Source organism: Zootoca vivipara, chromosome 3 (genome assembly GCF_965207765.1).
Source record: "Zootoca vivipara chromosome 3, rZooViv2.hap1.1, whole genome shotgun sequence".
NCBI classification, from domain to species: domain Eukaryota; kingdom Metazoa; phylum Chordata; class Lepidosauria; order Squamata; family Lacertidae; genus Zootoca; species Zootoca vivipara.
Genome location: NC_142586.1, coordinates 8,697,354 through 8,767,022, shown reverse-complemented (window position 1 = coordinate 8,767,022; position 69,669 = coordinate 8,697,354). Strand labels below are relative to the sequence as shown.

The 69,669-nt window shown below is 44.4% G+C and overlaps 1 protein-coding gene across 4 annotated transcripts; it reads left to right on the top strand.

Moving 5' to 3' along the window:
• The first annotated feature begins 14,295 nt into the window (after window positions 1-14,295).
• On the top strand, window positions 14,296-69,406 carry COG6 (component of oligomeric golgi complex 6). 4 transcript variants are annotated; one of them, XM_035110205.3, is made up of 20 exons: window positions 14,296-14,489; window positions 16,096-16,239; window positions 17,260-17,331; window positions 18,774-18,832; window positions 20,135-20,246; window positions 21,570-21,652; window positions 21,838-21,908; window positions 22,886-22,979; window positions 25,064-25,192; window positions 25,284-25,375; window positions 26,640-26,704; window positions 27,224-27,315; window positions 28,794-28,911; window positions 30,630-30,761; window positions 31,798-31,965; window positions 34,140-34,247; window positions 36,136-36,189; window positions 37,602-37,681; window positions 39,496-39,676; window positions 69,344-69,406. In XM_035110205.3, the coding sequence occupies exons 1-19, from the start codon at window positions 14,319-14,321 to the stop codon at window positions 39,641-39,643; spliced, it is 1,992 nt and encodes a 663-aa protein (XP_034966096.3). In that variant the 5' UTR covers window positions 14,296-14,318; the 3' UTR covers window positions 39,644-39,676; window positions 69,344-69,406. The 4 variants fall into 4 exon arrangements, with proteins under 4 accessions (XP_034966096.3, XP_034966097.3, XP_088521657.1 ...); XM_035110206.3 differs by lacking the exon at window positions 69,344-69,406 and adding an exon at window positions 42,029-43,949; XM_088665531.1 differs by lacking the exon at window positions 69,344-69,406 and adding an exon at window positions 40,060-41,369.
• The last annotated feature ends 263 nt before the right edge of the window (window positions 69,407-69,669 follow it).

Here is a 69,669-nt window from a genome sequence, read left to right as displayed (position 1 = left end):
CGGGGATCAGAAATACAGCATATAAAATAAACGTGGCACTTGTTTAGTTTTTAGTTTTTAATTTTTTTTAGTTTATTAAAATTAAGTCAAGCATGCTACATCAGATCTCTCATCAATTTAGAGTGGAGTGGAGATAAAAATTCCAGAAAAAAATAGCTCGGTTTTGTTTTTTTTAATTCTATTTTTTTCAGAAAACGCACAGTGCCTCCCAGGCTTGGCCCAAGACATACTGGTGGAAAACTCAGCTGCCTTTCTGCTGGCAGGCCAAGCAAAATGACAGGTCTTGGGTTTGACCTGCCTCTTTGGCATCCTATATGTAGGTTTGTTATTTAACACAAAAACCCTGATGAACATTAAGTTACCAGCATGGATTCTGTGCGTGTTTCTACATGTCAAGTTTTAAAACAGGTGTAGGAGGGCACACTTGCACTTGAAACACAGTACAGTATGCTGCCTTGAATATACACACTAACTTTTAACTCTGATACCACTCTCAGCCTTCAAATCACATTGTCTCATCTTTTGAGATCTTGCCTGGCCCCTTTTGGAAGTGGGTTTTGGTGATCACATCTTGATAAAAGTCCAGTAGGCATGTGTACGTTTAAAACATCAATCTACATTTTTGATATGAATACCAGCTTGAACCCCAAATCCATTTTCAAAAACAGGAGAGAGAATTGCAAAACAGGTGGTAAACGCCGCAATTGAAGTGACACCTCTTCTTGGATAGTGTTTTTTCCAGGCACATTGAAGCACACGGTCCATGAGGCAGTTCTGCTGGCCAACGCCGCTGACATTTCATTGTGCCTGAGGGAAATTCTCAGCTGACAGCTACATTAAATGGAAGTCAAAACCTGCCACCTGAGCGGGTATTTTTTAGCTTGTTTTGGGGTAAGTTCATCTTTGACTTGGGATCAAATCTGGGAAGGGGAATATGCCGGGCTTTTTTCAGCTGGAACTTGCCAGAACTCAGTTCTGGCATCTCTTAAATGGGTGCCATTGCCATTATAAGAGAACAAGTATGAGTTCCAGCACCTCTTTTTCTAGAAAAATAGCACTGAGAATATGAGACAACTGTGGAAGGGGTTCTGATCAAGTGCTCCTGCCTGCTGGCCTGGAAGATAGCTAGGGCGGGCTCTCTCTGCCTAAGTCTATTTTTCTCATTGAGCGCAAATGCACAAGTAGCAGCTAGAAAAAGGAGCTCCTCAGGGCATTACCACATTATCTATTTGCTGAGCATTCATCCTGATTTGTTTGCTGGGAGCTTAGGTGACTGTGGCCTATTTAATGAGTGATCCACCTGATTTGTTTGCGAGGAGACTAGGCGAAATTGTGTAGAAGCAAGTGTTAGACCATGCTTCACACTGCAGTTTCCTGATTGTAATAAGTCTGGTCCTTTGTTATGCAAGAGTTCCCAATCAATTATAATTGTGCGTTTTGAAATTGCAGGAAAATGTGATTGAGTCCCACCTGAAAATAGCCGTCAGTCTGGAAGCACCCTCACATCCTTTTGCTAAAAAAAAAAAAAACAGGACGAAGAGAAAGGAAAAAGATGCCTGCTGAAAATGTCAGTATCACTTCACCGCAATTGACAGGTTCTCATGCTCAGCCACCAGATACACACAGCTTTGTTTGCTGAGATCTCAGTCATTCATCAGCCCAACAGATAGGTGGTCTTGTGTGTGTGATGATCCAAGAAAGTGGAGTGAGTTTAAGTAAGCAAACATTTGAGAAACACTCCACTCTTTAAATGCGCTCTCACAAGGAAGTGTCAGGGGACTTATTTTCCACATGGCAACATTCACAATGTGAACTGCCGGAAAGCAGTTCATCCCATAATTGTTCTACATGCCATCATCATTGTAAAGGTAAAGGGACCCCAGACCATTAGGTCCAGTCACAGATGACTCTGGGGTTGCAGCACTAATCTCGCTCTATAGGCCGAGGGAGCTGGTGTACAGCTTCCGGGTCATGTGGCCAGCATGACTAAGCCGCTTCTGGCGAACCAGAGCAGCGCACAGAAACGCCGTTTACCTTCCTACCTTACCTATTTATCTACTTGCGCTTTGATGTGCTTTCGAACTGCTAGGTTGGCAGGAGCAGGGATTGAACAACGGGAGCTCACCCCGTCGCGGGGATTTGAACCGACCTGATCGGCAAGCCCTGGTCTCTGTGGTTTAGACCACAGCACCACCTGCGTCCCTATCATCATTGTACACACACACACACACACACACACACACACACACACACACACACACAGAGCTTCCGAAAGAGAAACAACTTTGGTTGTTTTCACACTTGAGCTTTCTGGAGCTGTTGAGGGTCCGCTTTTCTACAATTAGAAAAGATGTGCTGTTCTTCAGTTTTTTGTGATGCCAAGGTGAGAGATTTGCCATAAGGGTTGTTGGTGTGACTGCTCTCACAAGGGTAACAATATCATTAAAAGTGATGATATGGGTGACACTTCTTTACACATCAGAGCTCACGAGAAAGCCTTTGAGCACGGATGTGAAAGGAACAATTATTTGAGGCTGAACAGATGTCTGCACAAATTATGTTAGTTGTTTATGCATACACCATTTTCTGGAGTTCTATAATCCACGCTGAAAGACATGATGAAAAAGCAGCCTGCTTAAAGAATCAGGTTTTGCCAGTCAAACTCTATAGGTGGCCTGGTATATTCTGACGAGGTGTCTCTTCGCCTGCATGCAGAAGCATTTAAATTTGTCCCTTTGGTAGAGAAATTGTTCAGGAAGCAGCTATCGTTTTGCTTTGCCATATTGTAGGTAGGCAGTTTCAAATATTCTGTGAAATTCTTGTGCTCAGCACCCACTAATATTATTGTGCCTGACTGACAGTATTGTACTGCCAACTGTATGGATGATGCCATTTTTGATATGCATGTTTTGGGCAGCAACTCTTGAATGCTCCTAACAGTACAAAGCAACATGGCTGATTCATAGCTCAGGGTATGTGAATTACATGCGTGGTGACTGGAAGGCACTAAAGCGTGGTCAAGAATGAGGAAAATGTACAAGTGACCAGCTCGGAGAACACCATCTATCACAATGATGCTGATGACAATTGGATCTGCCCTGCAGGTGAATATGTAGTCACAGAAGCATGGCGTTTGATATTGACTTGAGCCAGCAAACAAAAGCCTAAGCTACTGTTACCGTAATTGTTTAAGATGTAAAGTTAAATTCATATTACTGTATCATGTTTTATGTTTATTGTGGCATTATTGGGGAAATAGCAATCTTACCCCCAATGTTTTTGGCTCTTTGTACATATGATGGTCAGGGACCCAGGTGGCGCTGTGGTTAAACCACTGAGCCTAGGGCTTGCTGATCAGAAGGTCGGCGGTTCGAATCCCTGTGATGGGGTGAGCTCCCGTTGCTTGGTCCCAGCTCCTGCCAACCTAGCAGTTCGAAAGCACGTCAAAATGCACGTACCGGTAGATAAATAGGAACCGCTACAGCGGGAAGGTAAACGGCGTTTCCATGTGCTGCTCTGGTTCGCCAGAAGCGACTTTGTCATGCTGGCCACATGACCTGGAAGCTATACGCCGGCTCCCTCGGCCAATAATGTGAGATGAGCGCGCAACCCCAGAGTCGGTCACGACTGGACCTAATGGTCAGGGGTACCTTTATCTTTACCTTTTTACATACCTCTGGTCTGTACATACATACCTTTGTATGTACCTCTTTGTACATACCTTTGGTCATACCTCTAGACATTAAACGACAGAAAGCAATTGCCAAGTTGCCTACAGATTTCAAATTGTTAGGGCTTAAACCGGGGCCAGCCCAGGGAAGAAGGGGTGAGTGAAGATCTACATCAGGATCAAGGAGTGGATAAATATCTCCACCAGGAACAGGAGTGGGGATCAAATCAATCTTAATCAATGGTTGAAGTGGGAATCAAATATTGTTGAGGGATTGAAAGGGGCCCACCTTGAATCACACTGGGTGAGTGCAAAGCCCAGGAGATCCCAGAGGGCAGTCCCTAGGGGTGGGAGGAGACCAGCAGCCCCTCTTATTTCCTGAGAGGCCACTGTAGAGGCAGCATGGATGTTGCTGAAAGGAGTTGTGAGATACTGCCTCAAAGGACAGCTCCACAGCTATCACTGCAGCAGCAGCAGCAGCAGCAGGAGGAGGAGGAGGAGGAGGAGGCAGCGGCAATGCATTCCTTGCAGGCTGGATCTGCTGCCATAGCGGTCAACTTTCCCCCTTTTTAAGGGAAATTCCCTTATTCTGAATTGGATTCCTCGCGAGAAAAGGGAAAAGTTGACAGCTATGATCTGCTGCCCCTGTGGAACTTGCTTCCTGAGGCAGTTGCCTCACCTTGCATCATGCATGGACCGGTCCTGTTGTAAGCCCACAAATCAACATACGGTAGTACAGTATTGACAACTCCCCGAGGGAGGGGGAGTTGGGGCTCTTTGGTCTATACTGATAAGTAAGCTCCACTGACCAAAGTGGGACTTTCTTCTGAGTAAATGTGAAAGACCATGCTGCTAAGGAATCAAGTGCTTACATAAAGGAAAGTTTTTTCCCCCCTGGAGTTCATTTAATTGGTAAGCTTGCAGCATCTTGTGGGCCATTGGCAAGAAATGATGTCTGAAACTGGGCAAAAACAAAACACCAGTGGTTTTGATATAGTATGTTAATGGGTTCGTTATTCTCTGTTCACCCCCCGCCCCCCTGGTAATAAATCTCAGACCTGAATAATGTGAAATAAAAAAAATACATGGATAGACACAAAATGTATTTTTATTCCCAACCAGTTTTACACCTTGCACAGACCCTCCAAGTGTCTCTATTTTCCAGGGACAGTCCTAGATTTACAGAAGCCGTCCTGGTTCCTGATTTGATCCTGGAATGTCATGCTTTTCCTTAGGACATCCCTGTTTTAATAGGAGAAATGTTGGAGGGTATGGAGTTATGCAACCCTCCGAGCTAAGGAGACAACCTTTCGAAGACATCTGAAGGTAGCCCTGTATAGTTTTATTATGTTTTATAGATGTTGGAATCTGCTGGGGCAACCAGTCAGATTGTTTGGAGTGGCTGGGGCAACCAGTCAGATGGGCAGAGTATAAATAATAAAATTATAATGATGATGATGATGGAATAGGATGTCCCTATTTTCATCAGATAAATGTTGGAGGGTCCATAACTTTTAGTGTCACAAGCTGGTGTAGTAACCAAGAGATTGACAAGATTATCTCTGATCTGAATTGTGCTTTTGGTATGAACTTATTAGGTAGCTTTAGGCAAGGCCCTCAAACCCCCACCCCCAGTGCAAGGATAATAAGACAGATCTATTTCACAGGGTTAAGAAGGTAAGAATTACAATATAATACATGTGGAGTGCTTTGTATACTCCAGAGCACTATATAAATGCTAATTCTTCCAGAGAGGTAGCTATGTTAGTAAGCTGCAGCAGAAGCAAATCTTACTTCGAGCACCATAATAACTGGCAAATTTATGGTGGCATAACCTTTCATGACCCACTTTGAGCCCACTTTGTCGGTGTTGTGTATTGAGTCAAAGGATTTTATATCTGTATTATTATTGTCTGTATTTGCATTAGGATAAAGTAACTGCCTTTTGGTCCCAGAGGGTACAGCTACTACCGTGTTTCCCCTTTTTTAAGACACCGTCTTATAACTTTTTTTCCTCAAAAAAACACACGGTGGCTTATTTTCAGGGGGTGTCTTTTTTTTTAAGTGCTGGTACAACTGGGTCCCACTGGCTCAGGACACTCGGTGCTCTCTTCCGCGCACATTATAAACACCACACTCTAGCCTACTGTGCTATCCAGGTTTTACTGTCAACCAGGCTGGCAGCAGCTCTCCAGAATTTCAAACTTGGGGGTACCTGGGGGTTAAACCTGGGATCCTTCTGCTCCCCGGGCTCTCTCACGCCGGCCGAGGAATGAGGAGGGAGGCCGTGACCCGTCCCGCTCTGAGATGCTTGTGAGGGAAGCGCGAGGGGGACGAGGCTTGGGCCCATGCCCCTGGCGCGCGCGCGCGGCTGAATGACGAGCCGAAGCGGAACCTTTTCTCTGTGGGGGGGGGGGAGACGCGCGCGCGCGCAAACACACACACACACACACACACACACACACACTGAGAGAGAGACACGCACAGGGAGAGAAAGAAAGAGACGCGCGCACACACACACACACACAGAGAGACGCACGGGGGAGAGAGAGAAAGAGACGCGCGCACACACACACAGAGAGAGACGGACGCACGGGGGAGAGAAAGAAAGAGACGCGCACAAACACACACACAGAGAGAGACGGATGCACGGGGAGAGAAAGAAAGAGACGCGCACAAACACACACACAGAGAGAGACGGATGCACGGGGAGAGAAAGAAAGAGACGCGCACAAACACACACACAGAGAGAGACGGACGCACGGGGGAGAGAAAGAAAGAGACGCGCACAAACACACACACAGAGAGAGACGGATGCACGGGGAGAGAAAGAAAGAGACGCGCACAAACACACACACAGAGAGAGACGGATGCACGGGGAGAGAAAGAAAGAGACGCGCACAAACACACACACAGAGAGAGACGGATGCACGGGGAGAGAAAGAAAGAGACGCGCACAAACACACACACAGAGAGAGACGGATGCACGGGGAGAGAAAGAAAGAGACGCGCACAAACACACACACAGAGAGACGCACGGGGGGGAGAGAGAGAGACGCGCGCGCACACACGCACACACACACACACAGAGAGAGAGACGGACGCACAGGAAGAGAAAGAAAGAGACGCGCACACACAGAGAGAGAGACGCACGGGGGAGAGAGAGAAAGAGACGCGCGCACACACACACACAGAGAGAGACGGACGCACGGGGGAGAGAAAGAAAGAGACGCGCGCGCACACACACACACACAGAGACGCACGGGGGAGAGAGAGAAAGAGACGCGCGCACACACACACACACACACACAGAGACGGATGCACGGGGAGAGAAAGAAAGAGACGCGCACAAACACACACACAGAGAGAGACGGACGCACAGGGAGAGAAAGAAAGAGACACGCGCACACACAGAGAGCGTGCAGCTGCAGCACACACAGAGAGCGTGCGGCTGCAGCGCTCACGAAGCAGCGCTGCACTTAGGGGAAGATGGCCAGGGAGGGGGGCTGCGGGGTCAAGGCAATGCGTGAAAGGGAGGGATGGCGAGGAAGAAGTGGGGAGTGAAGTGATCGGGGCTTTAACATGCCCGCACGCGCAAAAGGGAGGCTCGGAATGTGGAGATCGGTTCTGGCTGCTTCTCTTAAAGTGCCGCAAGTAACGAGCCTCTCTCTCTTTCCTCCTGCCGCTCGTGCCCTTGGTGCTTCGTGCGGCGCTGCTTCACGCTTTGTCAGCGCTGCAGCCGCCACCGCTTCTGGGCACCCACCCGACCCCGCAGGCTTCCTCCTCCTGCCGCGGCCGGCATTGCAGGAGCTGGGTCCTGCTGGCTGGTGCTCCGTGCGGCACTGCTGCACGCTTTATTGGCACTAAAGCAGCCACCGCCGCTTCCGGGCACTGACCCGACCCGGCAGGCTTCCTCCTCCTGTCGCGGCCGGCATGCTGGGTCCTGCTAGCTGGTGCGGAAGTATGGCTTATTTTCGGGGTATGTCTTATAGCTCTCAAATGGTTAAAAACCCTGCCATGGCTTACTTTCTGACTACGTATTAAAAAAGGGGAAACACGGTATTGGTTCATTTAAGCTGCTGTATTTGGATCCTCTGTCTTATTGGTTTCCTCCAAAAGGCAGCACTGTGATTGCTTGATATTGTTCCCTCCAAAATGTATCCCTTCCTAGCTAGTCCCCTGTCCCTATAAATGTAGCTTTCCTCTCCTCAGTCTTCAGTCTTGTTCACTTTAATAAAGAGCTGTTACTAGAGACCTATCTCCAGCATATTATGTCAAGAGAGCTGAAATCACAAACCCCACGTCACAACAACTGGCGACGAGGATGGGATCCGGAATGCTGAGGAGCGGTTAAACACAGCCCTGCCTCAGAGTCCGGATTGCAGCTTAGAACAAGACTCACTGGCCAGCTGAGAAGACGACCCTGCCCGCTAGGACAATGGAGAGTCCAAGGGTATTGGAGCCCTTCCAGCCATCAGAGCCCCACACATGGGAAGACTACGTCGAACGCTTCGAGTTCTTTGCAGTGGCTCAAGGGATCACCGATGCCAGCAAAAGAAGGGCCACATTCCTGAGCTACTGTGGGCCCGAGACCTTCAAGCTGGCCAAGGCATTACTTGCTCCAGCGAAGCTGAGTGAGACATCTCTCAAAGATATTCTTGCCTGCCTAACAAGCCACTTGGCGCCTACTGAGACCAAGATGACCCAGCGGATGGAGTTCCATAAGAGGCAGCAGCATGCTGGGGAGTCTGTATCCACATTTCTGGCTGAACCCCGGAAGCTCGCTCAGCACTGCGGCTTCCAAAATCTGGAAGAGACTCTCCTGGATCGGTTTATTGGTGGTCTGAGCAGCAAGAAAGCCAGAAGACGCATCGTGGCTAAAGAAGAGGTTACCCTTGCTTCAGCCTTGAAGGAGGCCACCGCCACGGAGAATTATGAAAGAGAGGAGCTTGATGCCAGTCGCAAGGCCACTAAGCCACAGATAGAAGTTGCGCATGCCATGGACGAGCTAGAGGCTACTCCGAGCCAGAGCCCAGTCCGTGGGGTCGAGTTGGTGCGTCAGGCCTGCACAGTGCACAAAGATCGCCGAGGCAGTTGCTCAGGTTGTGGCGGAAACCATGAGCGGAAGAGTTGTCGTTTCAGGGATGCTATCTGCCGGACGTGCGGAAAGACGGGTCACATCGCCAGGGTCTGTAGATCGGCGGCGGCGGGAGCGACAGGAGCACCTAGACTGGAGCATCGCAGACCGCCCACAGCAACTCGTTTTCTAAAGGACTGCCACTACGTAACGGAGATCAACGGGAGGGCCGTGCAGTTTCCAGCGCAAGGCAAGGCACACGTCAAGGTGAAGATTGAGGGTCAGCAGTGCGACATGGAGGTGGACTCCGGATCTGCATTCACCATCGTGTCGGACCAGACCGCGAAGACATTCTTCCCCAGGGGTAAGTTGCCCCCTCTGGAGCCCTTTCCGGCAACCTTGCAGTCGTACTCAGCAGGCCGCATCCATGTTATGGGAATGTGTGCCGTGAGAGTACAGTTCCGGGACAAACAGGCTGTACTCAAACTGGTGATTGCGAAGGGCAGTCGCCCCAGTCTCCTGGGCACTGACTGGTTCCCTGCCCTGGGACTGAGTATCTCAGGGCTTAATTCAATCCAAACCTGCCCTGAGATGAGCGAGGTATTATGCAAGGAATTTGCTGGTCTCTTTAATGGAAAACTGGGTTGTTATAAAGGGCCCCCAGTTGACTTCGAGTTGGACCCCGGGGTGGCTCCAATCCAACTCAAACCAAGGCGAGTGCCATTTGCACTGCAACCCAAGATCGAGGCAGAGCTGGATAAATTGGTCAAGCAGGGAGTTCTCTCACCCGTGGACTCTTCTAAGTGGGAGGCTCCAATCGTCACGCCCCTTAAAGCAAATGGGGAAGTCAGGATATGTGCAGATTACAAATGTACTATCAATAAGGCACTCAGGGGAAACTCATACCCCATTCCAGTTGTATCACATCTGTTGGCTAAACTGGCTGGGGGCAAGGTGTTCGCCAAAATTGACCTGGCACAAGCTTACCAACAGCTGCCAGTAACCCCACAATCAGCGGAAGCACAGACTATTGTCACACATAAAGGGGCGTTCAGAGTTAACAGATTGCAGTTCGGAGTTTGTGTGGCCCCAGGGATTTTTCAAGGGCTCATGGAACGCCTGTTAAGAGGTCTGCCGGGGGTCTTGCCATTTTTTGATGACGTTTTGATTGCTGGAAAAGACCCACAGGAACTGGTTGCGCGTGTCCGTGCAGTGTTGCTCAAGTTCAAGGAGGTGGGGTTGCAACTGAAAAAGGAAAAATGCAGTTTTGGGGTGCCAACGGTGGATTTCTTGGGGTTTAAAATTGATGCATCAGGCATCCACCCCACAGATGCTAAGATTAAGGCCATCATCGAGGCACCACGACCACAGAACAAGACGGAGTTGCAGTCATTCCTGGGACTTATTAACTTTTATCATTCGTTCTTACCCCAGAAAGCTTCGGTAGCTGAACCATTACATAGACTATTGCAGAAAAAGAATGTGTGGCGATGGGGGCGGGAGCAGCAGAAGGCTTTTGACTCCTTGCGAGGAATGCTGAGTAGCAGGAGCGTCCTTGCTCATTATGATGAGTCAAAGCCGCTGGTCCTGGCATGTGATGCCTCTCAATACGGTCTGGGGGCTGTGCTGAGTCATAGGGAACCGGATGGGTCGGAAAAGCCCATCTCTTTCTATTCCCGTACGTTGTCGCCCACGGAGCGCAACTATGCTCAAATTGATAAAGAGGCACTGGCTATTGTGTCCGGAATCAAAAGGTTCTATGATTATTTGTACGGTCGCCAATTCTCCATTGAAACGGACCACAAACCACTGTTAGGGTTGTTCAACCCAAACAAACAAACACCACAAATTCTCTCCCCCAGAATGTTGCGTTGGTCAATATTCCTGAATGGGTTCCAGTACACCTTGACCCATGTGCCGGGGAAACAATTGTGCCATGCTGATGCGCTGAGTCGCTTGCCCCTTCCTGGTGGGAGCAATGAGGATCCTGCTCCGGCGGAGCACATTATGATGCTAGAAACACTTCCGGGGGCTCCTGTAACAGCTACGGATATAGCTGAGAAAACGAGGAAAGATGCTGTTCTCTCCCGTGTGCTCACTTGGGTGGGGAGGGGGTGGCCAGGTGGTCCGCATGAAGAAAAATTCAGGCCTTATGCGACAAGGCAGCACGAATTGTCCATGCATATGCGTTGTCTCCTATGGGGAGATAGGGTGATCATCCCAGCACCACTGAGAAACAGGGTTCTTGAGACGCTTCACATGGGACACCCGGGAATGGTCAGGATGAAGTCGCTAGCCCGATGTTATGTGTGGTGGCCTGGAATGGACCAGAACATAGAACAATGGGTACGAACATGCAAGGCATGCCAAGAGGTGCGGCCAGAAGTGGCCAGAGCACCAGTCCACTGGTGGGAGCAGTCCAGGACTCCCTGGAGCCGGCTGCACATAGATTTTGCGGGGCCATTCCAAGGGAAGGTCTTTTTGGTTATCGTTGATGCATATTCCAAATGGTTAGAAGTGGCGATGGTCCCTAGCATGGCATCAGCTGCCGTAATCAAGGTGTTGAGGCAGCTGTTTGCTACCCACGGGTTACCTGAGACCATTGTATCAGATAATGGGGCAGCTTTTGTATCCCAAGAATTCAGGGCATTCTTGGCTGATAACTTCATAAGAGGGGTCACATCCGCGCCCTTTCACCCATCCTCCAATGGGCAGGCTGAGCGCATGGTAAGAACAGCCAAAGAATCCATTGCGCGCTTAATGGAGGGTAACTAGTCGGCTCGCATTGCGCGAATGTTATTTTTGCAGCATGCGACGCCGTGTACTGCGATGGGCAAGTCGCCAGCCGAGCTGCTCTTAGGTAGAAGACTGGTAACGGTGCTGGATTATGTCCACCCAGATAAAATGCCAAACCGTAATTCAAGAGCAACCCCCCAGGCTGAGACTGACACAACAAGGTATCTCGCCCCTGAAGATCTGGTCTGGGTGAGGAACTATTCACGAGGTCCGCGGTGGGTGGCTGGTATGATCACCCGGGCTAGTGGACCTGTGTCCTATTATGTGACCTTGGAAAATGGGCAAGTTTGGAAGAGACATATAGATCAGCTGAGGCGCCGGGCGCTCAGCAGGGAGGAGTCAGATAATTCATCCCTGGCTAATGACGCACAGCTGCGAGACCAGAGTGAAAATGGTCCAGAGGTGCAGTCACCAGGGGCTTCAGCAAATGAACCAGGGTCTGCTAGTCCTCATGATGACGAGGTACAGGTCGGGGACCCTGAGATGTCTGGGACTCCATCTGTTCCTGATGAAACCCCTATAGCAGCCCCTCCACCACAGGTAACACCCAATCCAGAACCTGCAACACCTGTTGTCAGGAGATCCGGTAGAAGTTGTAGGACCCCACAGTACCTGAGGGATTACGTCTGCTGTGCTCACTAGGGGGGGAGGGGTGTTGTGTATTGAGTCAAATGATTTTATATCTGTATTATTATTGTCTGTATTTGCATTAGGATAAAGTAACTGCCTTTTGGTCCCAGAGGGTACAGCTACTATTGGTTCATTTAAGCTGCTGTATTTGGATCCTCTGTCTTATTGGTTCCCTCCAAAAGGCAGCACTGTGATTGCTTGATATTGTTCCCTCCAAAATGTATCCCTTCCTAGCTAGTCCCCTGTCCCTATAAATGTAGCTTTCCTCTCCTCAGTCTTCAGTCTTGTTCACTTTAATAAAGAGCTGTTACTAGAGACCTATCTCCAGCATATTATGTCAAGAGAGCTGAAATCACAAACCCCACGTCACAACAGTCAAAGGTGAAACAAGTCTCTTAATTAAGACTCTTAATAAAAAGCAGATAACACATAATGCACAACACATTAATATGCCACTACAAATAATATATAACCCAGAGAAAATATTATACTATTATTATAGGCAGTTCCTAACAATGAATATACATACATACATACGTGTGTGTGTTTTTGTGTGTGTGTGTGTGTTGGTTGGTTGGTTTTATTTTAGTAATTACAGTTCCATAAAATGATGAAGAGAGTCTGTTTTTCTTTACATTTATTGGCTTGAGGACTGCAAATTATTGAATGCAAAGTATGTTAACTATGGAGACAGCAATTTCCCAGATTTTCCTAATCTAATCTCTGGATTCCCAGGAGAATGCAACATCTCTCTTAACCGAGAGATGTTGTTTGCAGATTATGTGGCCTTGACAATGCACTGAGTTTGGCCTCACAATTTACCTGAAAAAGACCAACATCCTGGGCCAGGACGCCATCAGAACTCCATGCATCAGCATTGGTGACAAGTGTATTGGCAAGGAAAATGTGATGCTAACCATCAGTACAAAGATGAAGGTCTACTCTAGGATATACATAACTGTACAGAACAATCTTACCGGTAAATTTGCAGAGGGGACCCAGGTGGCGCTGTGGTTAAACCACTGAGCCTAGGGCTTGCTGATCAGAAGGTCGACGGTTCGAATCCCTGTGACGGGGTGAGCTCCCGTTGCTTAGTCCCAGCTCCTGCCAACCTAGCAGTTCGAAAGCATGTCAAAATGCAAGTAGATAAATAGGAACCGCTACAGCGGGAAGGTAAACGGCATTTCCATGTGCTGCTCTGGTTTGCCAGAAGCGGCTTTGTCATGCTGGCCACATGACCTGGACGCTATACGCATGTGTCCTTTAAAAAGGTAAGGGACCCCTGACAGTTAAGTCCAGTTGCAGACGACTCTGGGGTTGTAGCGCTCATCTTGCTTTACAGGCTGAGGGAGCCGGTTTGTCCACAGTCAGTTTTTCCGGGTCATGTGGCCAGCATGACTAAGCTGCTTCTGGCGCAACCAGAGCAGCGCACGAAAACGCCATTTACCTTCTCACCAGAGTGGTATAATTGTTCGGCAGCACGAAGCAAGAGACAGTCTCAAACAAAGATGTTGTGGCCCGAGGAAGACAGCATTTGTCCACAGACAGCTTTCCGGGTCATGTGGCCAGCAGGACTAAACGGCTTTTGGCGCAATAGGACACTGTGACGGAAACCAGAGTGCACGGAAACGCCGTTTACCTTCCTGCCACAGAGGTACCTATTTATCTACCTGCACTGGCATGCTTTCGAACTGCAAGCTTGGCAGAAGCTGGGACAGAGCAATGGGAGCTCACGCTGTCGTGGGGATTCGAACCGCTGACCTTCCAATTGGCAAGCCCAAGGGCAGGGGTCAGAAAACATTTTCAGGAGGGGGCCGGATTTAGAAGGCGATTTGGCCGGATGCGGCCCCTGGGCCTTAGTTTGCCTACCCATGCCCAAGAGGCTCAAGTGCTTCAGACCACAGCGCCACCCGCCTCCCATATATCCAGCTTTTCTCGTTGGACTACAACTCCCAGCATCCCTAGCTACCAGGTCCCGTGGTCCAACAGCAGCAGGAGACCCGCGTTTGAGAAAACACGGCAGGGCGGAACTCTGCGCCTCCGGCCACGGGGAGGTGGAGGGAACCGGTGCAGCGACGCTCCCGGTCCGGGTGACGGCACCGCCTAACGCCACGGCGGCTTCAGGGCAGGAGGAAGAGAGCAAACATGGCGGCGGCTGAAGACCAGCAGCGGCCGCTGCAGCCGTTCGCGGCCGGGGCTGCTGCTTTGTCGGGGGGCACTTCCTCCTCCTCGCAAGGGTCGTCTGGAGGGCCCGGGTCCAACCCTCTCTCTCGCAAGCTCCGCAAAGTGCTGGAGACGCGCTTGGAGACGGACAAGGTGGGCGAAGCTCAATACGGTGACCTGCTGTCAATCCTGCCGCACCTGAGAAATAGGCACAGGCTTTGTGAATCAGAGCCATAGAGAAGGCATCATTCGTGTGGTTCCTTTTCTCTTAAGAGTTTAGGGTGGGGGGGGGCGGTTCTTTAAAAATGACTGACTTAGTTGACAGATTCCTCTTTTCTAGCTGGTTATGAACAACAACACAGCCCTAACCAGGTTTACTCAGAAGTAAGTGCCGTTGAGCTCGCAGGCAATGAGCGGTTCAAATTGATTAAATTATGAATGACACACACACACATATATATATTAGACTAGACATCACCATTGAAAAGGCAGGGAAATGTAATGAAGTAGAGAGGGATCCTTTCCCCCCACATGTGGTGGTCCTGTAAAGGAATCAGGGAATTCTGGGAAGTAATTTACAACGAATTTTTTTTAAAAAAAAAGATCCCCCCCCCAAAAGCCCGAGACATTCCTTTTGGGAATGGGAACAACAGAAGTCCCTAAAAACCAAAAAATATTATATGCCATCGCTGCAGCTAGAATCTTATAGGTGCAAAGGTGGAGAACAAATACGGTACACACCAAGTACCCACTAAGGAAGAGTGGCAGTTTAAAATGCTCGAATGTGCTGAATTCCCAGGCATAATGAACAGGGTAAGAGGAAAAAGACAGTAAAGAATATAAAGAGGATTGGAAAACGTTAATTGAATATTTTAAAAACCAGTATAAACAAGTAAATAACCTAGTAGGTCTTGAGTAAATCCAGCAGAATAAGAGTTAATAGAATTCAACAGAGGAAGAAATTTGAAGGTTAAAAATGTGGAATATGCGATTTAATAGAAAAATAAAGAAACCAGGAAAAGGGTGGAAGGGAAGTCACCAGGTATTTAGAGATTGGTATGAAAGTTGTAAAATTGGGGGGTGGGGTGGAGGGAAGGGGATGTGGGATGTGTGGTTTTTTGTTTCTGTATTAAACATGCAAATAATAATTATTATTTTTTAAAAAAAGAAAGGCAGGGTTTTGAAACACACCAAGCTGTTGCTTTCACAAAGCTGTTCAAAACAGAATGGCTATTAAACTACTGTACTCTGTTTCGATTACGTTGGCTAAAAAGAGTATTCTGGCCTCCCCCCTTCCCCCATTTACATAGGGAAGCAAGTTTCCGCTTATGAAGCTGAATATCACTATCCATAACATAAGTCTGATTAGAGCCTTACTGAACTGACCGAATACATCTTTTGCACATAGGAATGAGCATTCCCATCTGGAACCCCTAGCTGAATGCAGCTCAAGCTGGACTGGTGCCCTAGAATTAGTCTTTACAATAGAGGACAGGGTTTAGCTTTACTTGCAAGTATGTAATTAGTTGATTGAGTTGACTGGCATAATTGTATCAAGTTGATGTTTATATTCATACATATACGCTGAGTATTTAATCTATATATTTGCTTTGAATTGTAAAGATAGTTTAGCATTGTTAAAATGTGATTTCTCTGTAAATCTGAAGGTGTTTTCTGTGTCTTCTGTTGTGTGTCTTTTTTAAAAAAGGAGTCAATTTTGTATATGAACTGTCAACATGATCTTTGTATATTTTTATAGGAGATGTTAGAAGCGCTCAAGGCTCTTTCAGTCTTTTTTGTAGAAAATAGCCTGCGTACCAGAAGAAATTTACGTGGAGATATGGAACATCGCAGCTTAGCTATAAATGAAGAATTTGTTCACATTTTCAAGCAAGTGAAAGAGGTATGCAATTTTTATTCATTAATGCTCTAAATGTCCAGCAGGAAGCTGACAATCAAGGGCTTCTGTAAACCCACCTATATGTCTCTGAGGCAAATGACTGGCTGATAATTCCATTGCTTGGTTCAGTTCCCCTCTACTGTACCTGTCTAATTTGCAGAGAGGAGAAAGAAGCACACAAGATATCACGGGGAAACTGGATTAGGCTTGGTTGTGGCTAAATATGTTCATGTTCAGAAAGGAAAAAAACAACCACATTGGCCAAACAGGGAACTTGTTAAGACAATCTTGTTAAGAGTAAGATGAGAAGTAGAGTGTCTTGTTTCATGCATACACATTGGGTTCTAGAAAAAATACTGACAGGTATCCCATTTCCTCCACTTCTCTCCATCAAGGGGTGCCCCTCTCACTGGGCACTCACTCTCATTGGACACAGTTCAACACCCCCTATGAGCATGTTCACAAAATCTATATAAAATACTACCAGATCTCCATTTGCCACCACACATTTTCTATAGAGATTCCTATTGCTGCCTGCTATCCTGTACAGACTTACCTGGGAGTCAGCTTCATTGAATTCAGCGAGTCTTACTCCTGAGTAGACATGTACAGAGCAACACCGTTGGTTATATCTCTGGAGCAATTCAGAGGGAAGCATGAATGCTAAAAGTAACGCTTTCTTATACTGCTGCCCATCCAGTTTCTCCAACGCTGAAAAACCAAATCTGGAGCTTCAGGGTGGAAAAATCATTGGATATTCTTATCAGTGATTGTATCATATAACAGTGAAGATTACGCTTGTTAGGAAAACTATCTGATGGTTCTGGTGTTTCAGAAAATTGGGCAGGGGGGAGAAATGTGGAAAAAGCAAATCTCAATATGAGTGCTACATAGCTGCCAAGTTATCCCTTTTTTACAGGGATTTTCCCTTATGCTGAATAGGCTTCCTCGCGAGAAAAGGGAAAACTTGGCAGCTATGGTGCTAGTGTTTTAGGCTACTTGTCTGTTTCTGTGCTCTTTCAGGAACTTGAAAGCATAAATGAAGATGTGAAGTTTATGAGCAGCTGCTGCCAGGACATGACCAATCACTTGAAGGTAAAGAATTGGGGGTGGGGGTTTGCAGATGTATAATTTCTGGCACACTGAGACTTGGTAGTTTCAACAACACAGTATTTTCCCTCAGTACAACGCATAGAGATCACTTTTGATCCCAATGTGAATATTTTTTTTATACAGCCATGGGAATTCTAAGGCACAAAAGGATCCCCTGCATGAAAAGATGTCCCCATTAATTTCTATGGCAAAAGCAGGTCTGTGTTTGGATCCCTTCACTGTTCAGGAATCTACTCCATCTAGTGAAATTAATAGGACATTTTGCATGCACAAGAGCTCTCTGTGTACATTATTCAGAGCTTGTGTGCATGTAAATTATCCAGGTTACGTTTCTAAAACACTTTTCCTATGAATCATTATGATCAGTTTGATGGGATGAATATATTGTTGACAGGTTAATGGGGCGGATATGTTGTTGTTACATTTAACACCTGTCTGCTTTTAGTTAAGTGTCCTGCATTGCCAGGGGTTGGGCTAGATGACCTTTGGTGTCCCTTCCAAGTGAACAATTCTATAATTTTTATCCCACCCTTCCTTCAATGGGTTCCCTTTTTATTCACACAAGAATCCTGTGTGGTAGATTAGGCTCGGAAAGGGTGACTGATCCAAGTTCATGTCTTAAGTGAGGAGTTGAACCTGTATCTCCACAAACCCAAACCAGCATTCTAGCACACGTGTTATACTTCTGTATTGCACTGGGCCCTAGTTCTAGTATTAAGAAAGACAGTACAGTAGACCTGCAACTTAAGCACATTTATTTTGTGCACATTTACCTGCTTGGAAAAAAGAGGTGTGTGTGTGTGAGAGAGAGAGGGGGGGCATCCGAGAAAAGAAACTTTGGCAATCCCACCTGCCATTGCACTCAGTGTGTTTTGACTACACATAATTTTGTCTTTGTGCGCTATTTCTGGAATGAAACCACTGTGTATGTTGTGGGTCTACTGTATATAACAGGGGTCAACTAACTTTTTCAGCAGGTGGCCGGTCCACTGTCCATCAGACCTTGTGGGGGGGCGGACTATATTTTTTTTGGGGGGGGGAAATGAACGAATTTCTATGCCCCACAAATAACCCAGAGATGCATTTTAAATAAAAGGACACATTCTACTCATGTAAAAACACGCTGATTCCCGGACCGTCCGCGGGCCGGATTGAGAAGGTGATTGGCCCGGATCCGGCCCCCAGGCCTTAGTTTGCCTACCTATGGTATATAAATACAGAAAGTGCATATATTGGGTTCTGCCTTTCTGCCAGGTTAAGAAATAAGTAGCTTTATTTGTTTCTGAGACCTAACTGCCTTTCTGTTCACTGTTCTACTGTGCTTAAATGACTTGTAATTTGGTTGAAACAACAAATGAAAAAGTAGAAATATACCTTAAGTCCTTAATGGGGTTTAACTGTAATTACTCTGTTCTGTACTCCAGGCAACCAAGGAGCAAACCCAGGATTTAATAGAAAAGACAACTAAGCTTCAAGCAGAGAAGTATGTATTTGCCTCTTTTGTTATATTTATGCCAAATTAGAATGCTTTTCTGGATTCTCGCACATTTGTGCTGAATGAAGACACCTTAGGACTGCTTCCAGTGGTCATTTTTATTAAACTGTTCTTCAGATTTTTGCCATGGGATATGCATCTTTCCCTTTTTCTAATCACATAATTTTCAGAATGAGAAAATTTTGCATTAACTCACTTTGCATAATATTGTGCGAGCATTGAAAGGTCCTCCTAGTATAGTTTCTGAACTTTAAAGAAGTATGGTTCTTGCACTTTGCAGTTCCTCAATAAGAATGGATTACTATTTAAAGTAGACAGGATAAGTTTCAGGGTATGTTCGGTAAACTCAGTTATGCTATGATTTAAAACAGATTAGCACAATAATTGAAATTGCCAAGAATGCAAAGGAAGGTAGCAAGTCATTTTTGTTGTTAGTGGCCCAACATCTAGCCTTTACTCACTGTAATATATGTAAGTATAAAGCTGGTTGAATGACATTCAAGTAGCAGTTTCTTGCAGATGCTTAATTTATTAAGTGGGTATTATTTTCCTGCTTGTTGCATCATTATATTGTCGTATGATTCAATGTGAATCACCAGGGCTATGTTTTTAATACACTGAAGTGGCATAGATCGCTGGATAGTGGATTAAAATCCTATTTTCAGGGTGCTCTCTCTCTCCCCCTCTCCCCCCCTGTGTAATTTGTATAAAAATCCAATTGTTCCATTTATCTGATCTTTATCAGAATATCTAAAACTGATTCTGCTTTCTGGGTCGGATCCAGACCTATGCTCAGCGGAGATCTGCTTATGCTGGAAGAAGGGGGCCAGGGATGCGCTGTTTACTTATTCCTCCTTCCCCCAGTGCCCCCCCTGAAAATCTGTGCATATGGGTGGGGCACCCTGGAGGGCTGCTGCAGGAAGGAAAAACTGGTGAATATTGCCTTCCCACCACCTTCCTGCAATGAAGAACCTCCATTGGATCATGGTGTCCTCTGTGGACAGACGTAGCTGTTCCTTTCGCAGACTGGATGCTCTGGTTCCAACCCATTAATAAATTTCTTCTGATATTTCACTTCAAATATAGTTTCATTTACACTTCAACCTCTATTTTTTCTTTCCATCCATATATTCTATTTTGAAATAGTGATGTATAAGGCTCATTCAAGACAAACGTTTCTGGGAGCATACCCCATAGAACTTATTGGGACTTACTTCTAAGTCGACACACATATACAGTATGACTGTGCTATAAGTATCCCATTTTCAAATTTCAACCTTTTAATTGCAGCCATAGGTTAGAACTGAAAGCACAGATAGCAGATGCTTTCATAGCAGAATTCCAGCTTTCTCCAGAAGAGATGAATGTCCTTCGAAGCACAAGAGATGGGCCTGTTACAGAGGTAACGTGAGTCTGCACAACAATAATATTCTAGCTTTAGCATGTGAGGTGGAACATTTCTATTCCATTTATCTTGTTCCTTTTATATTGTGCATTCCCTATAGCTCCTAATGTATCATAAAGAGTTGTTAATATGATCAAAACTGAATATTTAACCCAGACATCCACCAGCACTTTCATACTAAAACTCTTGGGCTAAACATATTAATGCTGAAATTTGTAAGTTAAGCATATTTGTTACTGAAGACTTGTGTTCATCAGTTATATATTTTTAAAGCCTGTCAAGCATTCTCTATATGCTAAGCCTTACTTCTTCGTTATGAGTCATAGGTTATGAGTTTTTAACTGCTTATAGGTATATTTTTTGTGTTAGTCCCATAATTTTGTGTCTGCATGATTTCCTGTTCTACCTATAAATAATCAAAATGCTATCAGCCATTTATACTCTCTTTCACACACAGACTCTTCTAGTCCTACAAATAAAAAGGAAGAAATAAATCTTCCTTGTAGGGTTGAAAATCCTGGCACACAAAGGTTTTTGAGTTTTTGGCAAAGTTGTTGAGCTTTGTTTAGTTTTGCCCAAAGTTGTTGCACTTTCTTTGGTGAAATCAGAGAGAGAGAGAGAGAGAGAGAGAGAGAGAGAGAGAGAGAGAGAGAGAGAGAGAGAGAAAAGAGTTTCTGAGCTATTTTTTAATGAAATTTGTCAAAATCTACACTATTGGCATGGGCTGCCATATGTCCGGATTTTCATGGACATTAAAGCGATTTCCACCCGGACACTTTTTGGAAGGGCTGAATACTGACTATGTTCGTGAAATTTCGGATGTAAGGCAAACCTGCTTCCTTGAAAGGATACAATATGGCTTAGCTCATAGACCATGCCTAGTGGTTGACTTTAAATATAGGCACAAACATACCTTGATGTGTATTTAGAGAAATTATGTTTGGGATGGTGATTGTGAACTAAAACTCTTGTTTTAGTATTAATAATAGTGCTGCATTCTATAGCATTGAGATCTTGCCTATCCACCCACTAGAAATTCCTTTAACTGGAAAGTTTGTGGCCTGTAGTACAGTGGTACCTTGGTTTAAGTACACAATTGGTTCCGGAAGTCTGTACTTAACCTGAAGCGAACTTTCCCATTGAAAGTAATGGAAAGTGGATTAATCCGTTCCAGACGGGTCCGCGGAGTACTTAAACTGAAAGTACTCAAACCGAAGCGGACTTAAACTGAGGAATGACTGTATAATGATCTGGGAATATTTCTGTGTGGACAGTTTGCTTTAATAAAATACCAGTGACTCTCAATCTTGTGTTTCCTAGGACTTTTTTAAGGTATTGGGGAGAGTAAAACAAATCCACAACGATGTCAAGATTCTTCTGCGCACAAACCAGCAGAGATCAGGGTGAGTTCTCACTGAACAACTACAAAGCAATGGCGGAAGTAGTAGTCCCCATTCAGTTTAAGCTGTATAAAGTGGGCTGTGGATATATTTGGAACGGGGAAATTGCTCTGAAGATGTGTTTAACTATTTTTTTTTAATTTTCATAAAACACTTTTTAAAAGCATTTAATTGTTTTAAATTTGCAGCCTAGAAATTATGGAACAGATGGCTTTGCTTCAAGAGACTGCTTATGAGCAGCTTTACCGATGGGCTCAAGGTACCTTAGTTTTTTGGGATAATGCTTTTTCTTGAAAAGATGCTTATTTAGAGAATGTTAGCAGTGCTTGATATTAACCACAAGGTGGCAGTCTTGGAACACCTACCAAATTCTATAGCATCAACTTATTACACTCTTCTTTAATCCTGGGATATTTTGTGTGTGTTAATGTGTAAGTTTAGCCAGTACTATTTGGTGCACCAAAATCATCATGGTTTATGGAAATTTTACTGTATTTATATATTGTGTTTCAGGAGGACCTCACATGCATATAATTACATAAAAGTATTAAAACAATAAGCACCAACAACTATACAATAAAGCAAAACAGACAAATGGGAGAAAAATGAAGTCTTTTTGCAAATGTTTGCAGTCACTCAAGTAATACCAACTGCATCTGCATTATCTCCTCTCTTTGTCCTGTCTTTCAGCCACCCACCCAGGTTATTTTTATAACAGGAATGTTTTAATAATAATAAAATTTATTACAGTCCCAAACCAGATTCACATACCGTACTAAGCAAACATAAAACACAATATAATTAAGTTTGAATTAACAATCGAATATGACAATAAACAATACGAATATGACAGCCATTAGAAATGTGGTTTAGGTCTTAGTTTCTAAAATATTATCTAGAGTTTGCATCTGAGGTCTTAGTCTTTGTAATAGCACAGCTTGTTCCCTAAGTTTTATGGCAGCTGGGATGTTGGAATGTTTTAATGTTCTAATATTTGAAGCTCCCTTATTAGCCCCTAGGCATCCTTATCCAATACCTGCTGATTTGGAAATAACCACGTATGACTCAAAATGACAGCCCTGGGCAGGACTCCCAAGTTTAGTCTCCTAGGCCTTGAGATGAGGAGTTTTTAAAATAAGTGTTTTAGGATTGAAACAACTTTTATTCATTATTTTTAGAACGCTGTAAAGATTAGAAACGTTGCTTACTATTGGCTTGATCTTTTCCTCTTTGCAGGCGAATGCAGAACTTTAACCCAAGAATCCTGTGACATTTCCCCAGTTCTAGCTCAAGCAATGGAAGCTTTGCAAGACAGGGCTGTTCTCTATAAGTATGTTGCCTATCTTAGTTGCAGAACATAATGTCACCAAGATTAATATTCTGGGGGCTTCATCCTTCTGGCCAGAAGCTAGCTTAAAAAGTTCGTTCATTGTGGAATTGAATATTTCAAGGCGTGGGACTTTCCACCAATCTACATATTTCTTGCTAAAGATTTGGGATAACTTCCTTTCACATCATAACAGGGGGCTTCCTTATTGCTTGGTACTTGTGTGTTATTGCTTGGTACTTGTGTGTTATGAATAACTTTCCTTTTTTCAGCAGCAGCTGACTGATTTTTAAAGAATGTTAGCAGTGCTTGATATCAACCACAAGGTGGCAGCCTTGGAACACCTACCAAATTCTATAGCAGGCATAGGCAAACTCAGCCCTCCAGATGTCTTGGGACTACAACTCCCATCATCCCTAGCTAACAGGACCAGTGGTCAGGGATGATGATAATTGTAGTCCCAAAACATCTGGAGGGCCGAGTTTGCCTATGCCTGTTCTATAGCATCAACTTTCTTTTCCTTTAATGAAATGCCTTGCTGAAATGCATTCCTAATATTATTTCTACATTTTTATGTCTTCAAAACACAATGGCACAGTTCATGTGTAACATTAGACTCTGATTTAGTGCTAGTTGGATGAACTTCAGCAAGTTGAAGCAGAACATCAGATTCATGTACTCCCCTTGCCTTCTCTACCCCCCTTGCCCCCCCAAATAAAATAGCTGGGAGGAGAATATCTGGAAAGTTTGGTTTCACTTTCAAGAATCTGCTCATTGTCGGCATCCAGGGGTCAAAAGGCCAGCTGGCTAGCCCCCAGCTGGATCATCTCCTCCTCAGCCTTTGAAGGTCCATCGACCTCTGGCTCTGACATAAATCAGTGACTCAAGCCTCCTAGATTTGAGCACACTATACGCAGCAATGTGAACTGCACAACAGAAGAGGCTGAGGCTTGTGGATACATAGTAAGAACTATGGATTTATTAATCATAAATCAAGACAAACATGTTGTCTCTCCTTGCCCTCTTCTCGGAGAGAGAGTCAAAACGAAAGCAATACAGTGGAAGTTCCATTTACGCCAGCAAACTGTGCTGGAATGTAAACAGACTTGTGACACGTAACAATCCCATGTCTGCAACTAAAGGTAGAATGGAAACTCCCAACACACTTAGCATTACATCCAAGGGATCCTGGTTTAAAGAATAATAGAACTGGAAGGAGCCCTGACGATAATCTAGTCTAACCCCCTGCAATGCAGGAATATGCAGCTGTCGGTTACGGGGATCAAACCTGCAGCTTTGGCATTATCAGCACCATACCCTAACCAACTGCACTATACCTCTGTTAGCAAACTTATTTTCATAATAAACCAGCTGCAAACCCATGGGTTTAAACAAGGATCCCTGATTGAAACCTAATGCTAAACTGGTGTCAGGCAGGCTTAATTTGGCCCATGTGTTGCAGGCTCTCCCCCCCCCCCTTTAAAAAACCCTCTGCCATCAATCTAATACAGTGGTACTGTACCTTGTTTTACGAACTTAATCTGTTCCGGAAGTCCATTCTTAAACCAAAGCATTCTTAAACTAAGGCGTGCTTTCCTATAGCAGTGGGAGACTCGATTTACAAATGGAACACACCCAACAGGAAGTGGAACATGTTCTGCTTCCAAGGCAAAGTTCACAAACCAAAACACCTACTTCCGGGTTTGCAGTGTTTTTAATCCAAGTTGTTCATAAGCTTAATCTGTTCTTAAACCAAAGTAGCACTGTAGTTGCTTATATTCCCATATTTTCTATCTTAGGTGGTCATTTCCCATTGGAACTGGAGATGATTAGCTCATCCACATATAATTTATTCAGGGAACCTACTGTCTTTTGAAACAAACCACCAGATCCTGTGTTGGGAGGCTGAGGCAGGATACCGACCAATTTCACGCCGTATTTTCGGAGCTCAAGTGGTGAATTATTCAGGCAGTTTATTTCTGTGCATAGCATACTTAACATTCCCAAAAAGCAAGGCACCTTAATGACTGTAGTGGCAATATAAAGCCCATACATTTTAATAAAGTGCCCCTTCATTTCCACTGTAGATACACCCTTGATGAGTTTGCAACAGCCAGAAGAAGTGCTGTGGTCCGTGGTTTTATCGATGCCCTTACTAGAGGAGGTCCAGGAGGAACCCCCCGGCCTATCGAAATGCATTCCCACGATCCTTTGAGGTACAGCAGTCGTGGAAGCGTACGCTGCATAGTGGTTTTGCTGCTAGAATAATCATTTAATGCAGCAGGATGTTTTGGTCTTTGGTTTTAGATATGCAGGAGACATGTTGGCTTGGCTGCATCAGGCTACTGCTTCAGAAAAAGAGCATCTGGAAGCCCTGTTAAAACATATCAATACTGAAGGTATTGCCCCATTTCAGGAAATGTGTATTTGTATTTGTTTTTTAAATCAGTTTTTATTGGTTTTCATACATACTGTATATCATACATTATTCAACTTAATCAAAGAATCATTTTATAAATTCCCCTCTCCCTCCATTTCCATTTCTGGTTTGTTAAACCACTTGTTGCATTCTGCTTCTTATATATATAGTAGTATATTATCACATTGTTGTCTTCTTTGTTCTCTCTAATTACATTATGTATGTTTATTTAAACCCTGCCAAAAAGTCCATACTTTTACATTGTTTCTGCAAATATGTTACAAAAGGTTCCCATTCTTTTCCAAAGTCCTAGTTACAGGTAGGTAGCCATGTTGGTCTGCCGTAGTAGAAACAAAATAAAAATATTCCTTCCAGTAGCACCTTAGAGACCAACTAAGTTTGTCATTGGTATGAGCTTTCGTGTATCTGAAGAAGTGTGCATGTATCTGAAGAAGTGTGCATGCACACGAAAGCTCATACCAATGACAAACTTAGTTGGTCTCTAAGGTGCTACTGGAAGGAATTTTTTTATTTTGTTTTCCAAAGCCATTATTATCTTTTTCACACAGTTTATCTGTCAATTTTGCTAATTCTGCATATTCCATCAACTTTTCATGCCATTGTTCTTTGGATGGTAGTTCTCCCATCTTCCAGTTTTGTGCTATTAAAATTCTTGCTGCTGTTGTCGCATACATAAATAGTGTCCTCAATTCTTTCTTCACACCTTGTCCTAAAAGACCCAACAGAAAAGCTTTTGACTTCTTTACAAATGTTATTTTAAACATTTTTTCCAATTCGTTATAGATCACTTCCCAATATTTTTTTACAATCTTACATTCCCACCACATAGGAAATGTGTATTTGGAATCTCCAGGGAAAGATGTATGTGGCGATAAACATGTGCCAGTGTACTTCAAGCAGATATTTGTTCTGTGTAATTGGGGTATGGGGGCATGGAGGATTGTAAAAAAAGTGTTGGCAAATCCAAGGTCTGCACAGAAAAATGTGGAAAGTAAGCAAGTTAGATTTGGGCGGTTTTACATAATCATTTTATTTGTGTACCGATTTTCCATAATTATAACCATGCTCAAGGCAGCTTATAGTGTGAGAAAAAAGACATAATTCTCACAGAATCTGTGATGTGTTAGAGTTGCCTAGGTGTTCCTTTTTTTCAAGAGCGTGTGTTAATGGGAATCATGGTTGTTGAAATACCTCTGAATAACACTCGCTATGTTTCCTTTCAGGAGTGGAAAAAAATATGCAAGAAGTGATTGGACACATCACGGAAGGCGTTTGCCGGCCTCTGAAGGTGGAGTATGTTGGTTTATGTGTGCCCTTGGAATAAGAGTGCATTTATTAACAAGGTGCATTTTCCCATAGTCCTGTAAACAAAGAGTGAAAAAAGCAAGAAAAAGCAGGACAAAACTTCTTGGATACTTGTCCATTGTTCTTGTTATATATTTCATCAAAACAATACTGGGTTCTTATTTTCCTAAATAATTTCGTCGACGTGAATTTTCCAACCTCACTTGAAGCAAAACTTTTATCACTTTGCGCCCCAAGTTACTGGTCCCAGAAAAACAGACATGGTCAGTGGGAGGGCCAACACTGCAGCCCTGGCTTCCTGCTTCTGAATACTGGGATGGATGAGGGCAAGGTCAGGGCATCAGCTGAACCAATCCAGCGGTCCCTCTGCCGCACCCATACCACCTGAACCCCACCCCACCCCTAATGTCTTACACGCTTGAAGACAACATAGACGTTGTCTTCATAATGGGATGTGAAAGAATTCTGCATAACTGATGTTTGTGTCAATCTGTTTTCTCAGGTTAGGATTGAACAGGTGATCGTAGCTGAACCAGGAGCAGTCCTACTGTATAAAATTTCTAATCTTCTCAAATTTTACCACCACACCATCAGGTAAACTGAAACAAAAGAAAAAAAGCAAATTCCTTGCTTTGCATTACAGTGTTTAGAATTTCAGAGCTGGTAGAGTTGGTTTTGCTGATGTTATCACAACAAAACCCTTTCGATGTGCTTTCAATTCACTTTGCTCCTTATTTTAAATTACATCCCTGGGCTTCTGCCCTCTTCAAGCAATGATACGCTCAGCTTCCGAGGCAACTAGTCAGACCATAATTGGCCATTAGAAAAAGCATCCTTTTGCAGAACACTCGGCTTTGAAGTTGTCCTGCTTTTCTAGTTTTCCTGCAGAATTTCTGAAAGGAGAATAGAATCACGTCAGTTCACTTTACTTCAAAGCCATGGTATTCATTGATGAGAGCAAGTACATGTTCCACATTGTAAAGGGCATTAAACCAGCTGTTCTACATGAGGGAAATAAGTTATGGAACTCAATAATATCAGCATCTAGCAGAGCCATGGGAAGCCTCGGGCCCTCAATATGTTGTAAGACTGCAATTCCATTCAGCTCCAAGCAACGTAGCCAGGGGTCAGGGAAGATAGTAATCATCAACATTTGGAAGACCGCAGGCTTCCCACTCTTCAGAGTTTGGTGGCTTCTTGCCTTTAAAGGTAAAGGGACCCCTGACCGTTAGGTCCAGTCGCGGACGAGTCTGGGTTTGTGGCGCTCATCTCGCTTTACTGGCCGAGGGAGCCGGCGTACAGCTTCCGGGTCATGTGGCCAGCATGACTAAGCCGCTTCTGATCTCAGTCATTCATCAGCCCAACAGATAGGTGGTCTTGTGTGTGTGATGATCCAAGAAAGTGGAGTGAGTTTAGGTAAGCAAACATTTGAGAAACACTCCACTCTTTAAATGCGCTCTCACAAGGAAGTGTCATGGGACTTATTTTCCACATGGCAACGCTCACAGCTGCAGAAAGTAGATCATCCCATAAACATTGTAAAGGTAAAGGGACCCCTGACCGCTAAGTCCAGCCGCGGACGACTCTGGGGTTGCGGCACTCATCTCACTCTATAGGCTGAGGGAGCTTCCGGGTCATGTGGCCAGCATGACTAAGCTGCTTCTGGCGAACCAGAGCAGCGCACAGAAACGCCGTTTACCTTCCCACCAGAGCTATTTATCTACTTGCACTTTGACGTGCTTTCAAACGGCTTTCAAACGGCTAGGTTGGCAGGAGCTGGGACTGAACAACAGGAGCTCACCCCCATCGTGGGGATTCGAACCACCAACCTTCTGATCAGCAAGCCCTAGGCTCTGTGGTTTAGACCATAGTGCCACCCACGTCTCCTCTTGCCTTTAAAGAACACCTAAAAGCACCAGGCAAGATATAGGTTTCTTTTAGTTACTAGGTGCTACTTTTTCAGAAAAGATTTTGTAGCATTTTATTCAGCTGAATAGCTGGACTTTGATGTATGTCTGCATTGGTTATCGTGAAATTTCTTACTGCCTCTCTTTCTCTCTTCCAATTTCCAGTAATATTGTGGGGAACACCGCAGCCATGCTTTTAACTACTATGGAAGAGATGCACGTTTTGAGTAAAAAGATATTCTTCAACAGTCTGAGCCTTCATGCAAGTAAACTGATGGATAAGGTCTGTTTCAGGGGTTAGTCAACTCTCTCTCCCTTCCCTGCCTCTGCAATTGTAGGTTCTGTAGCATTGTTAGTGGACCCTCTGTGCAGGTATCAAGCGAGGAAGTCCAGATTCTGTACTATCAAAGTGATCACCAACCTCACTGTTGGCTTTTGCACTTCATCTGTGCACTGCTGACTTCGTAGCACCATGTGAAGCTCCCTGGGCCATCAGCACCCTTCGCCACCAAGTCTCACCTATGCTGTTCACTAGACTTCTCTGCCCTTTCCTCGTTCTGCACCTTTTCCCTCCCACCGGCCAATGCCTTTTGCACTTAAAGAAGTGAAACGAGGCCACTGAGTGACAAACTTAGTATACTTTGCTAAGGAACACCTACCTGAAATGAATGCAGGTCAACAAACCAGTAAACTCGCACCGCGTATATTTGCGCTGGGACGCTAAAGAGAAAAAGTTGCCAGTTGTTATTCTCTTAACTGCTGCTACTCAGAGCTCATACATTCTGGTGTAGTTTGTCACTGCTATGCCATGTAGACGCTTGGGATCATAGTCACTGTTATCACCGTTGCTGATCCACAGTGGTCACTATGAAAATCCAGCAAGGTTTTTACAGCAGTGGTCTAGTGTGCAAGGTATTTCTCAGTTCTGTCCTGGTGCGAGCTCCAGAAAGCAGGGCAGGAGGTAGGGAGAATCCTTCGCCCTTTCGTAGTCCTGTTCTTACCCCCTGATACGCAAAAGAAAGCTGCATCAGTGTACTGGATTTCTTGCTACTTGCCCTCATTGTCCCTGCATACACTCCCCAGCACCTGCCCCCTTTTTGAGGCATGGCTACATTTTAGATTGTTCAGTTGTTAGTTGCTCCTAGTTGCTGAGGGTCCTGGTGACCACCCACGAGCCTCTCAGAGTACAGTGTTTTCATAGAGAGTCTCGCGGCAGATCAGCCAATTTTAAGGAACGGTTTTAGGCTTGCAGTAGACACCTGTGTGGTGCACAATTCCACTAGGACAATTTCCCACATGAAAACATTGGCCAAGTGTGGCTCTTCAGCAGTTCACGTGCATCTCCTCAGCCAAGAAATGTACACAGGTTTTGTTGATTGGACTGCTCAGCATAACAGAGCAGTTCTCTCATGTACTGTGGACAGAGAGCTGTGGTTTTCACTCTCCCAGCATCTGAAAGTAAGGTTGAACACCAGGCCCACACGTCAGAAGGAGACCCTTTTCTTTGCTGGAAAAGAAGAAGAAGAGGATCTTTGCTGGTGGTAAACAGTGCAAAGGGATTAGGTTGTAACAGAGCTATGGAAGGAAGAGAGAAGCTGGATGTAGCTCTCGACCCCTTGAAAGGATGCCACCATGGGATGGACAGACGTCTGATACATGGTATACTTCACTGATGTGCTTCCTATATGTTGTCAGGCCCACAACATGCCCTTGATATAGGGAGTTTCGAAGTCACCAGATCCTTATATATAGTGTTTGGTGTTGGGTGTTTCTCAGAAGGGTACTGTAGTAGGAGATGGGTGATTGACTCTCTGGGTATGGTAAACCTGTTGATGACTGTTAACGACTGTGATTAGTCCTACAGGAAAAAGCATGGGATAGTATGCAGATGACCAAAAATAGCTTTAGCATGTGTAATGAGAAAAAGAATCCAATATCTCTATTCAGACCAGGTCTCTCCATAGTTTTCAGTTTAGGAATAAGTTGTAATTTGTTTTGTAGGTTGAACTGCCGCCTGCAGATCTTGGCCCAAGCTCTGCACTGACTCAAACCCTTGCTCTGCTGCGGGAGGTCCTAGCATCGCACGACTCTTGCGTCATTCCTTTGGATACCCGTCAAGCTGACTTTGGGCAGGTAAATTTGGTTGAAATTGCAAGGAGCCACAGCAACTTGAGGGAAGGGCTTTCGGCGGGGCAGGATGACAGGAACCGTAATTCAGACAATCAAATTCCACACTAGGTTTCCCAGTGGGGGGGAAAGGGAGAGATGCTGCTGGATCCGTGGCAATTTCTAATGATAGCAGAAGTGGCATTGTTTTGCGTAGATCAGGATCAAGAATAGACAGTGGTGAGCAGCTCCTGCAGTCATGTCTGGGGCTCTCCTGTGAGAGAAAACATTGTTTTATGTTTGGCAGCAGAGATTTCTAACAATGTCACATGGGTAGATCATGTGACCTAGCCCCCCAACTTCACCTCATTGAGTGCTGGAGACTCCTCATCTCTCAATTATTCTCTGTTTTTGCACAGGGCAGGGCAGGTTTCTTCTTGCTAGCTATCCCTTGACCTCAGGCCTTACCTCTTCCTGTTTACCTCCTTTTAAGTGCCATCTTCGTCGTTTCTCTTCTCCTGTTTAAACAACAGTGATGAGCGGTCCAAGCTTTATTCTGTGGCCCTGTGATGTGATCCTGAGCATGGATGTCCACTAGGCAAGGCATCCCAGACAGTTGCTTGTTGTGCGTTGCATTGAAAACCTCTAAGGCAGGGAGCTGCAGCCTGCTCTGTTGCTGTACTGCTCCTGGTAGGAAGCTGTTGGAACGTTTGATTTAAATGCCCAGCCTCCTTGTAATTCGAACCTGCCTTTTCCTCAGAGCAAGGTTTGGGCATCATAGGCAAGCGTCATCAATTGCCTAAGCTATTGCCTCTGCATCGGGCTGGCAATGACTTGCGCAACTTCCCTGCGCAACATCCTTTTCAGACTTTTAACAAGCCAGCTGACTGTGCAGTAGAGAGCGCAAGTGGCTGGCAATGCTTCTTTGTAGCACCTGAAGCTCCTGTCGGAGGCAAATGTCGTTCCCTCCCATTTCAGCATCATTCCTCAGATTTGGGAGATGTAGAGAAAGGGGAACAGACAAGAATTCCCACCAGTTACAGTATTTTTTGCATGCTCCTAGGTTCTCTCCTGTGTGCTGGATCCCCTGCTGCAGATGTGTACTGTGTCTGCCAGTAACTTGGGGTCTGCTGACATGGCAACTTTCATGGTGAATTCACTTCATATGATGAAGACAACGCTGGCTCTGTTTGAATTCACGGATAAACGGCTAGAAATGTTACAGTACCAGGTAAACGTCCAAAGTCAACCTCCCGATGTTTTCTTTGCTGTTCAATATGAATGGAAAAAATGTGATACAATCTCCTCAAAATGTGTCTGTCCTCATAGACAGGGGTCATTCCACATCAAAACAACACAAAAACCAGGGGTTTTTATCACCCACCGTCTCAGATTTTGATGAAGCTTGGTGCACACCCTTCCCTTATGGTTGAAAGAACCCCCCTTAAATTTTTCCCCTCTATCTCAAACGGTTTTAATTTTATAGCACTTCAAGGTTTCTTGAAATCTGTGTTTCTGTCCCTCTTGAGAACCGCGGCCTTGTGTGCATTTTATTTATTTTTCTCCAGAACCAATGATCAGATCTCTTTGAAATTTTACATAGAGATCAATAACATGATGAGGATTTCAGGAAAAAAAGTACACCAGCACTCAAAAGATTTTATAAATGCCCCCCAAAATGTATAAATGTATATTTTTTTTGGTGGGAAAAACTAGATTTAGAACACCTAAATTTTCAGCGTGAGGGCATGATGGAATCAAAAGTTTTTGATGGTGAAAATTATTCCAAAGACATGCTCTTTCTCAACAAAGAATAAAATTTATGGGTCTCTTATGTCTTGTAAGAAAATTTTACGTTTTTTGGACATTGTGGGGGGAAATGCCTTGCAACATGAGCTACATTTTTTTTCTTTACATGAAGGAAAGACAACACATACAAACTACGTATGTTTTCCCTCTGTGTTAGAATCTTTATTTTAAAATGCCCTCCCTCTTAATGGTAGGGTTAGCTGATTTTTGCATTTTTGCTTAGCAAAACGATAAGACAGGTACAATCAGGCATCGTCGTGCAGGGCTGAGAAGTGATGCTTAAGTTGCAGAATTCACCAGACTATCTTCGCAATGCATTTAAATTTGCCAAATCCTATTTATAGCAGCTGCCTCTCCTAGAACCTTCATATTCCTATGCCCCACAAATAACCCAGAGATGCATTTTAAATAAAAGCACACATTCTACTCATGTAAAAACACCAGGCAGGCCCCACAAATAACCCAGAGATGCATTTTAAATAAAAGGACACATTCTACTCTCATAAAAACACGCTGATTCCCAGACCATCCGTGGGCTGGATTTAGAAGGGGATTGGGCCGGATCCGGCCCCCGGGCCTTAGGTTGCCTACCCATGGCTTAGCACAACAAGCATGGGCTCCAACTGATGAGATTTCAGCTTCTTTAACTCCTCCCTGGTCATTTTGAAACCATGCTACACTGAGCCTAAACCATGGTTTGGCTTGGATTTTCATCCAGATCAGGGCTCATGGCACAGCTCTTTCCAGACAAACTGTGAACTGTAGCCAAGCTTTACCATATGGTTGACAACCTGTGGTTTGTCCGGGAGAGCTGAACTATGAGCCTGTGGGATTTTTTTGTTTGGCTTTTTGCCTTGGGGGCAATCCAAACCCCTGGCCAGCAGTGGCAGAGCTTAATGGAGCATCACAGGCCTACCACTTGGCACTAACCAGGTTGGTAGGGTGTGTGTGTGTGTGTGTGGAAACGCATCTTTACTATGCTGGTTTCAGATCCAGCCCCATTTTTCCTCCAGCAGTAGCTTCCATCCACCTGCTGGTTGTGAAGACACATTGGAACATTCACTGCTCTGACTCCCCAACTGGCAGCAGCCACTCACACCAGCCAATGAAAGCTGGTTCATCTGGCAGATGGAGAGAAAACTCTGTTTCTTCCAAATCTTTAGTATGGTGGATCAAGTTACAGTGGACCCTCCGGATATGAACTTAATTCATTCCGGGGGTCCTTATGTACCCCAAAGTCCTTAACAGGAAGCGCTGCTTCTGCGCACGCATGCGGCGTGATAGAGCGCTTTTGCGCATGCACGAAGTGTGCAGAACGCTTCTGCACATGCGCACACTGTGAAACACGGAAGTATACACTTCTGGGGTTGCCGCGTTCGCAACCTGAAAGTTACATTACCTGAAGGTAACGTATTATTATTAACATATCCACTGTATTATTATTGGCCCATAAGTAATGCACTTTGAATGCACTTAATTTCATAACAGTCAAAATGCTTTTGTTGCAGTGACTTTTCTTCTGAATTTCCTTCACGACAAGCTGTTTCTTCAGCTACCATTCTGATAAGTAAGAAATGTCTTCCTTCCGTCTTTTAGATTGAAGCGCACTTGGATACCCTTATAAATGAGCAAGCTTCCTATGTATTGAATAGAGTGGGCCTGAGTTACATCTATAACATTGTACAGCAGCACAAACCAGAGCAGGTAAGCAATAATTTTGGGGAGAAATGAGTATAGTCCACTTCTGTACCAAACTGTGAGTAAATAAAACTGTTGTGGTGCAGTTAAGACGTAATCTGACTTATGTGTCAAGGGTAGTGATGTTAAATTCTCGAGAATAATCTTTTGAGACTATTCTCGATCAATGAGAATATTAGAGAATTTTCATTTAAAATAGGAGAATATTCCTTTTAATGCATTGAAAATGATATAATTTTAATGCATTGAAAATGATATAATTAGTTCATATATATGTTTATTCATGGGTAAATTCGTTCAGATGGCAACCAAAAACTGTACAGATACTTTTATTCAATGGGGCAATGCAGTAAATTCACATCTTTGAATTTTTGCACCAAACTTGAAATGGAAAATTCAACATGAATGACTCACATTTATCACTAAGCCTGCCACTATAAGTACAGTAAAAGGAATTTTTAAAAAACTCAGGTCCACTACATGAGTACGTTCTTTAATAAGCATATCTACAATGAGAATAAAGTCACTCTAAAATAGAAAAAAGGCTATTACATATTGTGAGGGACAGGGGATATCGCGAAGTCCCTCCCCTCCTGAGTTCAAGCCCATCCCCGAGCGCAGGGGAAAGCAGGGAGAGTTCCGATTCCAGTGGGGAAGCAGGATGTCGTGTCCGAGGCTCAGACAAGGTAGCGGAGCCAGGGTCCCAGGTGGGACAGGAAGGGGCAAGCAAGGGGGGCAGACCCATCCCCCCAACTCCGGAATTGCGCAGAAAGCGGAGAGGGAAGAGGATGGGTCTACCAAAGTTGTTATGTTGGAGAAAAACGCGCCAAACGCCATTCGGAGGTTCTGATTCAAGCTGAGAAGATGTGTCCTTGTAAATAGCATTGCCTTCAGCACTGTAAATACGCAGCACCAATAAAAGATAAAATGCAGAGCTGTGTAGAGTCGTTACTCTGAAGTAGCCCGCTCCGGCCACTGTGACACATATAGTTGAAATACAGTCATACCTCAGTTTAAGTACGCTTCGGTTTGAGTACTTTCAGTTTAAGTACTCCACAGACCCGTCTGGAATGGATTAATCCACTTTCCATTACTTTCAATGGGAAAGTTCACTTCAGGTTAAGTATGCTTCAGGTTAAGTACAGACTTCCAGAGCCAATTGTGTACTTAAACCGAGGTACCACTGTACATACAAATTCAAATGCTCATCAAATTAAATTATTTTTAAAACTAAAAAAAGTGTTTTCTGTAGCTCACATTTCAGAGCTGGCAATGGTGAAGGACACAGTACCCAAGAATGTAACTGGATTAAAAAAAAATCACTATTCATTACGTACACTGGCAGTATCACAGCTTGACTTATTATTTACTAGATTTTTAAAATGTGGATTGTAAACTGGTTCTTACATTAGAATTTACAGTTTGTGGACAATATTCGCCGGAGAATTTTCTAGCAGAAAATAGTCTTTCTCGAGAATATTCTCCAGTGAATATTCTTACCTCACATCACTAGTCAAAGGTAGTGCTTAGTTTTTAGGGAGGGAGAGAGTGTGTCTAATGTATGTAATCCTGCACACTCATGCGCACAAAATCAGTACAAGATACATCACACGGGTATTCTGATCAACTGATCAAATATGTTGAATTGCAAATACAGTATACATTTACTGTATCTGGATGAGAACTGAAGTGCTACTTTTGGCCTTTGGGCATCATTTTCCTCCCCCAGCCCTTTGAACAGCAGAAAAGCTGCCATTGAAAGCCCCCTCGGTTTCAAAAGGGGCTTGCTGTGTGGCACAGAGGTGCCTTCTTTTTGAGATGCACAAACTAACAGCACTCCTTAACAGTGATGGTTAAATATTTGTTTATTTGCTTATCATTGCTGTGTTTTTAGGGTTCCTTGGTAAATGTACCCAGTATGGATTCCATGTCATTAAAAGCTGCAATGGTAAGATACTTGAATTTAATTTGTAGCTGTATATATAGAGGGGGTGGAGAGAAAGTAATTTTTAAATAGAAACCGGGACAAGAGGAGGCAGGGGGTAAACAAGGAAGCAATGTACACTTTTTTCCAGTGACATGTGCTTTGGCTCAGTTAGGGTGTGGGGATGATAGGTATCTTCATAGTCTCAAGGAAGTTTAGAACTGAATGACTTGCCTCTCTTCTGGTTGTTCCACTCCAAAGCAATAAATGGAACTGTGAATGAACCACCTTGAAGTCTACCCTCTTTTTTTTGCAAAGGTTGAGCCAAATTGTGCATTTGCTTTGGTTTTATTTTGATGTTTTTCAGAACGATATTTTCATTGTGCTAAGAGGCCTGATACATTGCATGAAAATTAAACTATCCCCTAAAGTTTTAATGAGACATGACGTAGGTGCAGATAACCCAAAAGAATGTTGGCTGTTTATTTGTGTGGTCTTTTTGTCACAAACCCTTAGCACAGAAAATTGCTTTAACTAAAGTGAGCATATTCAGTGGTATGAAAGATACTCAACAAATTCTATTCTGGTGCAAAGTTCTGTTGTCTCGTTTTGAAATAATGTCCAAGAGTTGTTTCTAGTAATTGATAATGGTGGCATTGGTTTAATTTGAGCAGCTGAAATGGATCAGGCTTCCTCAACCTCGGCCCTCCAGATGTTTTTGGCCTACAACTCAACTCCCATGATCTCTAGCTAGCAGGACCTGTGATCAGGGATGATGGGAATTGTAGTCTCAAAACATCTGGAGGGCCGAGGTTGAGGCATAGCTGCCAAGTACCCAGTTTTCCCCGGGAAACCCCCGTTTTTACTTACCTTTTCTCGGTGGTCCCCCGTATCACTTTGTCTCCCGTTTTTCTCCGTTATTTTCTCCTGCCGGTGGCCATTTTTTTCTTTCCGATTTGCCCTTCTATGGGCACCAAAAATGGCTGCTGCCGGCTTCAAGAGTCGCATCTACGCATGTCCGGAAGTGCATAGATGGGACTTCCGGTGTCAGCGGCAGCCATTTTTGGTGCCCATAGATGGGCGGAGCGACACCGGAAGTTGCGTCGATGCACTTCCTGACATGCGTACAAGCGACTTTCGAAGCTGGCAGCGGCCATTTTTGGTGCCCATAGAAGGGCAAAGCGACACCGGAAGTTACGTCGACGCAACTTCCGGTGTCACACGGCTGCCGGTCCCGGATTCTGCAGTCCGGGACTTGGAAGGTAAGGGTTGAGGAAGCCTGAAATAGATGATAGACTTGCACACACAAGCATTAAGAGTTAGGGTTAAGGAGCAGGGGAGAAGCAGACATGAAGCTTCTCCCTGCTCCCTTGATTCCAGAAAAATTGGGTGAGACGCTTAGTGCCTAATGCCTGTTCTTCTTCTGTTTGCATTAGGTCCAGTTTGATCGTTATTTGTCGGCTCCCGATGGACTGCTAATGCCACAGATAAACTTTCTTCTAAGTGCTACCGTGAAGTAAGCGTTTTGGCTTTGGGTTTCATTCTTCGGTTGTAGATTCTGATCCAAATCAGAATGGATCATTCCATGTATTTATAAGCCACAATTTGGCAGTGGGCATGCACAGACCCAGACCTGCAGTGTCTTTAGAGTTTAGACCAAAGTCCTCTTGCCCCTGTTCTCTCCACCCCCTTGTCTGACAATTGCATCAGAGGATGGCAGCAGGAGGTTCTTGGAAGGACCTTTGTCTCAGGACTCCTTGGCCCAAAGTCCTTCCCTTGCAGTTAGTGTTACTTATCCATTACTGAGCTGGTTGTACCCATCATTTTGTTTGCTCACCTTCCCATCCTCCTCCTCCTGCAACTAATCAACTGTTTGGGTGGCAAGGAGACAATGCCCGCAGCATGCCCTCGCCCCCTTTGCTGGGAATTCTATACTGTGCCTATGTGGAGACATAGAGGGATTGATTTCACCATTACAACAAGGGGTTTAGCTTTAAACATTTCAAGTGCTGATGTGATTGCCACCTTTTGTATGGAAAAAGCGTGTCTTTAATCAGGTGCTTTGAGGCGCTTTTTCCTTTGCATATTCCTGATGTACTCCCCCTGCCCATGTTGACTGAAAAATAAGGCCGAGGTATTTAAAGACTAACTTGTTCTATCAATTGATTATCCATATACCATCTGTGGGCCCTATAGTTTCTTGAAAACACCATGACTTTAGTTTTCTTGTAATTCACAGCTAGCTGTTCTCTTTGGCAATATCCTGATAATGCTCTCATCAATCTTTTTAGGCCCACTTTTGTTTGAGATAGAAGTACCGCATCATCTACGGATAATAATATAGAGATGGCTTTTGTGGGCAATTTAGAGGCACGATACTCTTGGGATGTTAAACTCTGAACAATATCATTTATATATAAATTAAAATGTACGGGAGCCAGGATACAACCTTGCTTTGTGGCTGGTACAGATCCTGTGAGCTGCCCTTTTGTAAAGCAACGCACTTTCAGCACAGGGTTTTTATATAGATATTTCATCAAGAACAATGATATTTTATCTATACCGGAAGAGTTCAACTTATCCCACTGTCTTACTCGAGAGATTGAATCGAATGCAGCTTTCAGATTAATGAAAGCTGCATATAGCACAGCACCCGGTTTCTTAACATACTTATCTATAAAATGGGCGAGTACAAAGCAATCACACCAATTAACAGATGAACACTTGAGGCCCAAATTCCACCATTATGATTTTAAAAAATGGAGAGCTATGAAAATCCATTGGGGTGGGTGATAATTTTGCTTTCCTTCCAATGGCAATCAGCAGTGCTTTGCAGCTGAAATAAAGCAATTGGGCTCAAGAGAGGGCAGGCTAGAGTTTGTGGTTCTCCCAGTTCTGCCTCCTTCCTGCACTTTCCTCCCTCATGGCAGTCTGCCCTCTGCTTAACAGGTCTGCAAGACTTGCTCAGTGTTCTCCCACGGTAGCTTTTGGAGAAGAAAGGGCACTGGCTCTTTCTAACCCACTACAGTCAAACTTTGGTTGTCGAACATAATCCATTCCGGAAACCTGTTCGACAACCAACGCGTGGCTTCCAATTGGTTGCAGGAGCTTCCTGCATTTGGCGGAAGCCACATCAGACGTTCTGCTTCCGAAAAATGTTCGAAAATCAGAACACTTACCGTAGTTCCGGGTTTGCAGCGTTTGGGAGCCAAAACATTCCGAAATGGAGGCGTTCGGGATCCAAGGTTTGACTGTACTAATTTCTGCAAAGGTGCAGAAGTATGCAAACAGATATTTTGTTCTCAACACTGTGTTTTTGTTTTGTTTTAGACAGCAGATAATAAAACTGTCCACGGAACTAGTCTGCAGAGCCTATAGTGAAGTATATTCAGCCGTAATGAATCCAGACAATGGCTATAAAGACCCAGAAACAATATTGCCCAGATCTCCTCATCAGGTTCAAGCACTTCTCTCCTAACCTTAGCCAAAATGGAGTTTCTCACTGTTTAAGGTCAGAATATTTCCATGCAAGTACAAGATAGGCAATGGCTATTTGTCTCTGTTTTTGAAATCTTGGTGGAAGTTTGGGTGGATGTATGTTTGGGCTACAGCTGTGCACAAAGTTAGTCTGATGAGATCCCATTGACTTTGATGGGATTTCTGCTGCCTTATTATGTCCAGTACTGTAAGATATATTGGTAAAAAGAGGCAAGAGGAATTTTCAGATGTTTTAATTATTTTCATGTTGTTATAAACATGAAAAGGGCTTCTTTGGGAAAGAAAGCAAATCCCCGATAATTTTTTTTTATGATTAATCGTGTACGCCCCAAAAGCTTCCAAGTTCTAGTGACTTAGTCAATATTGGGTTTTGTTCCACCATTCTTCCGCTGACAGTTTGGAGGAAGAGATACCAGCGTTGTGAACAAAGGGAGACGGTTTGGATTGGATGAGGGACGAATGTGTGGATGCTCCGATGCATTGCTTTCGGTCGTGGATACTCTTAGCAAAAAATAAAAACATGAGTCTAATCTTTGAAGATCTAATTTATATCACTGGCTTAATACTATTACGTTTTTGCCATGTATACGTTACCCAGTTGATGGTTGCCTGGGAGTAAGTCCTGTTGAACGCAGTGGAACTCACTGCGCTGCTAATAATGTAAGCAAGCTCTGCTCCATCAGATCCACATTGGTCTGTGACACCTCATATGATACAGTGGTACCTCGGGTTACGAACTTAATTCGTTCCGGAGGTCCGTTTTTAACCCGAAACCGTTCTTAACCTGAGGCGTGCTTTCGCTAATGGGGCCTCCCGCTGGCAGTGCACGATTTCCGTTTGCATCCTGGGGCGAAGTTTGCAACTTGGAGTAACTACAGTGGTACCTGGGTTTATGAACACAATTGGTTCCGGAAGTCTGTTTGTTCATAAACTGAAGCGAACTTTCCCATTGAAAGTAATGGAAAGTGGATTAATCCGTTCCAGACTGGTCCGCAGAGTACTCAACCTGAAGCGTACTTAACCCGAAGCATGGGTGTAATTGGTCTGGAAGTCTGTTAATAAACTGAAGCGTTCATAAACTGAAGCGAACTTTCCCATTGAAAGTAATGGAAAGTGAATTAATCCGTTCCAGATGGGTCCGCGGCGTTCATAAACCGAAAATTCGTAAACCGAGGTGTTCATAAACCGAGGTTCCACTGTACTTCTGGGTTAGCGGAGTTTGTAACCCGAAGCGTTTGTAACCCGAGGTACCACTGTATCCACATCAGTGACTATTGCACCATGGAGAATCAGGAATAAGAAACCTGAATCTTAACATGCCTGGTAAATACCGTTCCCCTGAGGGTCTTTCATTGATCATTTTATAGAATCATAGATTTGTAGAGTTTGGGGGGGACTCCAAGAGTAATCTAGTCCAACCCCCAGCAATAATGACTCTTCATCCTATTGGTTGCAGTCCTGTACACGATTACCTGGGGGATATGTTCCTGTTGAACTCATTGGGGCTTGCTTCGAAGTAGCCATGTATAGAATTGTGCTCTTAATATGATTACATTTCTAGGGTTGTTGGAACACAGAGAAATCTGCAGTCGGTATTTTAATTTAACTTACGGGTTGGCTATTTCCAATGGTCTTTAAACCTGATCAAATGAACTAACAGATGTTTCATGCACCGGATCAATGATTAAAGTAAATAAAACACATAACTGTGCGTCTAATATGTCTGGGAAAATGGTAAAAGCCTTAGGAAGGTAACTTGGTAAGTGCTATTTTAGGTACCTGTAGGAAAACACACATGGGTAGCTGCAAAATTTAGAATGTCAGGAAATTCACTTTAGTAAGTAATGCTGCCTTTAAAAGTTAAAAATATAATTTCTCCCTCTCGTTGCCAGTACACCTAGAGCTGGTTGGTTCTAGACATTTGTTCCGAAAGGCATATGAACACCTGCTGCTTCATGGAATCCATTCCAATTTTTAAAAAATTTGTTTCGATCGGGGTGAACTCCCTTAGCACTTATTGCTCCCAGGATTAGCTCACAAGGCACAGGGTGCATTTCCGCCATTAAAACAGTACCGTGGGGTATGACACTTTGTTAAGATAACAGTGCCCCCCCCCAACTGCCTTCAATGCACTGTTTGGGTGCTATCACCACAACAGCTAATTCATTGGACCTTTCCGCTCATTTTGCAGTGCACAGAGTATAAGTTTAATTTGGTATCAGCGCCGCAGTCCTGAACAGGTTCACTTTCGTAAGCCAATGAATTAGCTTTGAATCTCGGGAGGTCAGGAGGATGATGATAATGATGACGATAAAATTAATAATAGGGGAAATAAAGAATGTTTCCCCCACTTTCTTTGGTTTAGATGTGTTTCTATACAGAGCCTCCCAGCTGTTGGAACGATGGAATTGTTGCCTTTGTCCGCTGTAGGATATTGTAAATAAAATGTTTTTTCTGAACTTTGAATACCAGCAGTGGGCATAAAAAATTTCTAAAGAGGCACTGACGTTATTGGAAGCACATTTGGCACTACTAGTGCAAAGCTTATCAGCGTTCAAGGGGCCCTCTAAATCTATTTGTAAATGTCCAGCATATATGGAAGTGAGCAATTTCCTGTAAATCAATGTACTTTGCTTTAGACTTTGACTTCACAACACGACTACCCTTGAAAACAAAACGACACACTCATTATTTTTGACCTCAGCATGAGGAATCGTGTGCCGCTCTCCCCTCTCCCATCTTGTACTAAGAGGAAATTTCAATTAAACTTCAATTAGACTAAATAAATGGTATAAATGGAATACCTGAAAATATAAGCCCTGGACAAAATAAGTCTTTGGATGCCTTAATTAAAAGCTAAAGAACAAATGCTTTTAAAGATAAGTCAGAAATTAAGAGCTGAATGGTTGCTTTTGACTCTCCTTTTCCACTCCTGCTCTTTGAGTTTCAACAGGGGCTTATTCTGTCCATTAGGGAAAGGAAAATGCAGTCAGCATACGGCTATAAACATCCAGCAACAAAATGAAGAGCCAAAGCCTATTAGCTTTCCTGATAGCAGGCTAGGATTCTTTTCCGGTAGAAGTACACTGGTAGATACTGTTCCCATATAGCTCAGGAAGTCAGTGGTTACATTAACTTGCATGCATAGTAGGAGTTCAAATAAAGACCTCAACATTTTTCATCCATTTAATTTGTTTATTTTAATGCCATCCCAGAAAGCTGGGGCAGGTGAATGGAAAAAAGCATTTAAACCTGCGAACAATATAAACAAAATGAGTTTTCGGGCACTAAAATTACATTAAAATTCACTAACCTGTCGTCAGCTTATCCCTGACCCACACAAGCCAGCCCAAAGAGATAAGCTTCTGAAATATGCTCTCGCTTGGAAAGCAGCCAGTTTTCCTGGAAGTTGGTGTTCCATAAACAGAAGATACCTCTCAATGCGTTTTAGCCGTTTGAACATGGAATTGTTACAGGGGCAGCTTCGATCACCCCGGGGATTGTGAAGGAGCCTAGGCGAGATAATGGTCCCTAAAGTGTCTAGACCAGGCTTCCTCAACCGTGGCCCTCCAGATATTTTGAGACTACAGTTCCCATCATCCCTGACCACTGGTCCTGCTAGCTAGGGATCATGGGAGTTGTAGGCCAAAAACATCTGGGGGGCCGAGGTTGAGGAAGCCTGGTCTAGACTGCTTTAGGGCTTTAAAAGATCAACAACAGAGCCTTGAATTGGAATGGATAAGACATGCAACAGGAGCACATGTGTAAAATGCCCTCAGCATCCCTCCCTTTTTAGGAGACAAAGAACCTCACTGTGCACCAGTTGAAGCTTCTAAGCTGCCTACGATGACCAGGTAACAAATCTTAAAATGATGCATGGCTTTAAGTGTCCAGGTGCCACGTCTGACCAAAAAATGGTAGCCTACTCAGGTGATTTAAGTCAGAGAAAGATGCTCCAGGCTATCACCCAACCCAGGCATTGCGGATTCGGCAATTAATCTGGGAGCTGGCCAAAACTATTGGCTTGAGTGACCAGAGGTGACTCGCTGCTATCAATCCCTGCCATCCCAACCACGTCACACATACGTCGTCTGTCAGTCATCATTACTCTGTGTCTGCAAGCACCTGCTGTTGGGTCACATAGAATCATAGAGTTGGAAGAGACCACAAGGGCCATCCAGTCCAACCTCCTGCCAAGCAGGAAACACGCTTACCCAGCTTGCAACTATAGCCAGCAAGTGAGATAAAATTTATTTGTGAGGGAATGCCCAATGGGTTTTTAAAAATAAATAAATAAAGATTTTCTTGGTTTACAAAAGTCAATGCCTTGTCTCTCTTTTCAAGTTGTACAGTCTTTTCTACAGATCAGTTACATTTGTTATGATGCATTAGTGTTGAGTATACGGTGTAAGGTCAGGAAGAAGAGGGGGGCAAAGGAGGGGTGGTAGTGAAATTTATATTTTTTGCAGTGTATGTGTGGGGTCAACTAGATAGGTTCTTTTTCTGTTCACTTGTTACGTTTCCGTGGTAGTGAGAGAGGTTGGGGGCCCAGGGTGTGGTTGGTTGTTCGTTGTTTGGCTACAATGAGGTTTCTTTGCAATTGTGACGGGGAGGGCTTGTTGGGTCAGGTAAGCCAGCCAGATTGATTCGTATGCTGTCGGTGGGTTCTTGTTGTCTTGTTGGGCTGTGTATGTGATAAGGGGGAGCCCTATTGGGGTGAAGGCGTCCTCTTCTATTTGTCCCCATGTCAGTTTCAGTTTATTGGTAAGCTTTTCTATTAAAGTGGTTTCCCAAACAATTTGGTACCACTGGTCCATGTTCAGCCCTGACAGGTCTGGCTATGAGGCTTCTGGCTGCTGAGAGTAGGGGAGGGAATGCCCAGTTAAAATAGATGCTGATAGCAATGGATGAATCAGTTTTTGTTTCTCTCACCTTTCATGTTCCATTCACAAGTTCACCACCTGCCCACATTGGTTTGCAGTTTTAGTTTTAGAAATTCTCCGCAGAAATTCATCAGCATCTTAGTGTGAATTTCTCCGAATCGACGCTTTTATTTGCATGCAATTTCCCCTAATGTATTTATATGTGACTTTCATTAATGTAGACATTCTATGCACTCTTTCCCCTGATATCCACATTTTTGCACCCTTTTTTTTGTGGAACAGCACCACAAAATTCAGAGAAGTCCAAATTTCAAAGAAGAGCTGCGTTTCAGATTACGTATTGCATTAGGAATTGCAAATCAGGCAGGTTAACATTAAAATGCAAACTATTCACATTAAAATGCAAACCAAAAATGCAAGAAGCATTTCTGCCCCATCCCTTGGTGGTAACTGCTTTGCTTAAAAACAACAACAACAACAACCAGTTGACTGACATAATTACCCATCTTATTACCAGTTTTTAACCTAACTAGTACAACAGGGCCCCCCCCCTCCTCAAGCTCCCCCCCCCATTGGATTTGGGGGAATCAGGAGAATCTTCAGAACAGCACACAGCTGGGAGGAAAAGGGGGTATTCCATCTGTCATGCTGAAATGCTTGGCTAATGGAATGATTGCCTAATGCTATGGCAAATTCTTTCCTCCGTATTCCTATAGCAGCTTTTCAGTTCTGACCGCTAGTTTGAATGCCCGTGGTTGGAAAAAGTTTGCTTTCAGACCTCTCTTGCCCTCGTGATCCTGACAAGGAAAGCACACCTCTGTTGGCTCACCCTCCTGATAACTTTTTCTCCTTTTTCTTGAGCAGCCAAGAAGAGAAGGAACTTTAAATTGCTGGGCGTTTGCTTCTGTCTCCTCAACGCTTTGGCTGCTTTCCCCCTGCTACTGACTTTGCAGGTGATGATATGTGGAATTGCAGCGAGGGTGGAGTGTGCCCTTGATTTGGGGTATGCAAATTGTGTGTGATCAGCATAGCAGAACGAGACATCTCTCCAAGTAGCATTCATCATCACTTTGGGAGAGTCTGAATTATTTCCTTGGGTGAGAATCATGGAATTCCCCAGCTTTGCACAGCTGCTGTTTACAGCAGCCCAGGGAACAACGATCTGTTTAATTTCAACCATATTGAATTAAGAATGTCTGCCTGTCTTCACCCTGAAGTGTGGTAGGAAGTAGATTTGACACACCCTCTCTCTCTTCCAAGTCATTTGTTTCCAGAGTAGATGTTTTGTGTAAAGGTGGGGTAGGAGACATTCTGCCATAGCTGCCAAGTTTTCCCTTTTCTCGCGAGGAAGCCTATTCAGCATAAGGGAAAATCCCTTAAAAAAAGGGATAACTTGGCAGCTATGCATTCTGCTCCACTCCTGAATTTCTGTCTTTGTCTCTTACCATTGATCTGTAATAATGCTTTGTCGCTATGCCACATGTAAAGACACTAACATCACCATTTCATTGCAGAGAAGATACAGTTCATTATCTGGCTGCATGTATATAATTGCCGTGATTTCTGCAGTCATGTAATTTGAGCTTTGTCAAGAAATCACTTCAGTGGGGAACCTTTTGCCCTCCAGATTTTGCTAAACTTCCGCCACACAGGTCCTCCATGCACACTGCCCAGGTTTATGCCCCAGAAAGGTCACTTTGGCACTGCTAACACAGCAAAAACAATGCAGGAAGCAGCACTTACGAGTTACCGGTCTCTGCAGCCACAGCAGGCACTGTGATTCTCCAGCGGTTTGACTTCACTCCTGGAGGCGTGCTCCATTGTCTCTCGAGACAGATGTTTGCCAAATACCAGGAGTCATCATTCCTAGCAAGCATGGCCAACTGTCAGGGTTAATGAGCGTTGTAGTTCAACAACATCCAAAGGGCCACATGTTCCCCAGTCCTGCCACGACACATCAGAGAAATGTAGCTAAATTACATCATCATCATCTCACCCAAAGAACAATTGAGAGAGAAAAGAAAAAACAGCATAAAACTGAACAAAATCATAGCAATATGTTAAAGATACCCTGTGCTAAGATATTTCCAGTGCTGCTTACAAATGGATCATCAGTAAATTCAGTTTCCCTCAGCATTTGCATCTCCAAAAACTTGACTCCACCTTGCTGAGTTTAGCAAAGGCTACTTTGGCTGGAGAGAGATTGGCCATACAAGAGAGCTATCTGTTTACCCAGCTACAACCAGAAGTAGCTCTCCTCATCCCAACCACAATCTTCAAACACTCTTTCCTTATCGCTACATGGAGCTGGACCTTTGTCACCGCCCGTGTGAAAACCTTTTGAAGACTGTGTTGCCTTTGGAAAGTTGCACGGTGGTTTCTCAGATCAGCACTGTACCAGATGTTTGGCCATGTTTGTCAACCAGGTGAGTAGGGTGATCATTTTTAAAACAAAAATCATTCAGAGTAGCTGTACTTGTCCATGTGTGTCATGGAGTTGAAGTGGTTTGAGGAACAGTTAGTCTTACTTTCAGCCTGTCACTAGATGGTGCCAAAAATCCGTATTGGAACAAAGTATGTCAGATTTCCGCTTCTGCATCAACTCTAATGGCGTGGAAAAGGGCTGTCCCCCAGGTGATGGCTGCAGGAGGCATTAATCTCCCTGTTCTTTGCAATGTGGTCACTTCTCCAGATCTGGAAAATGATTGCCTGAGTTCTGTCTCAGCCAACGCGTTCTCTGTGCACCTTCTCTGGCTTTCATCATAAGTTCTTCTAACTGTGTAACATGGGAACCTGAGAATACTCTACTGACTGTAAAATGGGGTGGGACCACTAGTGAGGGGGGTGCTTTCTCAATTTGTTACCAGGGGGGTGAAGTTTACACATAAGAGAATCCACCCTCCTTTCTACCCCAGTAATTTGGATGATATTCTTTCATTTTCTGCCCTTAAAGGCCACCAACTTCTCTTCTACCTTTTGAAAGTCGGACTTCTTTCATTGCTGCAGCGATCTTTTCTAAGTAACAGCCTTTATCTGGCAACATGCCCTTTGTAGATTCAGCTTTTCTTTTTCTGTATTATATCTCCAGGGTCAGATAGAATCGGGATGTCTGGAATGTCTGTGCCTGTTGCCACAAGTTTCCTTCCTTATTTCGCCAAAGCATCCATCCTTCTGATGATTCCCTGCTTTGCCCTGCTGTTCGTATGCGGCTGAAGGAATTAGACCAGTGTTTCCCAAACCTGTGTTTCCAACTTTTTTCAAACTACAATTCCCATCTTCCCTGACCACCGATCGTGCTAGCTAGGGATGATGGGAGTTTTAGTCCTAAAGCAGCCAGTCACCCAAGTTTGGGAAACGCCGGATTAGGCCGATGCTGTGCTGAAAAAGGAACAAATCTCACTTCCACGCACTGCTATCTACAGAGTGCTGCCATGGATGGCTGAGGGGTGGACATGCTTTTCACCTTTCTTGACCTAACGCTTCTTTAATTAATGAAAACATCTCGGTGTCTATTTGCATAAAGTAGCCATCACAACTTGACAGTGGTGTGGCGTGGAGGGAGGAGGTAGACATTTGTGTGAACCACATCAGCATGGAGGCCAGAGACCCTCTTTAGAATTGGGGAGGCACCTGCAATAAGCAGCCAAGCAATATGGCACCTGAGCACATGCGCTGGGTTCTGCCCAACCTTTGGGGGGCTCAGCACTTGCATGTGACATCACATGGTGGGAGGAGGCCTCCTTACCCATTACTCAGTCCAGATGATCATTAGCTGATTGCAAGCTGTCAGTAAAGTTTTGGCCAAATTTAAAACCCCAAATATCTCTACCTCTTCCTTGCCAACCACAGTCATTCTTCTCTTACCTCTCCAAAGGATCAGGCCTGTTGCCACAAAGTCTTACATTACAATTCATTGTATTTCTATGCAGATGTCAGTCAGACTCTGTTTGGTGGGGCTTACAGATGTGGAAATGTTAACCTGATCACCTCATGACAACGCTTTGCGGCTGCAATTATATAGCCATTTACCCAGGAGTAAGTCCCGCTGAACTCAATGAGACATACTTCCGAGTAGGGTTGAAAATAAGTCGCAATGGGGATCAATTTGGGGCTTCCCACAACCTATTTTACACAAGGCTTTCAAATAATTGGGCAGCCCTCTCTACAAAGTGTTTGGACTTCTGAAAGTTAGTTTCATTTATGTTCTTCCTCTCAAACTAGGCAAGGCCCGTAAAGCGGATCACAGGGCCACCACCGAAAATGCAATGAAATTAGCAATGCTAAAATCCTTTTGTGACAGAGAGTTAAGGAGGGCAGGATACAAATGTATGCCATAAAATAAATACATGTATAAGAGTTACATGTGATTCTCGGTTAGGCAGTCACACAGCTTTAAGCAGTCCAGGCAGACACACTGCCATACAGCACCAGATGTCATGCTTTAAATGCAATGTGAAGGAAAAGCAGAGTCTGTCCTGTTCCATCCTGCAAGCAGGGGGTAGATACAGGCATGGGCTTACCATGTAGTCACCACGCAGCCTGTTAATGTACTTCTGATATGATTACAACTCAACAAATAACTTCGCCGTGGAGCAAGAAGCAAGTCACACCCACAACACTAGTATAAACAAATCCTCAGGGGACAAACGTATGTTGTATTTAAACAGGAATTCAAGGGGCAGGAGACCTAAACTTTGATCCTGCAATGTTGAGCAACGTGTGTTTGGAATGCTCCCTCCCCGCGCCCCCATTCTGGTTCAGTTTGTTTTTGAAACTGAGCTCCGTTTCTTGAAGGCTGCCATGTCCCGAAGGCACTTCATAAAGGCACCCAGAAGGAGGAGGTAGCCGCTTAGGCGCAAGCAGTTGCAGAAATATGTTTGCAGAAATCCAATGCAAAGCGAGGCTACCAACGGCTAGCGAGAAAAAGCAAACAATGTGTTTTGGCAACGCGCTGCAGCCCCCCTGCTTAAGACACTGGGAAAAAAAGGTCACAAGTGCATTATTTTGCCATTGTGCAAAAGCGACGATCCAGTGAAAATTGCCTGTTACCATGTGACGGTGGAGAGGGCAGCACTGGTGCTATTGGGCCGTTTAAAGTTTGCAAGAAGATAAGTATCTGGCCTTCCTTGAAGCGCCCTGCTCCTTCTCAGGAATTGTACAGCAGGGCAGGGCAGCGCCTCCAAATTCTTTAAACGAAACAGCAACGCTAAATTAGCAAGATTTGCAGAAATCAGAACAGGCGTGGAGGCGTCAATCATTAATTGGATCTCAATGAAAAGCCCATTTTTGCCTTTCATTCCTGTTCAGCCACATCCTATACAGCAGCCGTGTTTACAGTAGAATGTATTCAAAGGACTGAATATTGTATCCAGCCGTGCAGATCAGAGTTTTACATTATTTGAGGAAGACAGGCTGTTCCTTCCTACGCAAATAGCCATAGACTGACCAGCGCGGGATCTCACCTATCATATGCAAGGAGTATTTACATTTCGTAAAGCTAATTGACAGTTCTCGGTTTCATCATCTTCCTCTGCAGAATGTCAACAAATCTCTAGTCTGAGTAATCTGGAATCTATGTGCTGCAACCTGGTCAGGGGCCAGGATATCACAAGAACTGCCTTTTCCTATAAGAACTTAGATTATCTTCTGGGGCCCTTTGCCATCTGAGGGCACCACAGGTCAGGGCCTTTTCTAGGTTGGCACCTAAGTTGCCGTATTCCCTTCCAAGGGAAATGTGCCTAGCTCCTCTCAGCAAAGGAGTTAAGGCTGCAGATTAAGGCCCTGCTATTTCAAAGCACATTCGGAAGCAGCACGCCATCGGTTTTTGGCTTTGACGAACTTCAGTGTTCTGTTTGATTTTTAATTGTATTGTAGAGCCTAGTGGAATTGCAATGTAGAAATACAGGTGTTTCCCCCCCCCCTCTCCACTTACACGCGATGCACAACCTGCTTGTCTGCGTGGTGCCGGAAAATAAATAAATAATTTAATTCCCTCCCAGAAATGGCGAGAGAGAGCTGCAGCCACTTCCCTGCATGTCCTTCAGCCTCCAGCAGGCCCCAGAGCTCCAGATATTTTGGTCTGGATTGGGGAGAGAGTAGGAGAGAGAGCTAGAGAGCAGGGGGGGGGGGAAACACGGGTGTTTGAAGGCTTTTTAGAGGGTGTTCCCCACTTTGCACAATTTCAGTTATGCATGCGGGCGCCCAGAACGTAACCCCCTGTAATAAGCAAAATACACCCCCTCTAAAAAGCCTTGGTTATATCTTTGCCGGTGGCACACTATAGTCTGGATACAGGAAGGGATCGGACAGTACTGGGGAAAGGATTAAAACCTGAGACTTCTGAGTTCTGTGAGCCCTTATATCGTGGCTAAGAGACTTATAATGCAAGGTTGGAAAGGCATCATCCAGTGGTTTGGAGATCTCGCTGCCCTTTCTGTGTTTGAACGCATGACTCATAAGTGATAATTTCATGTAACCTTTTGGACTACCTATATATGTTTAAATCAGAATGAATGGAATACTATGGCTAATGTCAGTTGGCAATTTTTGTTGTTCCTTCCTTCCTTCCTTCCTTCCTTCCTTCCTTCCTTCCTTCCTTCCTTCCTTCCTTCCTTCCTTCCTTCCTTCCTTCCTTCCTTCCTTCTCTTTTTCTCCCAATTAAAAATTGAGGGGGATATCTGAGACCAGGCTGCAAACCCCGGAACCCTTTTTCAGTTCCATAACTCAAACCAGAAACATGGGCCGTGCTTTACTTTGCAAAAAGACATCCATTGAAAGTTAGTCCTTTCCATTTTTATGAAACCTCCCCTTGAGGCCGGACGCATCTCTTTTTAGAAATTGAGGGTCCTGCCCTCAAGGTAACAGAGTGGGCAACAATGATCTCGCCAGTGTGAGCTTTCTTTGATCCTTTGACCCTTGTGTTGAAGTCATAGTTGATGGAAATGTTTCTGGCACATTCTAAGTTGCTGGGTTGTTTGTAAATATTGCTGACTGTACCGGATCAAGTTGTTCTGAGAGTTTAACAACATTTCCTAGTTTGTCTGGACTGGCTACTTTAGGTTAGCAGACTCGTTCCTTCACATTTCAATCATAGTGTGCTTGCTGCCCATCTGAAATGCAGAGGTTTTCCTGCTTTGCCTCTGCACCACATAGTAGAAGCACAAAATGAAACTGATAAATAATAATAATAATAATAATAATAATAATAATAATAATAATAATAATAATATATTTATACCCCGCCCATCTGGCTGGGTTTCCCCAGCCACCCTGGGCGGCTTCCAACAAAACATTGAAATACAATAATCCAGGCATCCCCAAACTGCGGCCCTCCAGATGGTTTGGGACTACAACTCCCATCATCCCTAGCTAACAGGACCAGTGGTCAGGGATGATGGGAATTGTAGTCCAAAACATCTGGAGGGCCAAAGTTTGGGGATGCCTGCAATAATCTATTAAACATTAAACGCTTCCCTAAACAGGGCTGCCTTCAGATGTCTCCTAAAAGTCTGGTACTGTAGTTATTTTTCTCTTTGACATCTGGTGGGAGGGCGTTCCACAGGGCGGGTGCCACTAACGAGAAGGCCCTCTGCCTGGTTCCCTGTAACTTGGCTTCTTGCACCGAGGGAACCACCAGAAGGTCCTTGGCACTGGACCTCAGTGTCCGGGCAGAATGATGGGGGTGGAGACACTCCTTTAGCTATACTGGACCGAGGCCGTTTAGGGCTTTAAAGGTCAGTACCAACACTTTGAATTGTGCTTGGAAATGTACTGGGAGCCAATGTAGGTTTTTCAAGACCGCTGCTCCCAGTCACCAGTCTAGCTGCTGCATTCTGGATTAGTTGTAGTTTCCCAGTTTCCGAGAATTTTAGTGTGTGTTACCCACATTTTGTTATTAATTGCCTAATATTCACATTTTTGCAAGCATTTCACCCCAGTATAATGTACTTTGTATGTTAATTTCACTACTAAACTACCAGATAGCTCAGTTGGTAGAACGATGTGACTCTTAATTTCAGGGTTGTGGCTTTGAACCCCACATTGGGCAAGATATTCTTGCATTACATTTATTCTCTTGGTCCCCCTCAGTGCTATGATTCTATGAGTATCAGGAGCAACGTGACCAAGCTAGAAGCACTTATTTATTTACATAATACAGCAAACTTCTTTCTGTGGTTTTCAGTACTTGCTGGCAGTGGCAGCAAAGGTTAGATGGTTGAAACTACCACAGAGCTCAGCCCTTCTTTGAAAGATACAACGTCTTTGTTTCTTTTGCATGATTTATAACCCGCTCTTCATTAAAACCAATCCAGGAGCAAAATTGTAGCTTGCAACAAGCAGCAGGTTCATGACCCAAGGATCTGGGTATACCAGATTGTAGCAGAATAATATATGCATTTGTGGATTTCCTGAGAAAGTGGAAAGCTCTGAAAATAGTCTAGCGCCCTATGTCTCTTTCAGTGAATGAACTCAGAAGGCATCACTATAGTGGGTGGACTTTGGGTTCTCAAATTTCAGTGGTGCACTGTGTGACGCAACCACCACCACCCCACCGCCTCTTGTGCTCTGTTCTGCACATAGCTGCCAAGTCTCCCGTTTTCCCCGGGAAACCCCCGTTTTCCCAGCTGTCCCCAGCCGAAAAACAGATTTTTTTGTTTTCTCCCGGTTTATTCTGGCGCGGCGGCCATTTTGGAACTGGGTGGAGCATGCTCAGAAGCGACTTTTGATGCTGCTCTGCCCAGTTCCAAAATGGATGCAGTGCGACTTCTGGTGCGGCAGCCATTTTGGAACTGGGCACAGCAGCATCAAAAGTCATTTCTGAGCATGCTCCGCCCAGTTCCAAAATGGCTGCCGTGCTACTTCCGGTATGCTAATTTTGGTCCGGTCCCTTATTTTTCAGAGAGGAACCTGGCAGGTATGGTTCTGCATCATTGTTGTGGTGCCCCCTGTAGGGCCAGTGCTCAGAGAGGCGGCAGAACCGGTCGCACTACCCTAAAACTGCCTCTGGAAGAGGAGGCCCTCTAATGTACAAATCAAAAATATGATAGTAGTTTCATTGGTAGATATAAGCACTGCCACACAAATGACGTGATCCTTAATGGCAAGAAGCAAATGTTCCTTTATTCCTAGCAAGGCAAACAAGGTATTTCAAGACACCCTGCACCTGACCCACGTAGATAACAGCAGATAACAGCTTAACCGATTACAGAAGCACTGGTTGCAGCTCGCATTGGCCAGGATTCCCCTCGGCGTTCACAGCGGAGGCAGTAGGGCTGCCATACGTCCGGATTTTCCCAGAAATTACCAGGATTTCAAAGGCGGATTTGGCGTCCGGGGGGGATTTCCGAAAGTCCTGGATCTTGGACAAGTCAATCAAAAAATTGTGTTTTTGTAAAAAAAACACAAGCACACACAACAACAACAACTTTAAAAAAAACCTTCAAAAATGTTGGTGGTTTCCATAAAAAAAACTCAACGATTTTTGAAATGTTGTTGTTGTTTAGTCGTGTCCGACTCTTCATGACCCCATGGACCAGAGCACGCCAGGCACTCCTGTCTTCCACTGCCTCCCGCAGTTTGGTCAAACTCATTTTGGTAGCTTTGAGACCACTGTCCAACCATCTCATCCTCTGTCGTCCCCTTCTCCTTGTGGCCTCCATCTTTCCCAACATCAGGGTCTTTTCCAGGGAGTCTTCTCTTCTCATGAGGTGGCCAAAGTATTGGAGCCTCAGCTTCACGACCTGTCCTTCCAGTGAGCACTCAGGGCTGATTTCCTTCAGAATGGAGAGGTTTGATCTTCTTGCAGTCCATGGGACTCTCAAGAGTTTCCTCCAGCACCATATTTTTGAAATATGGCAACCCTAAGATGCAGGAACTTAAATGAAGTCTACAAGTCTGAAGCACAACCACCCCAATGGAGCAATAGGGAAGGATCATTCCCTATTGGTTCAGCCTAGATGACTGTTTCTCAGACAGTGAGTCAGACTCCATCAGCGGTCCTTGGACCACTTTCAGGTTAGCCTCAGTGGCCCAGGCTGCTCCATGCCTCCTCCCTTGCCTGCCCCTCCCCATGGATGGATGCCAGCACTAGCGACTCTTTGCATGCTGAGTAAAGGTGGCTGGAAGGCAGAGGAGTTAGCGGCGGAGGCAGGCAGGAAATACGAAAGTGAGCAGTATGAATAATAAGCTGTTGTTCTATAAACTGGGAATAGAAAGGAAGGGGGTGTCAGAGGAATGTTACAGAAAGAAGTGAGTTAAAAGGGGAAATGAAACTGGCAATGTGAGGGCGAATGGTACAAGGTCAGAGTGAAAGGAGAAGGGGAGAAGAAATTACAGGTGATGGGTAAAAAAATACTTGGGGGGGGTGCATGTCAGGGTGGGAAGGGAAAATATAGATGGAAACGCTTTCTCCCCTTTGGACCAGCAAATTCTGCTTGAAGTGGGGTAGGGACAGTTACAATGCCTCTCAACAAATGTCTCATTAGCTTGAGGGAAACTGAGCTATGAACTCCGTGCCACAAGGGAAATGCTGTGGCAAGGACTTTCACCATTTCCAAAGCTGGATTAGTTAGAAGTAGAAGGTGATAACTGCCAGCTGATTATGCCAAAATGCCCCCTATCCGCCTCCATTTTTTTGGTTGGCTCTGCCTCTGCACCAACGTTTTGTGACTGGTATAAAGGTAAAGGTAAAGGGACCCCTGACCATTAAGTCCAGTCGTGACCGACTCTGGGGTTGCGGCGCTCATCTCCCGTTATTGGCCGAGGGAGCTGGCGTACAGCTTCCAGATCATGTGGCCAGCATGACAAAGCCGCTTCTAGCGAACCAGAGCAGCACACGGAAACGCCGTTTACCTTCCCGCTGTATTTATCTACTTGCACTTTGACGTGCTTTCGAACTGCTAGGTTGGCCGTAGTAATTTTCAGCTGCCTCAAGTGAGCCGTGGGGAAAGAAAGCTTGGGAACCCTTTGCCATAGAAGAACAAATCTGAAGCTTCCGCTGATGAATGGTTAGAAGAATAGTCCTTATTCCTAACCTTTACCAAATCATCGACTCCTAATTCTCTATAATGTGCAATTAGTCCTAGTCTTGAATTTCCATCAGGAAAGGGTGTTTGTCTCCTATTTGCCTTTAACAGATCTCTTGAGACCTGGTTATTTTAGGCTGTCCCTGGGGTTATATTCCTTCAGTTCTATGTAACCACAGTTATATGTGTGTAAAAAGGAAGAGGGGGTGAAGAGGAAAGTCATTTGGGTTTGTAACCTGTTTCTAAATATATTAGCAAAGTTGTTTGTTGTTAAAGCTTGCTAACAGTGACATAGCCAAGGAAGTAAATTAATGCAAAATGCAAAGGCAATTGCAGTGGATATGGACCACTGGGTTTCTCCTCATGACTGAACCAAAGGCTAAAACCAGCATTATCCTTCCTATGAATCTTGCTATTTGAGACTAGAATACAGGAAAATTAGAATATCGTCAAAAAGTGATTTATTTCAGTAATGCAACTTATTTTTTATTTTTATTTTTACAAATGCTTTCTTTTGGAAATTCCACATTAATAAAACAAATAGTTACAGTAATACAAAAATAAACATCGCTATTACATTTCATTAATTACATTCCATTTATAATTGACCCTCATAACGACAAATAATTACAATTACAACAAATAAAGGCTTGACATATCTTGCTTTGCATGTCATGCATCTATCTCATATATTGGTTTCACCTTTTAAGTTGCATTACTGAAATGTTTCTGAGTTTCATCTGTACATGTAGCTAGCCAGTCATCAGAATCAAGGAGTGTACCAGTTCTGTTCTCTAAAGATTTCCCTGTTGGGGGTAGAATCTGTTGGGGTGGGAAGACTTTAGGCTTGAGCAGGGATAGGAATTGGAACTCCGTCAGTTCCACCCAGCCTGGCCAGTGGTCAGAGAATATGAGAGATGGAGTCTAATAACATCTCTCACAAATCTACAGGCAGCCTTGATTGGGTGTTGTGTTTGTTACTAGGACTAACCCTGAGGACCAACAACCAGAACCAGATGTAAAATGGTGACTCAGCCTGGCAGATTCACACTTAGAATTAAGCAACAGGTTGCCTGTGAGTGTATTCACAGCCTGGAAATACATTTTCATTACCAGCACTTTTGATTCTAAAAAACATTCTCATGAAAATTCATTAGCATTTTAGTGGCGATTTCTTCTAACAAATACATTTTTGTATGCAGTTTTGACACATTTTTGAAAGCAATTTCCCTTAATATAATGCATTTTCGATCATTATTTAAAGCAACATATTCATTTTTATGCACGCTTTCCCCCATAGCTGCCAAGTTTTCCCTTTTCTCGCGAGGAAGCCTATTCAGCATAAGGGAAAATCCCTTAAAAAAAGGGATAACTTGGCAGCTATGGCTTTCCCCTGATGTATGCATTTTTGTAACCACTGCTTGGTTCAATAACAACATCTCAAAATTCAGGTAAATGTGAATTTTTGAAAGATGGCTGTGCTTTGGTTCTTATGCTGTTTTGGAAAGTTTGAAACTGATTTAAAAGTGAACTGAAATTTAAATGTGAACAGAATTGAATGTTCCTCGCCACTCCTGCTTTCTCCCCAAACTTTCTTCATTTCCACTTCCAATTTAGCAAGAAAATGAAGAAGACTTTGCTATTTCTGTTGTCAAAACAACCAAGATCCATAATCCCCTGCTAATCATCCAGAGATCTATCCGTAGATTCTGATCTTCATTTTGCTCAATGCTGTCGCAGAGCCCGAAAAGCAGATTTTTGTGAAAGACAATTTTGGCTCGGTCTCTGCTCCTAATGGCCGTTTTTGTGCATTTATAAAAGCTTGAAGTGTTCTAGAGGAGGGAAGGAGACATGATGGTTGGAGGGCACTTGACTTCTGTTGTTGATGGGGCTTTGGAGAAAAGGAAGACACATAATAGCCTGCAGTTGCAAACAGAATCTCTCCCAGTGTGACCTCCTTGAGCAAACAGATTATTAACTGAATCAAAACTTTTGAGGTCAACCATAAACATGAAGGCGATGCAAAGATACATCAGGTCCTTTAAAAAAAAGAAAGAAAGAAAATAATAAACTAGGGACTGGCTATTTTCTATCTAAAATAGATCCATTATAGGCAAAAAAAAGCAAAATGGACAAGCTTTTAGCTCACTAACTCTCCTGGAAATTGACTGCTAATATAATTTCCTAGCAGTAGCAGCAAGGGTAAATGGCTGGCTAAACCAACAGCATTATGTTTGCTAAGTATAATGTATTAATTTAAATAAAATCCAGCAGCCATCGCACAGTGACGTTCAATCCTCCTTATCATTAAAAGTGACACCCCCCCCTATAATAGATTGTGCTAATTTACTAGATCAGGAGATCACAGATGTAATGTAGAAACAAGACTTGAAGCAAGAATAGCTTCTCTGCTGAGCTTTATAAGAAATGCAGAGATTTTGGCCCCTGACATCTCTAACAAAGTCTGTAATTAAATATTATGAATATTGCCTCATCCAGTAAATCAACATATCAACAGTTTCATTATTATTTCCTAATTCTTTGGTTTAGGGAAATAGGTTGCATATAATTTCTGGCTTCTTTAAAAAGAATGCAAGGTTACTTTTAAACTTGCAACGTCCTGTGTTGGTTTTTATACCTTAACAATAAAAAAAGAAGCGACCATTCATTTCAGTGGTTGTTGTATTTAAATCATCATCATCATCATCACCATCATCAACAACAACAACTTACTGTTGTGATTGTGGTGCACACAATGCAATCACAATAAAAAATAAGCAAAAAAAAAGACCTCTAAAATAACACATGACACCTTACAAGAAAGATTTATCCTATATACATAAATGCCACCTAGTACCCTCAGGACACAATACTCAACAGAACTGAGGTATGGCTATTTTCTGACTTACAAAAATGATCCTCTAGAAATCTAAACAACTGGATATTTTAAAATATATATAATCATAATAAATGCAGATAAGGAATGAGAGCGATGGGCCAAATTGCAAGGATCCCATATGCCGCTGTTGCCCTTTTCCTACTGACATACTTTTAGAACTACTGCTCACTAGTTGGGATTTGAGAGGAATTAAATTTTGTGTGCATTTTAATGAAAAACTACTTAATTCGCACTTTTCAAGCCAATATGTGGACTGAAATACAGGTTGCCTCTGAAATTTGCATTTCTCCGAATCTTGCGATGCAGTTCTCTGCATCTATTGGTGAAATTAACAAACAAGAATGATGGTCAGGCGTGCCATGGGCAACACTGGCCTCTGCCCCTCTTTCCTTTCCTGCCTCCTCTGACGTCTTCTTGCATCTCTGCTTCCTAAGGCTTGCATAGCTGTTTGTTTGCAGCAGCCCTGGCTACAAGCTCAGCAGGCGAATGGTGCCTCTGGAGCTGGTCAGGGAGTGCTGATTGCCAGGAGCTAAGTGACCTCGGAGTAAGCAACCAAGCGGGCGAGGGAGCCAGCCCTTGCTGTTGGGAATGGACAGACAAGAGGGAGGCTGGGCAGGCAGGTGCTGCGCTGGCCTTTTTTGTGCTTGCTGTGTGCCAGGCTGGCCTGGGAGCTGAGTGCCCAGCACCAAAGGGGAGCCTTTCTGCCATGCAGGCCACTGCTGCTATTGCTGCCTCCTAAGTTAAGGTGCTGGCCTCATATTCACCTATGGCCAGTCTCTGTTGGACCACTAAGGCTGGGGGTCTTCTCTTCCCATGCCCCTGTGGGGCAGTGTGAGGAAGCACCTCTCTTTGGGGTGGGCGAGGGGGGCAGCTCAGAGATGGGAGTGCAGCAGCGGCTGCCCAGAGGACTCCCAAGGAGAGGGGAGAGGCTGAGGAAACACTCCACAAGGGAGAGTGTTTGAAAAAGGCTTACCTTCCAAGTTCCAGACTGCAGAATCCGGGACCGGCAGCCATGTGACACCGGAAGTTGCGTCGACGTAACTTCCGGTGTCGCTTTGCCCTTCTATGGGCACAAAAAATGCCCGCCGCCGGCTTCAAAAGTTGCTTGTACGCATGTCAGGAAGTGCATCAACACAACTTCCGGTGTCGCTCCACCCATCTATGGGCACCAAAAATGGCCGCCGCCAACACCGGAAGTCGTGTCTATGCACCTCCGGACATGTGTAGATGCGACTTTTGAAGCTGGCGGCGGCCATTTTTGGTGCCCATAGAAGGGCAAATCGGAAAGAAAAAAATGGCCGCCGGCAGGAGAAAATAACGGAGAAAAACGGGAGACGAAGTGATATGGGGGACCACCGGGAAAAGGTAAGTAAAAAAGGGGGTTTTCCCAGGGAAAACGGGGTACTTGGCAGCTATGAAAAGGGTGAGAGGCTGCCAGCTCTGCAGGCAAGGGGTGACATAACTGGGCTCCTGGGGGTGCCACAGAAAAAATGTAGTTGGTCAAGGGAGCTGTGGACTCAGGAAGGTTGAAAACTTCTGCATTAGGGGGAACTTGCTTTGCCAAAATGTGTAGATTGCTAAAAACTGCATACAGAAATTGGCACCAAAATGCTGGCGACATTTCAGATTGATAGATTGCAGAATGTGGAGAACTGCATTTAAGCCTGGGAAAATACATAAGTAGCAAAGAGAAACAAAAACTGACATATTCATCCACCTTTATTCACTAGTTTCCACTCCCTTTTTGTCTTGGTTTCTTCGGCTTTGCCCTGTTATGCATGACCATTGTGTCTTCTTGCCCAGCCATGGAAGGGTTAGTGAACACTGTCATGCTCAACATATTAGTAAAGAAGTAGAACTGTGCCAGTGTTTTGAGTTGAAATAACTAAATCTGTGTTATTAAATACAACAAATTATTAAACCTCTGCTAGCAAACAATTCTGCTAGCAGTAACCTGAATTAAGCTCCTTTGGGTAGGTGAATTATATCCCCAAATGTATCCATTCTCTTATTTAACATAAGAGTCAGTCTAAAGGTACTGTATATGGCAACAGGGCTAGTTTTGAGGAAAATAACATTGATGAAAACACGGTGGTGTGTTTTTGACACATTCTTCCCATAGTTATATGGGACTTTGAGGGAATAATAAACACATTTTTGCTTTTGTTAAGGCATTGCCCAAAACACAATAACCCTGGATTGTTGAGTCTACATAAGACTGTAAACATACCCTATTAGCAAACAATACATTGAATAACTGTCTTTGAGCGACCTTCAGAAAGTAACACAATGGCTCAGATTACTTATTATCGTTGTGTGACCCTCGTCGCTACCATTCACATCAAGAGGCATTGACTCGCTGAAGCAAAAGGTTCAAATGAACAGCCACTTCCATTGCAGAATCTAAAAAAGCAAAGGCAACAGACCTTGTGGTACCATAAATGAAGCCAGAGACTGTATCTATATCTGTTCCCTATCCCTATACTCTGCTAGGTATCACTCAAGATGTGCTTGCTGGTGAATTCTACTGGCAAATTTAACCATCTCTGCCCTGAGACCTACAGATATATGGTGTATACAAATTAATAACAATAACAATGGTAATGATAATAATAATGATCATTATATATAATGATGATGATATGATAACGATGATGATAATGATAATAATAATAATAATAATAATAATAATAATAATAATAATAATAATAATAAATTATTATTATACCTTACTGGCTTACCTTGGATTGGTGTGAGAAGTGACTGACATGAATGACCAACCCCATCATCCTGAACGCCTGTGTGAATATGAATGTGTCCTGTTTCCGTTCTGTGTGTAGAAGTTCCTAAGGTTCCCTTGGTCCTTCTGACTGAGGGTTCCTTATAGAGCAGGGGCGAGGGGCCTGTGTCCCTCCAGATGTTGCTGAACTACAACTCCCATCAGCCCCACCAAGCATGGTCAATGGGCAGGGATGTTAGTTGTATTTCAGCAACCTCTGAAGAGCCAAAGGCATACCTGCCAAGTTGCTGTCAGAGAAATAAGGGACCGGGCCGGAAATAGCAGGCCGGAAGTAGCGCTGCCGCCATTTTGGAACTGGACGGAGCATGCTCAGAAGTGACTTTTGATGCTGCTTTGCCCAGTTCCAAAATGGCCGCCACGCCAGAAGTCGCACTGCAGCCATTTTGGAACTGGGCAGAGCAGCATCAAAAGTCGCTTCTGAGCATGCTTCGCCCAGTTCCAAAATGGCTGCCGTGCCAGAATAAACCGGGGGAAAACAAAAAAATCCATTTTTTCAGCTAGGAACAGCTGGGAAAACGGGGATTTCCCAGGGAAAACGGGAGACTTGGCAGCTATGGCCAAAGGAGATGGAAAGACCTTCCCAGCCTTATATGGAGATGCCAGAGACTGAACTTGGGACCTTTTGCATGTAAAACAGGACCTCCACCATGGAGTTGAGGCCCTTTCCAGTCAACTCACCAGCTGCACCCAGGGTGGTGTAACTTACAAGATCCATGGGTTTGTTCAGGGTGTTTTGATTGTCTTGGTTGTAGCTGCACAGGTGCTCTCTGAGTGGCCCCTTCAACTTGGGCTTCAGTAAAATAGAAGAGGTACCGTAGCCCCGATTTGGAAGGGCTTTTGGTGGGCAAAGGGAATCAAGTGAAACCTACTTAAGCTAAGGCTGGGATCCCTTGGTGAATCACCCAGTCCTGTCTTGGAACTGCCTTGCGAGCCTTATTATGGACTCAATAAGCTCTTGATTAAAATGTAACCGCACTTAATTAAAAATAAAAACCCTGTTGAAATCTTGACAGGGTTGGCTCTTGTGTATGGGTCTGGCTAGGCATTGTTGCTACAGCCTGTGCTAACGTACCGTTTACATCATTCTTCAAAAACCTCTCCAGGGCAAAACCTGAGAAGCATTATGAGGAGAATAGTTGGTTTCTGGAGAAATATATCTTAAGTTAGTTGGTTTCTGGAGAAATATATCTTAAGTTAGTAAGAAATGCCCACCAAAATCAGTATGCTTTAAAATTCTGAGAACTAGGTGTTTAGAAGCAAGCGTCAGAGCAATAAAAAAGATTAATGTCTCACTTTCCCTCGATGTTTGTGTCTTGGCTCGTAACTGCTGCTCTCTAGATAAATGGGAGGAGGGAAGAGAAGGGACTCTGTTAATCAGCCTGAAGTTGCAGTTAGGGCTCCAGAGCCAAAGTAGTTGGCAAAGGAGAGTGCCAGACTTTTATGCTTCTCCGGTGCAATTCAGGTCTCGCAAGGCCATTGTGTCTGTTCCAAAAACCTGGATGAATTAAGACAAAAGAAAAGCTGAGGAACACCAGAATCGCCACAAAGAACTGTCCGGAGTGACAAACATGTTGCAGTCCGTAGCGGACAGCATACCAGGAAGTAAAGGAGAGGGGGCATGGGCGGCACAGTGCACACACTCCTGTAGGAAGGCCAGGTCGGTGCGGTGCAAACATATAGGCAGAGCCTAACTGGTATGCAGCTGTGACTTGGCCAGAGGGAGGTCAAGTAAGCCAGCAGCCTAATTGTACCACCCACTATTGGCTGTCCAGCCTTACCATTAATTAGCCAGTGTGAGATGCCTGCCTCAGGCGGCAGGTTCTGGGAGGCAGGGAGTGGTAACAAAGTGTTGGAAGGCAGCCCTGCCTGTGGCCACTAAGCTAGCCAGCTGCCCCCAGAAGGACATTGCCCCACTGTCAATGTCAACATAAGATTCAATTGCGGGGTCTAATCATTCCTTTGTGTGAAGTGGACCTGGACCAAGAACACCAGCCGCTGCTTTATTCTGAGGTTTCATTTGGACATAGGGCTTATTGCATTAGGGTTACTGGTGATTCCGCTAGTGCGGTGCTTCTCAAACTTCTTTTCTCTTGGCCATGCTTTCAGAATAAAAATTTGCTCGCGCCACACCGGCTTTTTCTGTTGATAAGAAATACATTGGAAAAGGAAAGAACTCCTAGCAGTGCTTGATTTATAACACAGAAAACAACTATTTTGCAATATGAACATGGGACATCCAGGAAGTACAAAGCAATGCAGCCACACAAGAACATGGATAATTCCCAGAATATAATACTGCTGTCCTTGAATCTTCCTGCCACACTTGCCATCCTCTCTTGCCACACTCTTTGAAAACCATTTTGCTAGTTTTTCTATCACAATTTCTGACATTCCTTTTACACCGCGGTACTACTTGCGTTGTGGAGCCATGACCCTTCTTTGAGCGATACACCACCACGTCATGCTAACTTTTAAACGGCAGGAAGAACTGAATGCCAGGAGAACTCCCCAAATCCAACCACGTAAAATAACGTTGCAAAACCTGTGCAATTTTCTGAGTTGATAGGGTTGCAAAATGGATTGGGCTTCCCTGGAAAGCATTAACATGGAACTAGTTACAGGTAGGTAGCCATGTTGGTCTGACGTAGTCAAAACAACGACTGGCATCTGAAGTGTGCATGCACACGAAAGCTCATACCTATGACAAACTTAGTTGGTCTCTAAGGTTTTACTGAATTAACATGGAAGTGAGCGCTGAACTTCCACTAGATTTCCAGAATTGGCTTGTACGTTGTGTGAAAGATCACATAAAATGAAGGGATGATCTGGTAAGGAAACAGTAAAACAGAATAAAATGCTGTCTGAATGCAGCCTGAGCCAGACCATAGGCCCACGTAGTACTGTAATATCTACATAGACTGCCAGCAGCTGTCCGGGGCTTCAGGCAAAAGCCTTTCCCAGTCCTTCCTGGAGATGCCAGGGATTGAATCTGGGACCTTATCTGTGCAAATACTGTGCTTTCTCACTGTACTAGCTGGCGGCTGGGGTAAGTATGAAACTTCTTTTTTTAAAAAAAAAACCCAACAACAACACACACACACACACAAAAAACCCATTACTAAAAGGATAGCAGTCAGAGATGAACAAAAAGGCTAAAAAGGAAGATCTAATGACAGTTTATGTGTTTGAACTTATGTTTTCCAATTATTTATTACATTTATGCAACACCTTTCCATTAAAAAGTGCCCAAGTTATAGGGTTGCATGGGTGGCGCTGTGCCTCTTGGGCTTGCCAATCAGAAGGTTGGCGGTTCGAATCTCCGTGACGGAGTGAGTTCCCATTGCTCTGTCCCAGCTCCTGCCAGCCTAGCAGTTCGAAAGCACACCAGTGCAAGTAGATACTGTAAATAGGTGGCGGGAAGGTAAACAGTGTTTCCGTGCGCTCTGGTTTCTGTCATGGTGTCCCATGCGCCAGAAGCGGTTTAGTCATGCTGGCCATATGAGCTGGAAAGCTGTCTGTGGACAAATGCCATCTCCCTTGGCCTGAAAGCGAGATGAGTGCCGCAACCCCATAGTCACCTTTGACTGGACGCAACCGTCCTTTACCTTTACCACGTGCCCTTTCCCCCCAGGACACATCCTCTTTTCCAGGGGCAAAATGTCTGTCCAGGTGGATTTTTTAAATTTTCCAAAATGTCTCTGGCTATACTTTCTGGATGAGACATAGCCTTAATGGTAGTTGAAGATCTGCTTTCCTCTTCTCTTCTCCTGCCCCCCTCAGCAATATATACCACAACTTCTTTGGCCTACATATAGTAAGGGTATTTAAAATGAGAGTAGTCATAGCATCCTCTTTTTTACTCTTCAAAATATTGCAACCCTCACCATAAGCAACATGGCATTGGAATAAAAAAATGCAACTAAGAATGGCAGCAGAATACAGATTAGCAGAGCAAAGCAAATTTGCCCAGTTGGCCAAATATCTGTCTGTGGGTTTTTTAAATTGCATATTGGCTGAAGAAAGCCATCAACAAGGGATCCAGGCGAGCCTCTTTTGGCAGGGAGTTCCAAAGTCTGGACCCAGCCACTGAGGAGGCCCTCTGAGTCAGAGTTGAGCTGATGTCATAATAATGAGCGATGAAAGGAATTTTCCTCCAGGTCTGATAAACTGATGAACTCATGGATTTTTCCCCCTGTGACGGGCAACAGATAGCATGCAACACATTTGCTTCAGGCACTAGAGGAGTGGGACAACAAGTTTGTTCTTAATTATTGCAATAGAAAGTGGGTTATGAAGTGTAAGAACACAGGACTTTTATGGACCCCCCCCTGCTTTATAAATGTGCAGTTGTTTGTCAGTTATTGCTAGGAATCCAGATGTCCTCTACTTTAATTCCAAGGAAATGGCTGTTCCCCTTTATTCAAAAGGCATTCTGTTACTACGGAAGCGTTAAGCCTTTGGAGTTTAGAAAAGGACCCACAGTGTCAATAGTAGAGCGATCTAAGGATGAAGACATACATAATATTGTTATGAGCTTAGGCGGGGGTAGGGGTGTCAGTCTGAGTCTCTTCCAATGGCGGACCTTGGGCTTCAAAATTCAGCAGCACTCTGTGTGACGCCAAAATTTGGTACCTCCCCCGCCTCTCGCCTTCCATTCTGCCTCATGGTTGCACTGCCGTCAAGGCTCCATACAAGGAACCCTGGAGACAGAGGTCAGAGATGTGTGCGACAACATAAACCGACCTCATTGCTAATTCTTCAGCATTGCAAGTGAAATGAATGATCCAGGGTTTGGTGCGGAGATAATAAATGGAAAACCAGGTCGAAGTAGTTTTAGTAGAGTGCAGAGATCAGAAGCAAAACTGATGAGGAGCAGTGAAATATGAGGCCTTGGAAAAGGAGAATCTGCTCCAGAACTTTAAGGAAGTTAAAAAGATAGAATCACAGTAGTTAGCAAGAGATTAAAGCTGTGCAATGCACGTTGGAACAGCACCCGAGGGCCAGAGTAGCTGCAAGGAGGTTTTCCATGCTCATTTGGGGAAATATAGTTACATGAAAGGCGATTTGGCAGCCAGTGGCAAAACCTTTAGTCAGGTAACCACAAATGAAGCGGACAAGCGAAAGGCTCCAGTAAGCAATCTTCAGAAACCCATGAGCAGCATGGTGTTGCCGAAGACTGTGTTCAGACTCATACTTTAGTTGTGGACCAAGAAGTTGAGCCTCTATGTAAAGCACAGCTGCTTTTCCCCAATCTGGTTCCCCCCAGCTGTTTTGGACTACAACTCCCATCAGCCCCCAGATAGCAGAGCCATGCTGGCTGAAGGTGATGCAAGTGGTAATATAAAACACCTGGAGGGTAGCAAATTGGAGAAGGCTGAGATAAAGGCTCAAGCTGATGGCTGCTTGCAGGGTTTTCCTGCCCCTGCTCAGGATTAAGTTCCAGACCTATGGGCTCGGAAAGCCAGTTTCTCATTAAATGTGATGTTATCTGAACTGGAGTTAGTGGAACTCTTTGGTAAGCAGAACATAACTTCTTATTTTCCTGGAATTGTTATTGTGGGACAAGACTGCTGTCCCTGGGATCCTGGGCTGCCATTTTCATGCGCAAATAATGTGTATAGACATTTGGCCTTGGGTATGTGAACAGAATGCAGTTTTATGCATGATATCCAAAGATACGGCGAGGCCTAAATGTTTTCTTTTCTTAAGAACAAGCAGCAGCCTTGGGAGGAAGCTGTTGTGGGCAGAAGTGAGGCCGAGAAGGTGTGGCTCTGCTTGACCCTCTCCTCCTTTGGTGTTTTCCTACTCCAAATCTCATCCGCTCCCGGCCGATTTCTCCTCCAGGCTGGGTCGGTATGCAGAACAGCTTTGGTGGGGTGATTTGGAGTGGGAAAGCAGCTGGCAGGGAAAGGGTGAAGCAACACCCTTCTCCCCACCGCTCCTCCACCTCCTGAAGGTGCTTTTTGTTACAGAGAGAGAGAGAGAGAAAGAGAGAAGACTCCTGTGGCTTCCTTTTATCCGTGTACTCTCCTTCTCAGAGCTGACAAGCATAGCAAGCATGATACTTGCAAGCTGGCCAGTAGCATAGAAAAAGCCTTTCCTGGCGGACTCAAGATACCCTCCTCCTAGTCAGTGTTTTGTCATGCCCTCAGTGGAGAGTGGCCTGCTGAGGCATGCCTGGGTAATACTGGCTCGCTTGGAAGCAAACGAATGTGCTTATTCTTATCCCTTACACAGCTTAAAAGCCAATTATTCAGTGGCTCAGCTGGTACCAACACCTTCATTTTCTCTTGAGATTACATTTCCCCCCCGGACGGTGCTGTACTTGGCCCTTATCAGTGACCCATAGATGCTCATGATGGTAGGCAAGGTGTAAATCCACTTTCTCAGGGTCTACCCTTATGTCTGGCAAGACTGTTTAATACTGTGGTTGAATACCTGCGGCTAAAGACACAAGTTCTGGTGGTTGTTCAAAAAAGAAAATTGAAGGGAGGGTGGGTGTTTTTTTTTTCTTTTTCTAAAAATAAGCTGCCAGTACTCATATGGGTACAAGCGTTCTGGCACAAGATGGCTGCCCTAAGCACAAAAAAATATGAGTGGTGCATTAAGTTAGGCTGCAGGAAGTGGGGGGACCTGGGCCAGCCTGCTGCTCCCTCCTGCCTTATTGTGAGGTGAAGGAGAAGCGGTGTGCTCACCTGCCCAGCCATAGGTGCAGCAGCAGCAACACCAGGAGAAAGAGTGGGTGGAAACCCGTATTGATGCACCCCCCTGCTTCTCCCCCATCTTAGGGGACAGTGATGGTTGTTGAGGCCTGGCAACAGCATCCATACGATCTTGCCTGCAGAGGTTTGTCTGCTTTCTCCCGCACTTCAGCCTTGCCAGAGTTTGGTGTAGCGCTCACCTTGCAATTTGGGCCAACAGCAGCTCAATCCTTGTTCCTGCCTTTTACCATAGTGCCTAAGATGCTCTTCAGACCTATTCCTTGCTTTTTTTTCTCATATGTATATGTGTGTGTGTGTGCATATGTATGTTTTTTTGGGGGGGGGGCTGCTTGATTGGGAGGCATTGTCTGTTTGAGGGTGGCATTTCCTATAAGTGTAGACATATTTACTTTATTTAATAAAATTTAGAATCGTTGAGTTGGAAAGGGCCACAAGCGTAATCTAGTCCAGCCCCCTGCAACGCAGGAAACTTTTGCCCAAAGTGGGGCTCAAACCCACGACCCTGAGATTGAGTCTCATGCTCTACCGACTACATGCCTGGTTGTAAAAAAAAAAAAAAAAAAAGCAAAGCGGTTTACAAAAGATGAAGCTGTAAAATTGAGAAAGAAGAAAAATACAGCCCTACTTTAAAACATACAAAAGTTAAGATGCTAAAACAGATTAAAAGGACCTCAGGTTTCTAAGCATCTGGGTAGGCTTGTTTAAACAGGAATGTTTTAAAAAGGAGTACAGTGGTACCTCGGTTTATGAACACAATTGGTTCCGGAAGTCTGTTCATAAACTGAAGCGTTCATAAACTGGAGCGAACTTTCCCATTGAAAGTAATGGAAAGTGAATTAATCCATTCCAGATGGGTCCGTGGTGTTCGTAAACCGAAAATTCGTAAACCGAGGTGTTCATAAACCGAAGTTCCACTGTATAGCAAAGTGCCTGCTTGATCACAATAGGCAGGGAGTTCCAAAGAGTAGACGGCACCACACTAAACAGTTGAGTTCTTAAAAATGTGGAACAGGCATTATGTGGCACCTGTAGTAATTCCGGTTCCGCCGATTGAAGTGGTTGCGTGGGCACACGTGTAGGGTAATCTCATAGGCAAATTGATCCCAACTTATAAGGGCTTTGTATACCAATAGTAATGCCTTGGGCCTGGCTCAGTAGCAAATCGGCAACCAGTTCAGATCAAGCGCGAGGGAAGCCCCACATAGAGCGCATTGCAGTAATCCAGTCTTGATGTTTTGCCTGTTTTCTCAGTGTGTGTGTGTGTATGCGCGTCTGAGCTTCACCTGTTTTATGTGAAATGGGTATTTTGTGGCTCCCCTGACAGTTTATTATATTTCCAAATGTGTCCCTAGGCCTGAAAAAAGATGGGGAAGCCAAATCCAGCTTGCCTGCAGCCGGGAGGAAGCAGAACGAGGTGAGTGGAATGGGGACTGACGATGAAGAAGGCTGGGGGGGGGGAATATATATAAATAGATAAATGTGTCAATAAATATATAGATACGATTCTGTCACAGACAGTTGGCTGCGGAGTATTGCTCAGTTTGTTTGTTCTTTGCTCTTTTAGCAAAGCACCATTTCAGGGTTGCTTAGCGCCTTCACCGCCTATCCTATAGTAATGGGGACGGATTAATTTGGAATCATGGGCCACTGAGCTGAGAGCTCAGGTGTGTCAGAAATC

Bases quoted from the DNA above. Each gene is read 5' to 3' on its own strand.
- COG6 (XM_035110205.3), top strand. From the start codon at position 14,319: ATGGCGGCGGCTGAAGACCAGCAGCGGCCGCTGCAGCCGTTCGCGGCC. The intron at 18,833-20,134 runs GTATGTATTTGC...TTTTAATTGCAG, and splicing joins ACTAAGCTTCAAGCAGAGAA to CCATAGGTTAGAACTGAAAG. The intron at 28,912-30,629 runs GTCTGTTTCAGG...TTTGTTTTGTAG, and splicing joins CAAGTAAACTGATGGATAAG to GTTGAACTGCCGCCTGCAGA.